Source organism: Mytilus californianus, unplaced genomic scaffold (assembly GCF_021869535.1).
Source record: "Mytilus californianus isolate M0D057914Y unplaced genomic scaffold, xbMytCali1.0.p SCAF_9, whole genome shotgun sequence".
In the NCBI taxonomy this organism is placed as follows: Eukaryota; Metazoa; Mollusca; class Bivalvia; order Mytilida; family Mytilidae; genus Mytilus; species Mytilus californianus.
The window spans coordinates 67,406,196-67,478,284 of record NW_026262745.1 but is presented as its reverse complement, the minus strand read 5'-3'; the positions used below and the strand labels follow the sequence as shown (position 1 = coordinate 67,478,284).

General features: G+C 31.7%; 1 protein-coding gene and 1 long non-coding RNA gene across 3 annotated transcripts; one reads left to right on the top strand and one right to left on the bottom strand.

Annotated features, from left to right (window-relative positions):
* The first annotated feature begins 32,048 nt into the window (after positions 1–32,048).
* On the top strand, positions 32,049–43,825 carry LOC127714691 (uncharacterized). 2 transcript variants are annotated; one of them, XM_052220757.1, is made up of 8 exons: positions 32,049–32,268; positions 37,795–37,972; positions 38,666–38,968; positions 40,138–40,251; positions 40,819–40,890; positions 41,598–41,662; positions 42,863–42,908; positions 43,151–43,825. In XM_052220757.1, exons 1-7 carry the CDS (start codon positions 32,221–32,223, stop codon positions 42,881–42,883), a joined length of 801 nt encoding a protein of 266 aa, XP_052076717.1. In that variant the 5' UTR covers positions 32,049–32,220; the 3' UTR covers positions 42,884–42,908; positions 43,151–43,825. The 2 variants fall into 2 exon arrangements, with proteins under 2 accessions (XP_052076717.1, XP_052076718.1); XM_052220758.1 differs by lacking the exon at positions 40,819–40,890.
* Positions 43,826–54,483: 10,658 nt separating this feature from the next.
* LOC127714700 (uncharacterized) lies at positions 54,484–62,069 on the bottom strand. The gene is made up of 3 exons (XR_007987872.1): positions 61,723–62,069; positions 58,154–58,249; positions 54,484–56,138 (listed from the first exon to the last, which is right to left on the bottom strand). It is a non-coding gene; the product is annotated as an uncharacterized LOC127714700 (long non-coding RNA).
* Positions 62,070–72,089: the final 10,020 nt, after the last annotated feature.

The following is a 72,089-nucleotide window of genomic DNA, read 5'->3' as shown; positions in this document are numbered from 1 at the left end:
GGCTGTAATTCAGTGGTTGTCGTTTGTTGTTGTATGTCGTATTTGAGTCATATTTTTTTTTCGTTTATTGTAAAGTTTATTGCAAAATTTGTACATGAACAATGTTTAGGTCTTGTAACAAGATTAAATTGTAATCCAATTAAAAGATTTCAATGAAATGTTTATTTAGACCAATGATCCAATGATCCAATTATCACCTAACACAAGGTGTGAATTATAGCCGGCACACGTTCGTGTAATTAATACATTACAAACGACGAACACACGTCTTTAGATTACTTGGTTGATGTGCAAATGATACTTTTATTTTCAATATATAAATATAACAGTTTAAAACCTGTTGTTATAGAAGTTAATTTAGTTTTGAATAATTTTCCACGGACAATCCTGTTTAAATTTCCCTTCAGCCGGTCCAGGTTTCAGCATCAACATGGTATTTCGTTATCTAAAATTTTTCTCTGTATATAAAATCAGTCTTTCTCTTCAACATAATCTAATTTAGAATAACATCAATTGAAACACAAGTTAGAATAAATCTACCATAGATGTTGCAGGTCCATTCAGGTCTTTTTATTTCCTTGCTCAGGTCCAATTTTTGGAACCAAAAATATTTTTCATCAAATTCTTTGTCATTTTGATAAAATATTTTACTTTTTCTATAACAAAATTCAAATGTAAAGGAGATCATTTGAAAACTAAAAAAGTTATGAACTTAAATAAATTTGATCCGAGATTTTCAGGTCAATTTAGGTAATTTGATTTCTCGTTCAGGTCCAAATTTTGGCAACCCAAACTTATTTTTCAATATTGAATTTTTAATATTAACAAAACATCAAACTTTTTATTTAACAAAATCTAAAGTTGAAGGAAATCCATTGTACATTTAAAAAGTTATTGGAGTTTGAATAAGTCCGACCATATATTTCCAGGTCCGTTCAGGTCTTTTCATTTCTCCGTTCAGGTCCGGGTTTCGGCATCAAATTTTTTTTTTTTTTTTATTTTGTTTATTTTTAATAAAATGTTTATCTGTACCTTTAATAAAATTTTAACTTGATGAAAATATATTTGTAAAATAAAAAAGTTATTGTAATTTCAATACATCGAGTCGTATATCTTCAGGTCTAATCAGGTCTTTTCAGATCCACATTCAGGTCTTTAGTGTAACCCTTTTAAAAACCGATCTCCGGTCCCGGATATCGTCACGAAGAATAGTTATCCATGTGCAAAAAGGTACATGCTGGTTTCCCCATTCAATAGACCAATATCCAATGTTTCTTAGCATAATCACCTTCCAGACTTAACTGACTCAATTCAGTTTTAAATTGATATTTACTGCTGAAAGTCCTGACTAAGTAAGACATATAAATGAACAAATAACAAATACTTTTGTTTACAAGCATCCTTTACATAGGAGCACCTCTTTAGTAGAGCATAAAGTTTAACCCTTAAAACTATTTGATATATTTTAATATAATATAAACTATATTGTTAGATATAATTTCAATGAAGTTATTTCATTTAGTTGAAGAATATTTATGTTTAATCCAATTAACAGCCTGTCTAATTGGCAATCATACCCTCACATTTATTACAGCTAAATAATATTAGACACACTATTTAGTATATATGCCTCTGGTAATAATTTAATGTCAATCAATAATTTGGGCCGCTCCAGTCATGCTTCAGTGATTCCCTATATAATCAACCAAAATTTTTCCCACAAAAGGGGGGGGGGGGGGGGGTGGCAGAGCCCCCTGGATTCGCCTATGATATATGTGTGGTTCTACTCACCGTTACCCTAACTACCCTACTTTTTAGTCTTAATAATAGCCTACCCTAAAGATTTTTTTGTCATTTTTCATTAAGCACTGTTAAGTCAGAATGTTACTCCCATAGACTCAATGTAAAAAAAAACACAACATAAAATTAAAATAAATCCCTACCTAGTTACTACTGAAATTATAAAATTAATATTTAGTTTAAAATTTTTTCCATTGATTGACAAACCCTGACAACTCATTAACTCAAAAGGAAAAATTGAGAAATCTTGATCATTATAAAAAGGTTTATAAAATATTTTGAAGTGTACCAACACATAAATTGCAATCCAGTTGATACACATGCAATCCCTGAGAGAAGATATTTTCTTTTTTCTTCCTTTTTTTTTAGATGAGGGAGTAGTTATCATTTACCGCTTTTGTAATACTCATTAAATCAAACATTTTTCATGTTTCTTGAGGCAAAGCAGTTTTAAAAATATACTGCACTTCCAATATATATACTTTGATAAACATTAAATTTTACATTTATTGACAACATTTGGCCCAATAAAATTTTTTTCAGCACACTTACATATTTTTATTCATATATCCTATTGTTAAACTTATGTGTGGTTCAAAGCTCAAAATTGTACTTGACTTATAAGTTTGAGGAAAAGTTTAATACACAGCAAAAAAGAGAGATAACTCAGGTTTTGAAGTAACTGATATTCATTATCATTTTTTTTCTTTGCAATTATGGAAAGTAAAGGATCTTAATTACAGTAACAGAAGTCTATTTCATAAGCTGGAGTTACCTCCCATATTTTATAAGAGGACAAAAATAAAGAAAACTTTCAATGTGTGAAAGAAATTAAGTTTACTGATAAATAATAATAGAAATATTACTGATAAATCAATATTAGCCCATCAATATAATCTAGGTATCTAGGAATTTGAAATCAAAGATACAAATTCTACCTTTATTGCTCTACTAGAGATAAATATAAACAGTGATAGAAAATACAACTCAAAACCAACACTGATCTTTTTGTAGTTGCATCTAATCCACTATCAAGGGAGATAATTCATGCTAAATAAAAAGATAAATATTAATCATTTGATGGTTATATGTCCCCCTTTTATGTAAATTATATTAAAGTGCTAGTAAAAATGTTCTCCTGAGTATGTTTTTAAAATGTTTATTGCGAAATTTTAGAATTTGTTAATTTTTGTATTTCAAACAAATAAAATATCTATATTCTTATTCTAATTCTTCTTCAATAATTCTTTTTACATTTTGGCGATTATGTCAAAATGGCAATAATTAGTGCACACACTTAATTATTTTAAACAGTGATTTCATCTTGTGCAAAACTAACCACGTAAACACATTATATAAAAAATTAGCCTCAGTCAGATCAAATGAATTTCACGTGAATTTCACGTTAGTCAGATCATGTGAAATTCACGTGAGTCAAATCATGTGAATTTCATGTGAGTGAGATCACGTGAATTTCACGTGAAAAAAAGTTTATGTGAAATTCACATGAATTTCACATGAGTTTAACGTTAACAAGTTCACGTTAAATTCACGTAAGTCAGATCATGTGAGTTTCACGTGAATTTCATGTGAATTTCACATGAACACTGTTCACGTGAAATTCACGTGATATTTACGTTAGCAAAAATTCACGTGAAATTCATGTGAAACTCACGTGAATTTTACGTGCCTTCACGTGAAATGAGACTCACGTGAAATTCACGTGAACAAAATTTGCCTGTGTAAGGATCATGCAGACAAGGTGTTGTTCGTTGTTAATGGTCTTTGATTGTTAATCTGGTTTCTTTTCCGTTGTTGGTTTTGTCTATTGGACTGCCCAAAAAAATTTTCGCAGTTTTTAAATTGTTGTTTTGCATTATGATTATTATGTTTGTATAACAAAAGACAAATGTAGGTTTTTTTCAGCATATGGACGTGCCTGTTCAACATCTACAGCGCTTTATCATATGATAATTGTCCAAGGAACCAAACATCATAAAGTGTCATTCTAATTTCACAGTCTTAATAAGTAATACAATCAAATAATATGAAATTATCATACAACGTTTTTTTCACAATACGATCTAATATGGTATTGAACTCACCCACTGGCTTTATTCTTTTCTGAAATCGAACTGTTGTAGGCACGTGGCGTAGTGGTTAAGTGCGTGTTTCTAAAATGAACAAAAATATATTGTCAATCATCAATTTGCAAGCACGAATAAAAATTTAGTTTTTCTTTTGTTGTTTTTTGTAAGATAGCAGTACGTGTTTTACACAGTCACTCGAAAAATTGAACATCAAGATGAAAATTATAAAAAAAAACACGCGGGAAAAGATATGCATGTTTTCTTAAATGTCAAAAAAATGACTACAAAGGTTTATTACCTTTCGAACCCTCAGTAGCTAAAAATCTTAATCCAAATTTAATGATAAGAGTATTATCAATGAAAGTACGAAAACTAAGATATTAGCATAAACAAAAAATACAAAATAATAGTGCAGGAGATTGAATTAACGATTATTTAACCACTTTATCCGTTTAAATTGGTTTGTGTGTGTACATTCAAAGGAAAAGGGAAATAATTAAACCTGCTTCAATAGTGGACTTTATTATCATATGTATTAAACCAATCAGGAATCTCACTTTATAATATTCGAACATAACATACTATATAACATATACCCAACTCCATGGTTAATTCAAAAAGGGTGATGTAAAAACATGACAAATTCAAACAGTCTACTATATCAACCAACGGTTAAAACGATAATCAACTGTAGTATCACTTAGTTAAGGTTTTTACTGTACAGGACCACCCAACTACATCCAACTACATTTATTAACATTGGTATATAGATAAGGTAAGAAAAAATGATACAAATAAGTAAAGATAAAAAAAGACGATGTAGTATGATTGCCAATGAGACAACTCGTCACAACAGACCAAATGACACCACAATTAACAACTATAGGTTCCTTTTTTCGGCTTCAGGTATTGATACTCCTTGATATTGTCAACAATCGAACTGATGTAATTGCAAGTAATAATTACTCACGATTATCATGATTATTACAGAACACAAATAGAATCATGTGATAGGTCAGTATAGGCATTAGAGGAGAGAACGATTTTACTTTAGGGATATTATCTTCACTCGTGACATTGATACATATTAACCGAATAGAATATAAGTTTTGTGTGGAGTCACTATAAATTACTTTCAGGATGAAATCGGTTGATACACTAGTTTGACAGTAATATGCAAGCATACTGACAAAAGTACGAACAAAGTACTACACAAATTATGGCTTTTATATAAACAGTCACTTTAAGCCTCAGATGCATGATTATTTTATTAGTTGGTATTGGCTTTGAACTACATGTAGCTGACAGTAACTGTAAGTACTTTCATATCTGTACTTACTCTCTTGTGTGTGGTGGGATATTCTCAAGTACCTTTTCGCGTCTAGTCTAAGGATTTGTGAAATATATTTCTGTTTTGTATCGATCTGATAAGTAAAGCTTTTTTCAACTGACTTTTATAGTTTGTTATTATGTTGTGTTATTACACCCCTGTCCTCGGTTACGGGAGGGTCGGCGCATACAAACTAGTTTAACCTCCGTCGCATAAAACAAATTTTACATGTTTTGCATTGCTCTGTCCGAAAGAAGTATTTCGAGCCAAGTGTAAATATATGCATAGTTATATTCAAGTACAATATTTCATTTCATTGTATTTGCATACCCGGATGAAGTCTCGCATTGATGATTTCTAGTGTTTACTACACAGTACCAAGTATCATTTAGTTTACAGCACTCATCACAGATGTTAGTAAATGAACCTGCCACCAACCCGAACAGTGGTAAGAAATTAGGACACCTTTCTTACAAACTTCACCTAAAGAAAAATAAAACACAAATAAAAAGTTGATGAAATTGACTCTCAAATGTTTAAATGACTTGTAGCGTGACGATTCACCAATATTCATGCAATAAACTTATAGTAAAATAATAGCAATACTGATACTAAGAGAAACATGATTGATTGTTTCGTGTTTGCTTTACGCAACATCAGTGCAAAAAGGATATGTTGCAGCGACAGTTACTTCGAATGTCTAAACAAGATGCAGATTTTAAAAATAAGACGAAAAATCTGTCAAGATACTAAAACTTAAATAAAAAGCTAAAATGTCATTCCTACACTACAATTACCGTGAACAAAGGTATAAAAACCAACGTAAGTTCACACTGTGATAATTCGTTAGAAAGGACAAAATTGACAAGTATAATTAAAACCTATGAAAAAGACAAAAGGCATAAACTGTCTATCTAACAGTAGGCGTGGTAGTTAAAAGAGAATTATAGCAGTTACTGCAAACCAATCATGTTTCCCAATACAGACTAACATATCAATCAGTTGGAAAGTTTGTTTTTTGTTGAGTTGTTGTTGCTCAGTCTTTAGTTTTCGACTCATTAGTATAAATATCCCGTTGCTGTTTTTCGCACCTCTTTTGTGAGTAGACGCGTGTTGAAACAACAACTAGATTATTGGAACAGGTTTACATAATAAGTTTTTTTGTGATATTTACTACTGCTATTGCACTCGGATTCAAACAAAAAGTTCTCTGAAACTGACATTATCAAGATGCTTGATTTCTTGATTGACAACATATTTTTACTTTTGGAAGACGTATTTTTCAACAAACTATCGGCATTCCCATGGAAACCAATTGTGCCCCTCTTCATGCCGATTTGTTTCTTTATTCTTATGAGGCTGACTTCATACAGGAATTTCTTATGAAGAAGAAAAAAGAAGTAAGTAATATCCTTGAACTTTACTTTCCGCTAAATAGATGATGTTCTCTCTAAATAATTCAAAATTTGGTGATTATGTTGAACGCATTTATCCCATGGAACTAGAGATTTAGGATACAACATATACAGTTAAGTCTGCCTCATACCTTGACTAACATATAGAAATTGACAATGAGGGTCGGTTGAAAACAAAACTTCACGACAAAAGAGATGATTCCAGCTTCCTAGTTGTGAAACAACAACTAGATTATTGGAACAGGTTTACATAATAAGTTTTTTTGTGATATTTACTACTGCTATTGCACTCGGATTCAAACAAAAAGTTCTCTGAAACTGACATTATCAAGATGCTTGATTTCTTGATTGACAACATATTTTTACTTTTGGAAGACGTATTTTTCAACAAACTATCGGCATTCCCATGGAAACCAATTGTGCCCCTCTTCATGCCGATTTGTTTCTTTATTCTTATGAGGCTGACTTCATACAGGAATTTCTTATGAAGAAGAAAAAAGAAGTAAGTAATATCCTTGAACTTTACTTTCCGCTAAATAGATGATGTTCTCTCTAAATAATTCAAAATTTGGTGATTATGTTGAACGCATTTATCCCATGGAACTAGAGATTTAGGATACAACATATACAGTTAAGTCTGCCTCATACCTTGACTAACATATAGAAATTGACAATGAGGGTCGGTTGAAAACAAAACTTCACGACAAAAGAGATGATTCCAGCTTCCTAGTTGTGAACTTTCCATTTTATGTAGCAACATTCCAGCAGCGCCTGCATACGGAGTATATATCTCAAAATTGATACGATATTCCAGGGCTTCTATTTCCTATACTAATATCCTTGATAGGGGGTTGCTGCTCACAAGGAAGCTTTTAAAGCAAGAGTTCCAAATGGTGAAGTTGAAATCATACTTACGATAATTTTACGGACAACATCACGAGTTGGTTGACCGTTATGGAACATTCGTTTCACAGCTGATATCGGATTTCTTCATTATGTCTTTACTACAATCCCGTTCCCTTTTCACGAATGTGACATACCGAATTAGACTATATACCGGGTTTGTAATAACATGAGCAACACGACTGGGTGCCACATGTTGAGCAGGATCTGCTTACCCTTCCAGATCATTTGAGATCATCCCCAGTTTTTAGTGGGGTTCGGTATTAGAGAATTGATAAGAAGTAGTGGATTCGTAAACGATAATCAATGAGCGACTTTAGTTGCAAGTTGATTATCGTTTCCGAATCTACTACTTCTTATCAATTCTTAAGCATAGATATAAGAAGATGTGGTATGAGAGCCAATGAAACACCTCTTCATCCAAGTCACAATTTATAAAAGTAAACCATTAGGTCAAAGTACGGTCTTCAACACGGAGCATTGGCTCACACCGAACAACAAGCTATGAAGGGCCCCAAAAGTTGCTAGTGTAAAACCATTCAAAGTTGAAAACCAACGGTCTAATCTATATAAAAAACAAGAAACGAAAAACACTTATGAACCACATCTTCTAGTCAAACGATTGTCTGTTTTTTATTTTAACAATGAATCAACGGAATTTCATAAAAATAATTTCGTATTTTGTTTTATAATTATATAATAGGTGGAAATTATTATATCCTAATGGTTCACACCTATATTTAAGTTAACATAAGTTTAATATAACTTAAATGGGTTGTTAGCTTACCTTAATAATACCAGATTTCATATTTGTATATGAATATTTCATTAAGTGTTTAATCATTACATTTTTTTTAAATTATATATATTGGTATTTATGATTTATTCAAAAAGACATATACTAAAATACCGAATCTATCTATATTTTTTTGAAAAGTAAAAAAATTTTGATAACCAAAATTTTGAAACCTTTGTAATTTACATATATAGTATTTAGCGGTCTGATATTGTTTACATCTGAATGAAAATTTGCTACAACTTAGACGAACTAAGTGCAATACATAATATTAGCGTAGTTGCCACAATATTACCATTTCATGATACTCCAGTTGATGTTGCTTTCCGAAATAAACAAAATAATTTGCTTGATGTCTTATTAGAACAATTATACATGAATTTTGTTTAAACTGTTTTCCTTTCATTAAGTATAGATTATTTTAACGTTTAGCAACCAGTCAATAAAGTAGTATTATCTCTTATGCGCATTCTGAATCCACAGCAGATTTGCTCTTACTACAGATGTACAACGTATAAATATGTCAATTTTTTTACTTTTGCGTGCAAGCTGTTCATAGCCGTGATCGTCTTGTCGTTGGTACCGAAAGGCATAACTGTGACATTAACAGAGCCCAGTTTAAGGTTGCAATTCTGTAAATACTGACAATGCAATTTCCCATAGGAACTCCCTTTGCGGCTAAAATTGTGACACTTTTACTATGAAGTTTCGTGAAAAATAATATCCCAAAACGGAAAGTTTATATGCACTACTATTTTATTCAAAGGTCAAAATATAGGGCTGTGCGGCATATTTTCAACATTTATATGCCCTGAACTTCTAAGAGTTTAAATTATACTAAAATTCTATACTACCCTTACCTCTATTTTTGGACCTCCTAATAATTAAAATTTAGCCGCTACCGTGTTTTTCAATACTGGTTACATTCCCAAGTGATGTCTCTATGAGATGAAACACAGAGATCATCAATGGGAACCAGTACGTTAACAAATTAACATACCTATGAATATTAAATATCTCCCCAAAAGAGGCGTGGTTTGAGAAACAGCTGTATTTACAAAGTGCAACCTTTAACCTTATATCCGGAATGAAATATTTCTATTGTAATTTTTTTCTCGACCAAAATTTTGTTTTAATCTTAGAGGTATTATATATTTCATTTTCAAGGCGATCATTTTGTTTCTGATTTTACAGTCAAAGAAGTAGTTTTACGGTCGTAGCTTATATATCACACTTTATTCAAATTAGAGTCCGTTCAATGTTGATGTATATTTGGACCATTTATAATCAAACAAAGAAAAAATGATTGATTGTATGATATCTGTATAAGACTACAACAATAAGTAAGCATTTGTTATGATGAAAAGGAAATGTCCTTGTACGTTAAAAGTGACAAGTGTAATGGGCATATGGATGTTTATTTTATAAAAGGAATTATACTAATATATACAATTCTTTGATTCTTTAGTGTTTAGAACTAGACTAATTGTGTAATAGCCACAATCGTATAAAGATTTATCGGTTCATTATAACGATGTTGAAAATCGACCAATATTCAAACCTGACATTAAGAATAAACTCTTTTTTATGATTTTAAAGAAAAATGTTTTATTTATTTTTTTTCTCGTAGTAATTTTATATTTCCATACTGCTATTTAACTATACTCAAGAATGTTCAAATGTATACCATAATCTTACTTAAAAAAATAGCGCCCAAATTAAAACAATTTAAATAAATTGGGAAAAAAACATGAACAATTCAGACATAATATGTATATTTTATTAGATACCAAAAAATGAGACAAACATACTTTTAATTGACATGTAATGACAGTTATGCGCTTTAAGAGTGTTATCTAAATACTGATTTATGTCAGCACTCGTGGTATAGTGGTATCATGCATAGACTGAAAACTCTACTGATTATGAAGAAAATACGCGCGAGTTTGAACCCTTCATATGCCACTCGTTTTTGAGAGGATAAACTATCGTAAGTTAAAAGTTAAAAATTCTGATATAAGTTATCTTAAGTTGTGGGTCGATATTTGTACATGCAACTTTTGAAAGAAAATATAGAAAATCAGCTATTTAAAGTTATTGGAACTGATTTTTTGCGATTAATCAAAGTTAATATTTCGATTTAAAGGTGTTTTTGAATGGTTACAGTTTTAAACACATATACGCATGATACGTAAAATATTAAGATAAGTGTCATTTTAACAAAATAAAAATAATGTACAAATGTACACGAAGTTTATTTTATAATTTACACAATTATTTAACGCGAAAAGTAAACGCGCGTTTACATTAAAGTGCACGTAAAAATACACTTGTGAAATCTGTAGTAAACGCCCGTTTACTTTTCAGTGCACGTACAAATAAACTCGCGCAATCTGAAGTAAACGCCTTTTTACTACTGACTAAACGGACACAGAGTTAACGCACGTTTACTCAGGTAGACATTAAAAGTTTCCATTTTTACCGCGTTCACGTAATTATAGTAAACGCGCGTTTACTAGTTAATGCAAAAATTGAAGTTAGCTAACGAAATATGTGCACACGGTGTTAACGTGCGTTTACTTTATGTAATGTTTGGTCTGCACCCAGCTGTGTGTATTCTGAGTCTTCATGTAAAGACGATGTAATAGCTAAAGAGTGGGGATTTACCGAAGGGCCATTCAAACTCATAAGTCAAAAATAGACGGACAACGTCATGGCTAAAGAAAATAATACACAACAAACACAAAATACAACATAAAAAACCTAAGACTGAACAACATGAACCCCATCTAAAACTCGAGGTGATCTTAGGTGGTCCGGAAGGATAAGCAGATCCTGCAACACATTTGACATCCGCTGTGTTGCTCATGTTAGTACAAACCCGGTGATAAGTAAAGGCCGAAATACAACGATAGTTACCTTTTAAACAATATACACCGACAAGTAATTGCGTGTATATATAATGAGTAAAGTTAAATATCGATGATAGATGTAATATTATATGAACCTGAACTCAGACAGTTGGTTTATTTTGTAACTATGATGTCCTTTCGCTAAATAAGTGTTTTACAGAAAACGCTTTATATGAAATATTGTTTAATATTTTGGAACAAAGAAGGCATCAAATAAGACTAAATCTAATACTAACAATTTTAAAATATGCTTCAGAACAAAACATCACTTTACGATTACTGATCCTTTTAAAATACTTAAATCTGTCAAGTATTGACAGTATCTGTTTTATAAATAGATGGTACATTGCAGTATTAATTCCTTTATTTTAATCATTGTTATCTCAATATGTATTTCTGTACATTTGAAATAAGGTCGTCATTTTTCCCTCCTGGTTCCAACATGTCTCCATTATAATTCATATCAATTTGATTAAGGAAATGACAGAGTATTGTTACAACACATTTATTGATGTTAACAATAAAGTAATCAAGTACCTTGGGTAACCAACGGTCATGGTCAAGTTGTGATTGTTAATTGTTTTTTTTTTTTCTCTGTAGTGTTAAACAGGTCGGGAACACTACCTTATATGGATATGCATAAATTAGCATACTTATGTCCTCGCACATGTAATTGTTTATTTACATATGACACAATTTTTTACCTGGGTTTTTGACAAATTCACTAAATGAATAGCAATGCATGATGGACTACTACATGGTTACAATCAACCGAGAACACGTGTTTTTTGCTGAAATACGACACATTTTTTCAAGCATTGCGGGATTAACAGTTTTGCTTATTTTTTCACTTTTTGTATCCATATTTATAGTCTGTGATATAAAGTATTCGTTCCATGCTCAGATTAACGAAAAGTAGTTTCAATACGAAGAGACGAGTGTTTGAAACACCCGAACTATTGCCATTTATATGATTGATTCAGGTATTCGTTATAAGACAGCAACGAAACAACAGTGAAAAATACATTTAGTCTTAAAACAAACTTACTAGAAGTGTAAAGCTAGCCGTCGAAAACAGCCGGTGTTAATATTCATAGGGCCAGCAACTTTCATATAGATAGTTCCAAAAAAGGATCCTTTAATTTTGTGTTCGTAAAAAAGGAGAAGACTTAGAGTGTGTCAAATATCTGTTGGGGTCACTAAAATTTCACAGCTTTTCATAAAATTGATCTTTTGATACTGTACCTTCTTTTACGATTAAAAATTTATTTAAATCGAGGAAGGGTATGTATTTATTAATTTGTCTCTAAGAAACAAAGCACATGTAATCATCAATCGGGGCCATTTATAGCCGGCTCTACCGTATGGGTTTTTCTCACTGTTGAAGGTATGAGTGGATTTAAGTAATTATAGACAACCGTAAGTCTTTATTTGAACTTTGGTGGATTGTTGTCTCATTGGCAATCATACCACCTCTCCTTATTTTTATACACAAAAACCAAAGATTGGTTTTCCATTATGAGATATTTATTGTAGAATACTGTGTACTATTTTGTATTTAGAATTTGACAGGTACAGAACATGTATAAAGTCTATATCATCTATCATATTTCATCCAAACTGCTAAAGACATTTCTTAATTCTTTTTTGACAATGTTAACAAAATCTATAAGTATTGATTTTTTGGCGTATTTCAGACTTTTGGACTTTTTTTTATTTCAAACTGTTCCCTTTGTTTTGTAGGTAATGAAGCAATATTTTCCTCAATCATTGCAAGCAGTTGTAGTTTCATTTTGTTTTCGTCTTTGCAAATTCGTATTCCTCTAATGTAGATATTGGAATTTTTGATATTTTTAACAGACTCGGTTATTTGCCAATCTAAATAAAATCATTTATGATGCTATCTGTGTTTATGTGCTACAAGGAGGTGAACTTTGACATGTTTTGTAAAAATTGCAGCGTTGGATCTAGTCTTTTTTGGTCCCTTATAGCTTACATAATATACACATCCAGTGCAAATAAGTCTGCTTATGTCGTTACATACATATTGACGGGAAGCCTGTAACGTCACAACGACAACATGCTTGAAATTAAGCATTGTTTTAGTGCAATGTTCTTTGTGTTTTTCGAAGCAGCAATGTTTTTGGACGGCATTATACAGGTTTAAAAGAGCTCAAGTGATTTTTATACTCGACAGTGGTCACTGGTTGGAAATTTCACTGTTTTACGCTGTGCAATTAATGCACAGGAACAATGCATAACAATGGACAAAACCTGTTCAACTACTTTTACGAGGCGAAAAAGAAAGTCGAACCATAAAGCCAGTAAACAATATTTTTTTTAATCTGAGCATGGAAATTGAAGATTATGTTATATATTTTATATTAAACGCATTCGTTGAACAAAAAAAAATGTATTATGAGAGTCCCAGACACTATATTAGTTGACAACTTGTCCACTAAATCCACGTGTTTTTTAAGTGGTAGTAAACTCGTAGTAGCCCACAATGCATTGTAGTTCATTGGGTCGATTGGTCAGTTTCTCAAGGCCATGTTTGCCTTATATTTGGGAAATAACTATGCAAATATATTCTGACGTCAGGAAATCTAGAGTTCCCGACCTGTTTAATAGTCGTCGTGTTTCTGTTCTTACCAATTAAACATTATTCAAAGATCTAATTTAATAATATATGTCAACACACCATATCAAAAGGGGAGAGAGGTGGTGGAACTAAAGACTGTTAAATGGTCGTATAGGCTTGTACTCAATTTCATACAATAATTCTGATATTTATTATCAAAACTTAAATGTGTTGTTTACAATTTAATTATATATATATATCATATATAACTAATTAATCAAATATGTTGCTAAAATTATGTTATGAAAAGTCTGCAAATGCATAATGTATAAAAAGAAGGTGTCGTGATGATTACAACCATCTGTGTTATTGATGGTTGGTCTAGACGCTCCAAGTATCTGATCCTGGTTGTGCAACGCTGGTGTATCGTGTAATACCCATGAAAATCATATATTTCTGGTCAATTGATGATTTGTCACGTTTATAATTTATTGTGGATGTTGACGTTGTGAATGAACCCCTTGTTGTTTTGTCTTTGAGAACATGATTGTCGATTTCAGATATCAATCCTTGTTGCTACTTTGGCCTAAAGCTTCTCTGGTTACCCCTTGTATCTCAATGTCACGATCTAGACACATAGTTTGCTCATTTATGTTCTCACATGGTCTTGGGACGCTTTTTGACCGATTAACAACAGCTGCAGCTGTTCCTTTTTCTTGTAGTGCACTGTTGAAATTTGAGGAATGTTTCAGTAGTAGATTGTTATTCAAAACATAGCATATACTACTGCTTAAGACTATCAGGATTATGAATAGAATACACCCAGTCCAGATGACGTAGTTTGTATAACCATTGTCATTTTTACGATCACCTATAACCAAAAAAAAACATTTACACAGAGTGTTTAACAAGTAATAAAAACGAAAACACGAATTCATATAAGAACGGATCATAAACCGTTGTAATATATAACACATACATTTGAAATAGTTAACAACTGCATACAATCAAGGATAACCTGCGTGCAACCTTATTTTTTGATAGAGTTTGTAAGTTCAGTTTTGTTTTTATCTTTGCGTTGTGTTGACGACCAATTGGTGGCCTTGGGCTGTTTCTGTACTTCGGTCGGGTTGTTGTCTCTTTGGCACATTTCCCAATTTCATTCTCAATTTATTGTTCTTTTGGCGTTTACATATCTCAGTTGATACATATACGTAATGCTCATGCATGTTTATACAGCATGTACTATATGGACATTATTAGATCGGTTAATCGTCTAACACATAAAAAAAAACTGATCCAACCAACAAAATCTTATTTAAGTGTTAGCCATTTTCGTTCTAGGCGTTCCTTAGTTTCGGTCTTTGATCATTGAAAATAAACAAGATTTAATGGTGTTTTTATGACAAATAGAGAACCATTTTACGTAATAGGATTACAGTTAATTTGAATGTTTATTGTTAAACGGTTATTAGTTTGATATTTGAAAGGTTAACATGCACCTTTCCAAGTATTGGTCGATATTCAAAATTAGATGAATATTTGATGATTACAAAAACATCATTCTTCAATGAAATGAAATGTTTTCGGCGTGTTTATGACAACTGAAACAACCTGTAATTCTTTGAAAACATTCATATTTTAAAATAAATAATATTACTACGGGAAAAGGATTCTATATAGGCAAAGCAGAAACATAAAGAGCGGATATTTTTTTTTTATTTAAGTGCTGAAAATATTGTCTTAAGTGCATGTACGAGTACATAATTTCATTACATATAAGATCATGCGTGTACTTGTTAAGACAGACGTTTTTACACAAAAAAGGTAAAACATTTGATTATATCGATCTTGATATCGTCTAAACGATATTCTTCTTACCATTTCCTGCCGTACTATACGTTTTATTTTCATAGTCATAAGTTGGTGTGTGATGGCTTTCATCTAAAAAAATATAGTGATAACAGTCAGTATGGTATTTAGATTTTTAATAAACAGTAATACTACAAAAGGACTTTTAACATATTTGGTTTTTGTTTAATTTGTCTTTTTAATATTTTTTTAAGTAACTGCATGTCTTCAGATAATGCATGAACTTAAGCGTAAAAAGGTTTTTTGTAGCACTAGTTATATTTTACTTTGCAATTATTTATACAAACGCTTATGAAATGTTTCTTCGTGAGATGATATACGCGCAATTTCAATTTAATAGATCAACATCTTAGTTATTACATGTAACATCAAGGGATTAATCCAAATTGGACTTTGAATGTCTGAAGTAGGATTTTTTCAATTGTATTTACTGTTTATATGTATATGTTTTATGTGAATCATGAGGGAGGTATTATACCAATGTAGCCAATATAAAACATAGCATAACACGAATGTGTCTATTGGACACGTATGTCACACTCGCACTATAATCCCAATGTTCAGTGAACCGTGCAATTGGGGTCTAAACTCTAATATGGCATTTAGATAAGAAAGATCATATCACACGGAATATGTGTACTAGGTTTCAGGTTGATTGGACTTCAACTTCATCAAAAACTACCTTAACCAAAAACTTTAACATGAAAAATTTTAACCTGAAACGGGACAGACGGACGGGCTAACGAACGGAAGAACGAACAAACCGACGCACAGACCGACAATCATAATGCTCATAATTGGGACATAAAAAACAAATAATGGAATTGCAAAACGGTCAGGCAACGAACTGAAAATTTACAACCAGCAACACACACACCATTCAAGTATTTGACATGCAGTATACAGATGTACCAATTATAAAGCCTGACGCATCAATGGTGTATACAGAGTCGGTGGATACAATTCTTGTTTAAATTTAGATATTTTGAAAATTGGAAGATTGATTGATTAATTAATTCATATATTTGAATATTGTTATGATAACGGCCAGTGGCGAGACGTTCATATTCCGAATAATTGAAACATGCGTTCGGCAAAATAGTATGCAAGTTCAGAAAAGTTGCTCCACTGTAAAGAAGTGCTGACAATGTTAGACTACTCCTACACCATAAGAACACCACCTGATATGACTGTGTATTTATATATCCCGGGGAAAAAAATATACCTGACTTACATAACTTACGTTCAATAGCTAACAGATACAGTGCAATACGGTTCTGCGAAATATTTGTTTACAGTTATTAAAAAAAGTTTAATAAAGAATGGATCGAACTATCGTTTACTTGAAAAATACAACATTGCAATTAAACGATGTAACTGTGTGTGTATGTGTGGCGTAGCTCTTAAAATTATAACATCTAGAAGATTCCAAAGTATTAAATCGTAAACCTTATATTACAAATTACATAACTAAGATAATATAATAATGAACAATATTACTTACTGTAAACAATATTCAAAGTATGTTCCGAAATATTCATGGGCAAGGTTGTTTGCTGGTTGTCATACATCAATGTAGAAACTTAAAAATAAGATCACAATACATACATGTATACATGTAGAATATTTGTTTTTTGTTTGATTGTTTGTTTTGTTTTTGTCTTTAAATCGTTACGATTTAACAACTAGAGATATAAGAAAGGATTTTCATATTAACTGTCCTGCAATTTACGTTATTGTGTTCTCATGTGAGTGTTTATACTCAATGATGATATTTATTCTGCAATTCACCATTTATTTTACTTAACGACAAGTGGCTAATATTACATGCATAATAAGTTTCATAACACATACATGTTAACAAACAATTCAGCAAATTAAATCTGCAGGTAGTTCTAGCAGGAAGACATAAGGACTTTCGGCAGTTTCATTGATTAATAGCATGAATATGATTAGAACGTTTGCCTTGCAAAAGGTCGTCTACTGATTCCCTAATCAATTGTCTTAATCATTTGTTAATTTACCGGGATCTTGTCATTCTCCATACTTTTTTATTGATTTAAATTAACTCTTTTAGCGTGGTTGACGAACAAATTTAAAACATGTTTTCAATGCTGACGTCTTCGATTAACTGCATGCTGATTTCACACATTCATCTTAGTGTCATTTAGTTTATATGAGTACTTTCGACCTGACCCTGGAATCGATATTGTTCAGTTAAGCGATTAATGAAATGTATGGACGTTTATGGTTTTATCCTTTTTAATTTCAATATATATGTGACATTGCTGTAAAAACAAAATGTGCAATTAAAACAATAATGAGTTTACACATAAAACTATACCTACGTTTTTCAGTCAAAATGTCAGAATGTAATGGTACGCATCCGTGTCTACTATCACACCTAAAACGTACGAAAACAATTACATTGAAGTTCATATATAGTACGTCCACATTTAAACACACTTGGTTTCAAACCCTGTTTTGTACTAGACCTTAAGGCGGAGCGCCAGATTTCAGATTTGAAACGAACTATTAATAGTTAACAGAAAGGTAAAACATTCTACACAGAGGAACAAGTGATCAGTACGCTGGAGTTCCTTTTTGACAACATATTTGTTGAGTTTGCAGGTAGACTTTTTCGACAAATTTTCAGCAATTGGAGTTCCTTCAGACACTTGTCAAAAAGAAGAAGACCAAAGAAGCCAGGTCATCTAATTTCGCATTCAGATATATTGATGATGTTTTTTCCATTATCAATCGAAAATTTTTGGATTGGGTTCCATTGATATATTCCTCAGAACTAGAAATTAAAGAAAGAACAGACACGGCTCCCTCCGCCTCATTTTTATACCTTTACCTCGAATTTGACATACACAGTCATCTCAGTACCAACATATATGACAAACGAGACGATTTTAATTTTGAAATTAATCTCCTCCACCTTTGTAGCAATATACCAACTTCACCTGCATAATGAATATACATTTTCCAACTTATTCGGTATTCAAGAGCTTGCAGCTACTTCTAAGACTTTGTAAAACGTCACCAGTGTCTGAGTAGAAAGTTGATGAACCAGGGGTATGTCAAAGAACGTCTCGTCCTTTTTCTAAAAACGTGTATCGGAAGGTACAAAAACCTTGTTGATAAATATTCCGTATCAACTTCACAAATATACACGATGGTCTTGAAGTATAAGTTTTGGGTACTGACATTGTTTATCATCTTAATAACGTGTTATAGTATCCTTTTATTTGTCTTTATGAATATTACGTTTACTGTTTAGTCTGTTTTTGTGATATCTATTTGATGTGACTCTGTGCTTATACATCCCGTCATAGTTTTATTGTTCTACGATAATTTTGTATTCTTGTCTTTGATTTCTTGCTAATGTGCTTTGTCTATATGCTTTTTATGTTTCTTTGATACATATGACGTGTGTCGTACTTTTACATCCCGTCATTGTGTTATTGTGCTATTGTAAAATTGTTGATTTCTTGTCCTCAATTTTTGCTAATGTGCTTTCACTTTATTTCTTTTTATATTTATTTGATACATGTGACGTGGCTCTGTACTTATACTTCCCGTCATTGTGTTATTGTGCTATGGTAAATTTTTGTATTCTTGTTTCTAATTTTTGCTAAATAAATGTGCTTTGTCTATATGCCTTTTGTGCTTTTTTGTTACAAATTTGTTTGTTTTTATAGTGATTAAGATTATAACACAATGTTGACTGCTGTGTCCCTATTTTTGACATTTTTCCGTATTATGTCTGTTTGTTTTGTTCACACATCGTTGTCAATTTAATGAGATTTGATGCGACTGTCATACAAGTGAGAGGTTTAGTTAGCTATAAAACCTGGTTTAATCCACCATTTTCTACATAAAAAGATGTCTGTTCCAAGTCATAAGGATGACATTTGTTATCAATTTATTTGATGTGTTTGAGCTTTTGATGTTGCCATTTGATAAGGGACTTTCCGTTTTGAATTTTACTCGGAGTTCAGTTTTTTTGTGATTTTAATTTTTACAAGGCAACAGTCCACATGCAGACATATAATCCTTTCTGAACTACTAGCTTTCCAATATTTGCTCAAACTTTATAATGCTTTCACGTTCTGAGCAGAAATGCAGCCAATTCTACTTGCAAATTAATTGTTTGACCATAACAGGGTATAGAATCAGCACGCCATCACAAAACCACTAAAGCGGTACACAATACGAGTGTGGACGTTAACTTAACGGTTATCAAATTTTTAAGCCAATAGACTAAATTGTTCTCCTCGTTACTTAGTATATAATATAGTGTGTACGTTTAGTACGGAATATTTTAGTTTTGTGTAAACACATTGTACACGTTAATTTCAACTGTCTGTCCATGGCTTTACTCTATTCTAAACCATTGCATTTGACAATATAAGAAATAATGACTGTGTATTTGTGGTTTTTCTTCGATTTTGGAGTTGTCGATTGTCGTTGGATTCTGCTTACATTAGTGTAAGGTATATATGCTTGGTATTAAAAAGAGACCATGCAAAATCTAAGTTATAAGCAATAACAATAACAAACAAAAAAACTTCTTTAAAATGATAAGGATTAAAATATAGGCGATTAATTTCAAACATGGAAAAAAACTAGATGTTATGTAAACGCCATTGAAATAAAAATTGACACATGAGGCTCTCATATTTTATTTATTTCGCTTTTTTTTATACCAGTCCTAAACAGAAGCAGTTCATGTTTCTTTTCTGAAAAAGAAGGCGTTAGAAAGACATTAAATATTATTTGAATTCAGTACATACCTTTCCTCTTCTGTACAGTGACATGTATGCGCACATTTGTTCCCGAATTTATTCGCCGTACAGGGTTTACAAGGTTCTCCATTTGATGTTGTAAACCCTTTTTGACATTCTATAAAGATTAAATAATGTACACTAGTTACATCCCTTCTGAAATAATTACTGTATAGTTATTTTTTATACAAATAACATTTTATTTCCCAATATATTGCTATGTTCGTAACTACACGTTATTTCCATGAAAATGTCTTAATGATATGTACGAAAACATACACAAAGTTTGATATAATTTGTTATTTCTTTTTTAGCATGTGTTATTATAACATTTGAATGATTCTTTTTTTACTGTTTTACGGTAGTAAAAGCGTTAATCGAGCGTACATTTTTTTTTCGAAGCGCGCTCTCTCTCTCTCTATATATATATATATATATATAAATTTGTTTTGCATGCACACGTATAAAAATTGCGGTTTTTATCCAACGCAATCATAGATTTGAACGTTGTTTTCAATTTGGACTTGTTTATATTTTTTCGTTTGGGCTTGTATTATATTTGCCTTCGGGTTTATATGATCCGTTCATCCTATTTTGACTCCTCAAAATCCAAGAGTCTATCCTAAATTGAGGTAAATTATGTGGCCTTCCAAATACCGTATCGATTCCTAACATCACCGAAGAGACATTAATTGTCGAAATCCGGATATGGTGTACAAATTTTTGCACCTCATGTTTGCGGTATACCATCTTTTTCGCAAGTTTATTGTTTACTGTTTGATAATAAATTAATAAGATTCATTTTGTTACATCTTGTGAACCGTTTATTTGGCAATCGTCAATGGCAGTCGGCAGGGTTAAAGAACATCAGTTGTTCGACCTGCTAGTCAAATGCGTTTTGTTAAAATATACTTTTCACTTTTTTGGTCTTTTGGAAAATGTTGGTTGTGCTGTATTTAGACCCCTCTAACAAGAAATTTGTTTTGCATGCACACGTATAAAAATTGTGATTTTTATCCAACGCAATCACAGGTTTGAACGTTGTTTTCAATTTAGACTTGTTTATATTTTTTCGTTTGGGCTTGTATTGTATTTGCCTTCGGGCTTATATGATCCGTTCATCCTATTTCGACTCTTTCAAAATCCAAGAGTCTATTCTAAATTGAGGTCATTTATATGGCCTTCCAAATACCGTTTCGATTCCATACATCACTGAAGAGACATTAATTGCCGAAATCCGGATATGGTATTTGGAAAATCCGGATAACGGTATTTGGAAGGCCGTTTATTTGGCAATCGCCAATGGCAGTCAGCAGGGTTTAAGAACATTTGTTGTTCGACCTGTTAGTCAAATGCATTTTATTAAAATATACTTTTTCACTTTTTTGGTTTTTTGGAAAATGTTGTTTGTGCTGTATTTAGACCCCTCTAACAAGAAATTTGTTTTGCATGCACACGTATAAAAATTGCGGTTTTTATCCAACGCAATCATAGGTTTGAACGTTGTTTTCAATTTAGACTTGTATATATATATATATATTTAGACTTGTTTAAATTTTTTCGTTTGGGCTTGTATTATATTTGCCTTCGGGTTCATATGATCCGTTCATCCTATTTTGACTCCTCAAAATCCAAGAGTCTATCTTAAATTGAGGTAAATTATGTGGCCTTCCAATAACCGTTTCGATTCCTAACATCACTGAAGAGACATTCATTGTCGAAATCCGGATATGGTGTACAAAAAATCTTTGCATCTTTGTTTGCGGTATACCATCTTTACCGCAAGTTTATTATTTTCTGTTTGGTATTAAATTTATAGTTAAGATCTATTTATTACACCTTGTGATCCGTTTATTTGGCAATCGCCAATGGCAGTCAGCAGGATTTAAGAACATTTGTTGTTCGACCTATTAGTCAAATGCGTTTTGTTAAAATATACTTTTTCACTTTTTTGGTCTTTTGGAAAATGTTGTTTGTGCTGTATTTAGACCCCTCTAACAAGAAATTTGTTTTGCATGCACACGTATAAAAATTGCGGTTTTTATCCAACGCAATCATAGGTTTGAACGTTGTTTTCAATTTAGACTTATATATATATATATATATATATATGAAATGTGCTTTGATCAATATACAAAAACAGTGATATTGTATTATTGCCAATGTGACAAGTATCAATCAAAGTTAAAATGACGTGGACGTATGCAATTATAGGCACGCTTTAACAACATCATTTAAATTATGAAATAGAATCATTCATTTCAATGCTTTCCTGGTAAACCAGGATCACCAATGATCTTTTGTTGTTGTACTCGTCGGAGCTATTTATTTTTATGCAATCATTATAATTAGTTTTTTGTTATCATTTAGTTCATATATTTAATGAGTCACATTACCAAAACAAATAATTAAAACTAAAAACAGTATTTTAATAGATTATTCAAAGAAGTGTTATGTACAGCATTTCATGTGGTCTTAATCTCTTATACAATTGTTACGTTGCTTACACAAGAGACTTTATTTAATGTTTATTTTCTGTAACAACTACGATCGTTTAAAGATACTCTAAATCACTAATCGCGTTTTTTATCATGTTCAAACACAATGTTAATCATGCCTTGAATGGGATCATCTTAATTTGCGATAACGAATGAAATATCTGGTTTACAATCAAGAGACAAACAAAGATGTATTCAAATTTCTCAATTTGTCATAGAATTGCATTTTACCGCTTCGTGTTTTTTTTGTTTTTTTTGTTTTTTTTTATTATTAATATATTTATTTTATTTAATTGTATCTTATTTTCTTACTATATAATTTAAGCACTTGTGAATAGTTGTTTCATTGACAATTATACCATATATCTCGAGTCATATTTATAATAAATATTCATGTTCACTGCACCCGACAGCAAATACAAACTAATAAGCATGCACAATTTTATTGTTCCGTTATAACTGCATACTAATATAAGAAATATTAAATTATTTACACATAGTTTATTACTTTGTACGCACCAAAGCATTTTTCATTCTTCTTTTCAAAATTTCGGCAACAGAAATTTTCCATATAATATGTTGTTTTTCCAAAAAACGATGCACTTGAAAAGATAAGCACAATTTGTTATAAATAATCATTTTGAGCGTCACTGTTGAGTCTTTTGTAGACGAAACGCGCGTCTGGCGTATATACAAAATTTAGTCCTGGTATCTATGATGAGTTTATTTGAAAGAAAATTTTACAAATCATTCATTTTTTTAAGCCGAATGTGGCCAAGTTTGCGTTTTTCGATTTTCGTTTTGTATACTTTGTAATTCTCAAATGCGATAACATGAAAACGAGATATTGGCCGCTTCATGCTTTCAAACACCATTTTTCATTTCGTTCTCTTCAAATGACTTAGTGATTACATGGGCATCATTGCAAAACTCGTAATACATAATGTGCTCATCTTGGTTATGTAATTCATTTACCAAAACGTTTTATTCACAAATGAATCTGTTTCATGAAGTTTTGTTAAAGGTAATGTCCATTTGAAATAAAATTTAAACTAAGTGTGACATCCAAATATTTACGGCATGTTGATCATAAAGCATACATGTCTGAAAATTGTTTGTTATACCGAATTTGGGTGGTGGACAAATGTTATTATTCCACTGACTATCATACACGTGAGAGGTTTATCTATTTATAAAACCAGGTTTAATCCACCATTTTCTATATAAGAAAATGCCTATACCAAGTCAGTTGTTATCCATTCGTGTGATGTGTTTGAGCTTTTGATTTGGCCATTTGCTTAGAAACTTTCGTTTAGAATTTTCTTCGGAGTTCGGTATTTTTGTTATTTTACTTATAAATAGTGAAACTATCAACATTTGATTGGTTGAGACTATCCCATGTGACATAAAACATAACTTCATATTCACCAATAGTAATCATCGTTTTCAAATTAAACAAAGTAAAAAAAAATTGTCATTAAATAGATAATAAGCCTATGTTCGGTACTGTGTATTAATGTTTATGCCATGTTTATTTATAAAACAAAGCCGATATGAAACATTGTATAAAAAAAATATTTTATGTTTATGAAGTACAAAATTTATAGGCATTTGAATAATACATGTATTCCCTTTATGTTAAGGAAATATGCAGATTTAGTTGTATCTTCAAACGTCATATTTCCCCTAGGTAATGCCGTTGGGAAATCTGCTTTTCTTGGTAGAAAAAATCTCCATACCTTCCGCAGGTAAGAAAAATAAATGTATTTAATCAAACGCAGTCTGGTATCAATGTATGGTTGTGTTCGTAATGTTTTGTAATACATGGGGAACATCAATTCGTTTATTTCAGTTGGTGAATTACTTAAAACTGTGTTTATCAAATTACTTTGCTATAGAAGGAATGTATAAGGTAATGGTGCTTGCTCAACGTCCTTTGGCAATTAATAACTGCGTGTTCAGGACGAGAAACTATATTAACAATTTATACAAAAGGTGGTTTCTGCAAGGTAGAACAACAAGGGTGAACGGCGGAAAATATAGACGGTCACTGGAAAACACTGCCATGTTAGATTGAGATAAAACGTGTGACTTGCAACAGGCCATCCAAGGATTTGTATAATAAGAGCTTAATTTAAAAATCTTTGGGTCATCTTAACACTCCTCAAATAGTTTGTTTTTTTTTATAAAAGAGTGTGACAACTTTTCCAAGCGAGGCATTGGATTTCACGTCCTCATTCCTACCGTACTGCAAAACTGACGACCCTCTATAAAAAAAGTTTGACTTCCTATTTGAGGAAAACTAAATTTAATGTATTGCTATATACCCAAGTTAACTCAAATACATACTATGGATGTTATAGCCGGTCACAACATGTATACAAAGTTATATTGAGACATACACTTAGTCATACCTTTTTATTGTTGAACAAATTGTGTGTCCTTGATCCGAGAAACCTTTTGAACAAATGACAGCAAGCACAAACATCAGCAATTTAAGCATTCTGTTAATACCAGTTTGACAGTGAATGTGTACTAACCAATTGATAGAGCGAGTAAATGGATAAATATACAAGGAAATATTTTTTTTTTTATATTCTAAAACAGATTTGTTCCCGGAAGGATCGATGTCTCTATATTTGGGAATTCAAAATAGTATGTACGACTGTTTGCTAATATTTCATGTACTATTCTTTGCTGTAGAATAATCGAAATTTAGGAAAAAGGCCATCATTTAATTTGATTTATTGAATGTATAGTTATATATCACAGTTTCAACAGTTTCAATTATGATTTTTAGTTTTATGAAAAACAAATGTATTTAGAAATAAAGAATCATGCAATTGTCGAATCGCTCTTAGTAGACAGTTAGTCTCTATCCGCATAAAATTCAAGGGTTAATTTTGAAATCTCCAACTCTGTTTCTAATTTTATAATTGTTTCATTGTCTAGTTGTTGAATTGTTTAATCGTATTAGCTAATGGGTTTAATTTTAGTTTAAGTATGAATGAATAATGAATGTGATTGTTTTGGAGTACATATCACCCTAGGAGTATCAAACGAAAATTATATTTCATGCCAGAAATATTTAGCAGGCCACAACTATAAGAGACTGAATCTTAAATCGTGCATGAATTAACATTTTAAAGTAAAATGTATAATAGTATAATAGTTTACTTATCTGATTATTGTTACATTTATTAAAGATGATGTATATCTTTCTGACAGGACGCGTAGATAGCGTGAATTTAAGGATGCAACTGAATGATTTTTAAAATACCGATGGATTCAGTCGAAGATTAAGCCAGGCAATGGGTTAAAACGCAAGAAAAAAGACGTAGATACTCTTTCCGAATGGATAAAGGCTGCGAGGTCGTTGATACAATACAGAATTAAGAAAATGAATGGGTCTATCAATACCCATGCTACATCAATATTTAAAGACCCAAATGTTGCAAAACACTTGTCCTACCTCTATGACATATGTTAACATCCCCGCAGATAAAGCCCCGTTTTGTGTGTAAATCACATTACATAAACTGAACATATACCCCACGACACTTACTAAAGAGGAAATCCTGGATACTCATAGGTCTGTTCTATGTTCCTTTGGATTACAACCAAAAACAATGGAGAACTGGATATTCCATCACAATACTTGATACCAAAACTTCATAAATGTTCTTACAAACAACGGTATATTGCTTGATCTTCCAAGTGATCCAAGAATCACCTTTCTAATTTATTAACATCAACTTTATCAGCTATCAAAACCGGGCTCTAAAGTCATTTTGAAAGTACCTATTCTAGAGGTGGCGTGAATCAGATGAGGACGTTAAAAAAATCCAAAGATCTGAGCCGGGTTTGGGATTTTTTCGCTGCGTTGAAGACCCATTTGTGGCCTTCGGGTGTTATATAATCATTGGTCAGATTGTTGTATTATTGACATATTTCCCAATTTTTATTCTCAATTTGATACAATTTTAGTCTCTTTCATCTTTAAATAGTATCAAAACATTTGACTTTTCTACACTTTTCCAAACGTAAAGACGAATTGAAAGTGTTGGTATTAATTGATTCGATTTATAAAAAAAGAATGGCCTACGTAGATTGAAGTATCTTGTCTCAGGGAGGAATAAATCCTTTATTTTTTAAATCACTCTGATTCAAACTAAAAATTCTCTGAAACTGACATTCTTGCCAACTTGTTATTTTATTCTTATGAGGCTGACTTCATATAGCAACTTCTAAGGAAGAAATTAAAGAAGTTAGCAGTATCCTTTAAGTTTACTTTATATAGATGACATTCTCTGACTAAATAATTAAAATGTGTGACTATGTTGAACGCATCTGTTCCATCGAACTAGAGATAAAGGATATAACAGAGACACTTAAGATTGTCTTATATCTTGACTTACATCTAGAAATTGACAATGAGGATCGGTTGAAAACAAACCTTCACGACAAAAGAGATGATTTCAGATTCCCAATGTGGACCTTTTCATTTCTATGTAGCAACAGTCCAGCAGCTACTGGATACCGAGTATATATCTTCCAATTGATACGAAATTCATGGGCTTGTATTTCCGTTCGTGATTTCCTTGATAGAGGGTTGCTGCTCACAAGGAAAATATCAAACCAAGAGTTCCAAATGAAGAAGTATATATGAGAAGAACATAACCCATATCATACATATATAAATGTATAACATTTTTGTATCATGTGTGTATCATACAAGGCACAAAAATGTCGTTCAAATGACGCGATAATTTTCTGCCATTCATTTCAGTCGACATTCTTTAAATTTGTCCTGATATGCTTGAAATATTTGTTATTTGATGTTGGCCCATTAACAATCATGCGTTAGTCTCCATCAATATACGTTTCATTATAACATACATATATGAAAACACATGTTCTCAAAATGTCACAATAACACTGTTATAATAATGTAAAAAACACTCGTCAAATAAGTAACTTTATAGTGCCTAATAAATTTTTGTAAGATAGACCAAATTGGTCTTAAAACCTCGTATTGAATTTCGATGAACAGATCGGACATATTTTTACTGAATACCTATTTTTTTCTGTTCTTCTTTTTTTTTTCTAATTATAACATTGTAATGAGACTAGAACATTGATTTTCTTTTTGTTGAGATACACAATAATTAATTTTATTTGACTAGCCGTGTTTCTTCGAAAAATAACTTGTTTAATGGAATTAAACGTCTGCTTAGTAATTCATTAGTTTTGTTATTTTGGAAGGTGGGGGTAGGCTTTTAAAAATTATTTATCTACTCTATACGTGGAAAACAAAAGTAGCGACAACTTTTACCTTTCATACCTTTAGTTTCATTAATAAAAACAAAAATTAGGGTCTCATCCAGTGTCCAGTTTGGATGTCATTTAAGTTACTGTACACGTGTGTGCACATGTAAAAAGATAGTAAATATCATTAATTCAGTTATAAGAAAATAATTTCTTTCAGATAAGTTAGTTTGTTTTAATACATTTTCAGGTTAATAAGTTGAAGGAAAAAAATAAATTTTAAGGCACCGACTATTCATCTTTTTTGTTACAGTCATGCTCGTTCTGATTTAATCATACATTATGTTTACAAGTATGAACAGTTTTAACACTTTAAAGTTAAATTTATAATAACTTAGTCCAATCGAATTGCGTAAAATTTTACAAATGTTTATAACAATTACCTGTCCACATCTTAATAAGTGGGTAGGGAGAAAATGACAGATATTTTGAAGATCAATTTTTGTAATAACGGATAAAAATTCTTCAACCAAAAGTTTTGTATAATTTCAAACACATGTCGTTCTGCATTTGAATATTTTTTCCGGATCTTTCGATTGCATATTTAAGGAAATAGAACGTTTGGGCTCAAAAATTCTACATAATTATTGACTTTTATACACAAACTGCGCCCTTATAAAACACTTATTTGTTTTAAAAATAGTACATGGATACAAAGACATTTAATTTTCGAAAATATTTCAAAATATTCAGTCTGATTGGTAAATTTGTATTGAAAGAAAGTGCGTTGACAGGAACAGTGAACAAAAAAACATCTAATTCCCTCATAAAATCACACACTAAAATGGTTATACAGACAGTGCCTATGCATTATATTCTACGTTAACGTGCATTTTCTATTTACACAACATATTTTTCCATTTACTTCATTGATCCTTATTTTCTAGCTGATGACTTATCGTGATCGGTTCTATATTTATCGTTATTAAAATACAAGGTGACGTTAGCCACTTGCTTATGACATACATCCTGTATTATATGATTAAATATATAGTATTTTAATTGCGCAATGGAGTCTTGTTTTATGGTTAACAAGTACATCTTGATTAAACACATGTGTGTACGACTGAATATCGTGTTCTGAAAAGGGGATTTAATTTTCAAATCATCCGTGTTGACGCAGTAGTGGTAGGAAAACTAAACTTTGACGGATATAGATAGCAATATTACTAGTAATACTTTTTTTGTAATTTCGAACGAATGTAAACTGCTCTTCAAAATAAAAAATCAGCATCATGAAAGGTCTTGAAGAAAGAAACAATAAATATCTAGCAAGTTATAATATAGCAAAAATGTGTTTTTAATAGATCATCGTGTAGACTTTCTGTAAGTTTACGAAAAGCAACGTCATGATCCGACTGTATTGAGGTTCATTTTTCCTTTTCAGCAAGTAATATACAATGCAATCTGAAGTATGCAGCGCCTTGTCCTTGATCTAATCTATAGAGAAATTTGTGTAATTGCACAGTAACTTAGGGGGTACATACTGGTACAGCACCGAGGGATCCGAAGGGATCCATGACACAAGGGTAACAGTTGGGTACTCTCAGCCTCTACTTCAGGTGCATCCCTCTCTTCCTGTGGAACGAACAAGGCATGGAATCATACATTTAGGACCTGGCGAGGTTAGCAGGGATTGACACCTAGTAGGAAGGTAAAAGCACACTTGGGGTAACCGTCCAGCCCAGCGAGATAAGCTAAATAACACTTTAGAGTACACTTACCACTTCGTAGTCTGATTGATAATTTGCATCATACATAAACATAACCGGTACGCTCAAATGGTTAATTGTTTAATGGTAATGCTATGGAGAGTGTTTTAATGCAAGTATATTCATCATCACACACTGTTGGGCATTAGTTTTTCCCTGATTCAAATGTATCAAAATGTATTCTTTTTGTTCATGTATATACTTTATAACACGACCTTTGATAGTTTATCTTTTATTTTTTAATAGCATCAGCACTGGCAATCAATCACTTTCTGGATAAATTCTGATAAATGTTGTTTGATATTAGACTATTCGAAAAACTCAACAAGAATAAAAACACCCTGATAGCTATTAAACCTTAAAATGTTTTCTTAGTCCACCTTCTATTCGTATGAATATTGATTAGAACAACTGCTGTATTATGAGAATTATAGAAAAAGGCTTGTAAAAGTTTATTTGTATGTTCTGTCAAATTTTGCTACATCAAAACTTCTCTTGTATTGGTTGTTGCACTATTTTTTGTCAAAAACGATTACTGGTGATGTATATAAGAAATTTAATATGCTTTGACAGACAGTAAGATTAAAATACATAGAGGCTCCAAAGAACATGTGTCGCTCACCTTGGTCTATGTGCATATCAAACAAAGGACACTCTCCAACATTGTAGACGAGAATAGACTTCATGACAAAAATATTTATTTTGTTAATCTTGTATTACTGATATGTTTAGTTTCTCTTTATCTTCTTCAGTTTTTGCTTAAAACACAAAAGTGGGTAAATAAAACCCTCATCTAAGAGCAATCACTCCTATGAAGAGTGACAATCTTACAACATTAGCGGCAACATTTTACTTTTTAATAGAAATTGCCTTGCTGATTATTTTTGTGATTTGAAGTGTTTATTTATCTGTTATAATTTAAATCAAATAAGGCATAACGGAAAATCAATGGTTATCTCTAAATTTCATTTATGGGCAACAACTCCTTTAGAATTTGTCTAACAACTTTGATTTATATGGACAATTGGCAGAGCTCATTATTCTGAACATTTTTGCTCATTTCAGATTTTCTCTTACGGTTTGAAAAATAAATGACAAAACTTGCATTTTACCCCTATGTTCTATTTTTAGCCATGTGTGCCATTTGGTTGGTAAGCAGGGTCATCGGACACATTCTTTAAACTAGATACCCTAATGATGACTTAGACCACGTTTGGTTAAATTTGTCTCAGTAGTTTCAGAGGAGAAGATTTTTTGTAAAAGAGTACAAAAATTACAAAATAATTGTAAAAAATTGACTATAAAAGGCAATAACTCATTCAGGGGTCATGACTATTTTGGTCATGGTGCCTTATTTGTAGATCTTACTTTGGTGAACATTTTTGCTGTTTACAAATTACAGTTTATCTTTATCTATTATAATATTCAAGATGATAACCAAAAACTGCAAAATTTCCTTAAAATAAGTAATCCAGGTGCAGTTACCTAACAGGTGGTTGTCTGATGCGTCTGAAAATCCTAAGGCAGATAGATCTTTACCTGATGAACATTTGTACCTCAAACAGATTTGCTCTAAATGCTTTAGTTTCAGAGATATAAGCCTGTATTTTACCCCCCATGTTCTTTTTTTAGCCCTGGCTGCCATCTTGGTAGATCAGCAGGGTTTTAAAACTAGATACTCTAAGAATGATTTAGGCCAAGTTTGGTTTTATTTGGCCCAGTAGTTTAAGAGGAGAAGATTTTTCTAAAAATTACCGGACGACGGACGACGACGACGACTGCCGACTGACTTCAAATGATGAGAAAAGCTCACTAGGCCCTTTAGGGCAAGGTATGCTTAAAATCACATGCAATTGAAATTCGTTCCCGTGTTTGGTAATGAAAAAGAAACCAAATCGAAAGCCACGCTGTATCGCGATTTAACAAAAAACTGTACCGTGAACAAATTCTACAACAGGATTAACATGATAGTATAATGTTTACTCTATCACCATGTGTTTTTTCAGTCGTGAGGTATGGCGGTCCAGTAAACTCTTAAAATAAGATTTATCACTCCCTATAATGTTTATTTTTGGCAAATGTTTTTCCAATGATCTATTTCATACAAAGTATTTCTAAATTTGTGATAGATTATTTAATTTATATTATACAATGTTTTGTATTATGTGTGTATTTATATGATGTGATGGAATGAATCAATCAATTTATCTAGAAACGATGAAAACATGGATCGTCGGAGTAAGTAAAATATATTGAAAGTTATCTTCTAAATTTATTTTTATATTTATAACTACTGAAATTTGTATTCATCATTTAAATTATTGTTCAAAATTAATCCTGTCATAACATCTATTCTTTTAATTTATATAAAAAAAAAAGACTACTGGTTCCTTTTATTTATATGTGTTCCACACATTTAAGATAAATATCTTAATAAAAGTTTAGCAAAAACAAAACATTTTGACTAATTATGCTGATGATAACCTTCCATAATACACATATAAATATAGACATGTATCTTTAACGATGTGTTAACTGTGTTTTTGTTATTACATAGATAAGCTTTTGATGAAATCCAACCAAATGGGGTAGTAACTTCTCAATTTCATTATAGTCGAAGGTTACGAAAACATTCAGGAAAATAAAAGTTCACATATGATTCCTCTAATATTAATGTCCCAAACCCAAATATATCAACTAAACACGTTTTTTTTTTTTTTTTAGATTTCGAATTTGATCTGCAATTCCTTGTTATATTTGATTTGGCTAAATCATAAACATAGAAACCAATTGTAATCTCCTTCAAATATATTTTCTAATTTTCTATATGCTAATGGAGTGGTTGATTAATGCGTTTGATGTTTTTGTTACTCATCTTAATAATATAACATGTATAATGTCAATTATTTGTCAATAAAGTTTTATAAGAATTTATTGTCAATTATTCATATACTTTGTGGTGGTGCTGTTTTCCTAACAATCTTGTATTTTTTCAATTGCTTTATTAGTATAACTTATTTCATTCTTATATTATTGCAACAAGTTATTTCCTACTTACTTAGGACATTTCCTTAATAATCCCGATGTGAACAGATTAATTAGATGAATTTATTTAATATAAAACAATGCTTTCAATATTTTTAACTTGATTTCAAAATTTAACAAGATTAACAATGCATTATGAAGTGACTCCATTACATTGATGTATAAGAAACCCATCGTTATCGTCTTATCGAGTGATGACGCAAAATAGGTTTGAAACTTTATACGCAATTATAACACTTTGGTTACACGTCATTGACAAACAATAACAATTCAAAAATCAATATATATATTGAAAACAATCATTTAATCTGTTTGGTCATACTCGTGACTAATATATCTTACATAAAAAATACCCAAACACTAAACGAAACTTCGTAGACATGATGATTTAGTAATTTATGTTAGATGTAAAACTGTTAAGAAAATATAGCTTTTGAAGTTAATCCTATTTATCATGATGTCTACGAAGTTTTGTTTTAATTAGTGTTTGGGTATTTTTGATGTTTATTTTTGGCAAATGTTTTTCCAATGATCTATTTCATACAAAGTATTTCTAAATTTGTGATAGATTATTTAATTGATATTATACAATGTTTTGTATTATGTGTGTATTTATATGATGTGATGGAATAAATCAATCGATTTATCTAGAAACGATGAAAACATGGATCGTCGGAGTAAGTAAAATATATTGAAAGTTATCTTCTAAATTTATTTTTATATTTATAACTACTGAAATTTGTATTCGTCATCTAAATTATTGTTCAAAATTAATCCTGTCATAACATCTATTCTTTTAATTTATAAAAAAAAAGACTACTGCTTCCTTTTATTTATATGTGTTCCACACATTTAAGATAAATATCTTGATAAAAGTTTAGCAAAAACAAAACATTTTGACTAATTATGCTGATGATAACCTTCAATAATACACATATAAATATATACAAGTATCTTTAACGATGTGTTAACTTTGTTTTTGTTATTACATAGATAAGCTTTTGATGAAATCCAACCAAATGGGGTAGTAACTTCTCAATTTCATTATAGTCGAAGGTTACGAAATCATTCAGGAAAATAAAAGTTCACACATGATTCCTCTAATATTCAAGTCCCAAACCCAAATATATCAACTAAACACGTCTTTTTTTTTTTTTTAGATTTTGAATGTGATCTCCTATTCCTTGTTATAATTGATTTGGCTAAATTATAAACATAGAAACCAATTGTAGTCTCCTTCAAATATATTTTCTAATTTTCTATATGTTAATGGAGTGATTGATAAATGCGTTTGATGTTTTTGTTACCCATCTTAATAATATAACATGTATAATGTCAATTATTTGTCAATAAAGTTTTATAAGAATTTATTGTCAATTATTCATATACTTTGTGGTGGTGCTGTTTTCCTTACAATCTTATATTTTTTTCAATTGCTTTATTAGTATAACTTTTTTCATTCTTATATTATTGCAACAAGTTATTTCCTACTTACTTAGGACATTTCCTTAATAATCCCGATGTGAACAGATTAATTAGATGAATTTATTTAATATAAAACTATGCTTTCAATATTTTTAACTTGATTTTAAAATTTAACAAGATTAACAATGCATTATGAAGTGACTCCATTACATTGATGTATAAGAAACCCATCGTTATCGTCTTATCGAGTGATGACGCAGAATAGGTTTGAAACTTCATACGCAATTATAACACTTTGGTTACACGTCATTGACAAACAATAACAATTCAAAAATCAATGTATATATTGAAAACAATCATTTAAACTGTTTGGTCATACTCGTGACTAATATATCTTACATAAAAAATACCCTAACACTAAACGAAACTTCGTAGACATGATGATTTAGTAATTTATGTTAGATATAAAACTGTTAAGAAAATATAGCGTTTGAAGTTAATCTTTTTTATCATCATGTCTACGAAGTTTTGTTTAGTGTTTGGGTATTTTTGATTTAAGGTATATTAGTCACGAGTATGACTAAACAGTTTAAATGTTTGTTTTCAATATAAACATTGATTTTTGAATTGTTATTGTTTGTCAATGACGTGTAACCAAAGTGTTATAATTGCGTATGAAGTTACAAACCTACTTTGCGTCATCACTCGATAAGACGATAAAAATAGAAATTATGTTCATAATTTAGAAATATATAAAGAAAAACATTGGTGTAATTTAAAATAGCACTGACTTAATATTTGGTTTAGACTATGTACTAGATGTAGTCTTTTCATATCTGAAATGCCTACACCTGTTTGCATAGAAGTAATAAATAAATATACATGCATATTCATATTTACATATTCTAGGTTTGTAATACATTTTGTATATTATTCTAAATTTTAGTTTTTCATAAGTTTATTCTAAATTTCCACTTTCGTTTTATTGATTAAAAAATTTGTCCTTTTACTGACTATTCGAATTAAAATAAGTAAAACTAAGCCTTTGTAAAAAGATGGATTTGTAGTATACACAAAAAGACCACAAATACATGTAAGCGACAACTATAACTCAAATACATTAAACTAAGGCAACATATACACAACAAGAAACAGGTGTCTTTACAGTATTGAATACTTTTTTTCAAAAATGTTAGAAGATAAAACAGACAAAAAATTAATAAGTAGTCTTACGAGGGGTTAAACAAATACTATGTTTTCACAATGAAGTGCTCCTTCTCCCATCAAAAATTAAATATAAAAAAAAACAAACAAACAAAACACACGAAAAAAAAATGTATTTACAGGTAAATTGTGAAGACAAAAATATAGCAACATATAAATTTCTGTTTAGTCCTCAGTATCTTTTTGATGAAGAAGATAAACAATGAACACCTACCCATTTGTACCTAAAATACATTATCAAATTCTACAACTCACCATGGAAAACTACAACTCTACTCTATTGTCATTGTAAGATCTTCAACAGAATGTAACATCTGTATAGTTTATAAAATACATTCATAGATTGTTTGTTTTTTACGTCTCTGCCGTACAAAAAGCTTCATCGGGACAACATAAAATGGATACATGTACGTATAAAAGGTACAATGGCTTAATTTTTTTGCGTCACTTGATGAGTGCTTTGTGTGCATTATTCTCATCATCTGCACTCAAATCAAAACAGTCGGAAAGCTAAATGAAGAAAACACGTTACATTAAAATAAAAAAAAGGAGTTGGGGTCCTACAAAAGCAGGACATACTTTTGACCGCAACGATAATCATGTTGTGACATTCGCTTACATTTATGAATTCCATAAAAAAAAACGATTCCTGATCGAACAAGAAGGGTGACGATGTCTACACTCGCCGTCAATTACCGACCAATACCGTTGTTTTAAATCGAAACAATGCTACCTCCAGGACTAGGCATTCTTCTGACTCAAATCGGGAAGCATTTGTCTACTCTATCAAAAAGAATGGTTGTCTTTGTGTTAAGGGAACGCGGAAAATTGTTCCGTAGTAATGAATATCTATACACGATTGCATCTATGGAGTATGTGTATTCATCAGACATAAAAGCCTTAACTTCGATCCACGTTATATATTTCAACGCAAAAGAACAGCTCATTCATTGCTGTTTGTCATTTCAGAGTCAAAGTATAAGTGAGGACTGTATAGATACCTCAGCATAATAATTTTGTGATCACTTCATTGTCTTTGAATCCTTAATTTATATTTATTCAAAGAGTCAATACTACTGATTTCATTGAGTAAACTTCTTTGTTAGTTGAAAACCGAAGGTTTAGGAGCAAAGTGCATACAATTAGTAGCATCAGAATAGGCTTAGTATTGGAAAACATGATTTTTTAATAGTTGTATTTGGCTTTAAAATAGTTTTCAGAAACTGCAAGTACTCTGAAATCGAAACCCTGGGTACTTTTATCTCTGTTTTTACCTATTATGTCTGTTTGTTTTGATCACACATTGTTGTCAATATAATGGAATTCTATGCTACTGTAAAAAAAGTGAGAGGTTTAGTTAGCTATAAAACCAGGTTTAATCCACCATTTTCTACATTAGGAAATGACTGTACCAAGTTGGGAATATGACAGTTGTTTTCCATTCGTTTGATGTTTTTGAGCTTTTTATTTTGCCATTTTATAAAGGACTTCCCGTTTTAAATTTCCGTTGGAGTTCGGAATTTTTGTTATTTTATTTTTTCGAAATGACGAGTCAAGACCATTCAAACAGATATGTACAGGTTGTTCTAATGTGGTACTGTTGCACCTCTGTTCCATGTCAGATGAGTGTTAAGCACGCACAAACATGTTAAAATCCGCCAAACTTTGCAATGTGTGGGCCGACGTCAGGAGCATATTTATCAGTTCTTGTCGTTGGTTAGTATCTGATTCATTTGTTTCGTTTCTTGTTTAACATAAACCAGAGTGATGGTTTTCTTGTTTGATCTTTTTCGCGCTTTGTTGTACTAGGCCCAGTTATTGCTAACTACACAGTATTGGTTTTTCTCATTATTAAAGTCCGTACGGTGACCCATAATTGCTTGCATACATGTTGAATTATGGCTGATGTGAAATTGTTTCATTGTCAATCATACCTCGAAAGATGTTTCATTGTCGATCATACCTAAAATACGTATTGCTATTTTAAACTTAACAGGTTACTTTGAAGCGCATGCAACACTATTTACCACCAAAATAGAATAATTATTTGCAATAAATGTCTCATTTCAGGTGTTTGGTTTACTATTCTCGCTGTGTTCTAGTTTTCACAATGTGTGTCCCCACGTTTCTCAGGCGATAATTCGAGCGAAGATCTGTAAAAACTCGACAAAGTATGTGTGCTTCCGTGATATAAATAAACAAATGTATACGGAATTCTGCAACAAAACTGACGAAATTCAACAAGAAGGTAATGTAAAAGTACATGCTCTGAAGCAATTAGTATTAACTGTCAATGAATTTAATGCAATTAATTCAACTTAACACTATTAATTTGTTAGTCTGTTTATGAAGCGAGATGATATATTTCCTTTCACGTGTTGTCAGGACTAAACAGTAAAGTGAAGCACACCCGAAGGTTAAAGATGTTCCTGAATTTTCTCTTCATGGGTATATTATTAACCATTTTTACTATTGTTTTTTCACCATGTTCAGTTTAAATCGACGCAGATATGAAAATATTTGTGATCACGTGTACTTAATCAACATGTGTATCCATTCGATTTGCAAATATACATTCGATAAAAGGCTTCGTTATTTAAAACGTTGAATATTGTCAATGTCAATGCATAGCTTGTCCAATAACCAATTAAGCAAAGTTTAGTAAATGCAAAAGGGAATGGCCCCCAAAAAGTTATATAATATTTGAGGTTGTTTTTTTTTATAAAATAGTCTTGTAGTGACTTAACACGTGTATATTAGAAATTAGGGTCAATTTATACTTGGAACTCGAATTGTGAATCGACTGGTCGCTCGGCAAATAATAAATATATACTCAACCCATGTATGACCGTATATTCTTCATAACATATAATAATGTTTATCATGTTTATGCTCTGCACGTATATGAAAAGTGAGTTATTAATTTTAAATCATTTTTAAGGTTTCAAGACTGTTGTTAGAGGAAGTTTTGATGGTGTGCCATGTGATGAGAACCATTATCAACCGTTCAAATACAGTTCTTCCTATGGAAATACGTGTGTTTTTCTTAAATCTATATGCAATGAAGAAGGTCAAATTGAAAGCACTAATAGACAGACAACATCGGATAGAACTTGTTGTTGTGATTACAGATTTGGCTTTAGTTTTGTATCAAAGCCAAATAAATTGTGTTTCTGTGTGCCTTCTGAAGAAGATTGTTCTTGTTATTATAAGGAGTGTGGTAAAGATCAAGTACTGACACCAGGTAAATATTCATCAATTCTGTTGTCTTCCTATGCAAACAAATGAATAAATCTGTCATCCTACAAATATGTTTGGTTGTATAAGCAATGAGTGTAATTTATAACTCGTTTCTAGATTTGTAGCGATTTATAGCGAGCACTGGCACCTTACATGGTGGATGTGCTTGCTGAGAACAATTCCGGTTGTCATATGCTACATTACGTGCGATGATGCATGCAGGTCAAGATGGTCTTGACATCTGTAAATATATATGATTGAATTTTAAAATGAACAAAATCAAGAGCAGTTTAAGATAATATACAATTTTTGTAACACTGTTTAATGTCACAAATTGAGAAATAATAAAATATGAGACATATATTTTGAAATTTCAAGCCTGAGCTCTTAATAGAATTTATATACTTAAAATAGTAAAATCAAAATATATTTAACTTTTCAGCTTTAGTCATTGTTATATGGACACACCGATTAATTAAGGGTATCGAATCTAGCGAAATAGATTGAACTAGAATTAATAAAGCATTTCTAAAGATGTTAAGGGTCAGACATTAAGGCCAAAACGTTAAATAGCATTAGTTACTTTTTTTGTGTGTATTAACATTTTTCATAAAGACAATTCAGCAAGTTAGAACCGAAAATATAGATAAGAAGATTATCATTACTATGTTACTATTTACCAAATGCTTATTTTGCTAAATACCAAGTCTCAAATACCATAGGTCACTTTGTCAATTTCATGGAGCTGTTTATGTAAAAAAAATGTATTGGACCATATGATTCTTTGAATACTGGAATTGATTGATTAAGAAGTTGTTTATCGCTCTTAAGTAAGTAAACGAAGAAAAAATAAATTCACGCCTCATTTTCCCAACAAATTATGTCAAATATAGCTTGTCCAATCTATTGATACAATGTTTCATTGATACTACATTAAATTGATGGAGTTGTTTTCAAACGTAACTATTTACATGTCAGTATATATATCATGGGGACCAATTGTAGTTGTGGTTCCCGGATGAAATCGGCACATTATGCAAATTACTGACAAACCATATAACATGCAGGTGATAGTCGACCGTACCTTTTGAATTATTCGTGCAAAAGTCAACGAAATTTTATCTTTAGTAATATTATCAACGATGTTGTTGTTTTATTTTTTCATTTTTTTAGACTATGTTTGCATGAATACGGCTAATATAACAGGTCACTTTAAGTGTCCATTGATAAATGAATTAAAGGCAACTAAAACTGAAGAGACAAAAGTAATCAACAAACCTTACAAAGGTAACATTTCATTATTTCTGATATACCAAACAATAAGTTTTTGACCAAAAAGCGAATAAAGCTGACCCTATATTAACCTTACAAAATATTTTTACTTTTCCTTGTTGTGGATGTAAACTCAAAATCATCTTCGAATACTAAAAATGTATAAACCAAAAAGACCCGAAAAAATTCAGTGGAATGTACTTCACCAATGTTTCCTTTTTTATAGTCTGACGAAATTGTCTCTACGTAACATATTTAATGTAAACACTTGGTTTGTACATACGTTAGTTACAAACTGTACACATTTTCGTTTAAAAATAGATTTTAACACTCACAATTTCATCTGAATAAATTTACATGCGAGAAATAGTCATAGAGGTGAAACTGAAATATAATTTTGATCACCATCATACATCCAAATCCTATAAAGAACATGAAAATAATTAAAAAGAGAAAAAATGCATGACCTTGATTCGAACAAATCTGCTATTTTTGTTTGAAGACGTTATGTTTATTTCCCTATCTAAAGATATATTCCTGTGATTTTTACTCTTGCATTATGCCTATAACTGTATTTTTAAGATCCATGTCCACGACAGAAAGAACAAAATGCAATGATAAGACTATTGATGTTTGTAGTTGGAATCCAATTCGGTATGTGTTGAAATAAGGGAATTTAATATGGCCATTATAGGTGTGGGGTTTAGTTCAAAGAATTGGCAATCGAGATAAACTCGAAACCTGCTACAGGTCAACTAATGGTCATCAAAGTTCGACAAATGTTAGTACAATATGGCATCCTAAACAGCCATGAGTTTCCAAAGAAGTTGATAAATTTAATAGACAAATGGAAGTTTTTAACGACCTTGACTGGATATACATCCCTCGCACGGTCGGAATTTAATAGAGACTATCAAAGATCTGTTATCAAGTTAAACGTCAAATTTTCCAAATCACAAAAAACATTAAGATAGAACAAAAGCCAACCTATAACGACATTCTTGACTTGGGATAACCACTTGAACATGTGACGGGGTCATGCTAGTGTTTATATCGGAACCCTTTGTTATATTAATTGAAATGGCAGCATATAAAACGATTTGAATAACAGTAAAGCCACAAGGCTTTTCTATTGTTTTGAAGCGAGTAAACATATGTTTATATCTAGACCTACGATGTATATGATTGTCTTCAACTTGCAATTTAGTATTGACACTTCAACAAAAAAAAATAAATCAAACAATACATTCGCTCAACATGGAAGAAGAGGATACGAGGATACTTCATTTTTACATAATGAAAATAAAGCAGAAATGAACTTGTATGCCTCTTTTTTGTACAAACAATTATTGCTTTTTCAGGTCTACTCTGTTTGGTCATTTCTGTAGGTCTCATACGAAGTTTTAGTTCTGAGCGACAAGAACATGTAAGTGATACAGATATGACATACCGTACTTTAAAAAAAAATTATTAATTGTTAAGGGAATAATATTAGACATTTGACTATTTGTTCGTAGTTTGGTTGCTCACTCGTTGACCCACGTTTGCATTTATATGATTATGTATACTAAAATATATTTGTGTTTGACATAACAACTGCATTGGAATTACTTACATGTATGTTACAACAAAAATTAGCTTAATGTGTTCAACCGTACTTTTTTATTTCGTTAAAACTCAAATAGACCAGGTTATTCTATTCTTCTTTCTAAGATTTTGACACATATAGATTGTGTACATAAACATTGCAAAAGGATCTGTTTTATGGTCAGCTTTCCAGTAACCAATACATGTAAAAATAATACAAATTAGTAATTTCTCGCTAATTTCGTGCTAAGCTGAAGTTTGTATATTTTGTTAACTAAGGTTTGTTTCCCTTTGATTGAACTTTACTGTATACGATTTTGGTTTTTAAGTTTTCTCAAATTACATTGTTCATAAATTACCACAAACGGATCTGATGTTAGATTATATCTTTGTTCTAAACAATTACTAACACTGTTGTCAACATTTGTCTTTTCTATAAGTTTGCATTTATATACTAAGAACGAACTTTTTGAGATATTTCAAATAACAAACGTCGAAATAAATGCAAGTTATTGTTAAATTTGTAAACAATTTTGGAGATTATCTTTAGGTCTGAATCCACATCTGATTGAAACCACTGGTTGAACATACCTCATCACAATATGTCTGAAGACCATCTTTTACTGTAGACAAAATCGTGGTAACATTTTTAAAAGATGTTAGTTTGAACATCTGGACGACCCTAGCGTTATTTCGTTCTTTATAAAGATGAAAGATCTTCATCTTCCTTTCTTATGCTAATAACAAAACCTAACCGAGGACAATGAACAGGGGAGTCAAGCCATCACAGCTGTTTCCAACCTATACATTTATACATCAAAACACAACGATTGCTGCTATAAATAAATATAGAATATTTCGAAATATTTTCGTTTGTGACCCTTTGGTGACCACATGCTTCTAAATATCTATCGTATATATAAAACCTAGTTGGAAGGCATTTATGTAACTGACGAATGTTAACCTTATTTGAATCAGTTAATGAGTAGACTCATCTAAGCTGTTCTGCAATCAATTCTAATTGTAAATTCTTCTTCAGATGAAAAAGAAAAACACATGACAGGAAAAAAGGTCAGGATAAAAATGTATGTCACTTTATTTATATCTCGTTGATTGTTATATATATATATATATATATATATATATATTTGTTAGGATTTCTATTACGTTTATTCATAAATATCCTGCGTTAAAGAGAGCCGAATGATTCCAAACCGACTTTCAACATGTAAATTATTTATATTATAATACATTGAAACTGTTAATGTTGTCTGAGTAGTCTTTTCAATTTAATATCAGCAAAAACAAATTATCTTCTTTGTTTCAGTTGAATAATATGTGTGCAAGTTTCTAACCATGTGTTGTAAAAAAAACCGATTGCTAAAGTACTTTTGTAAGTTGCAAGTATGATATTGGAGCAGCTCGTTTGGTTGTAGATGGACCTTAAATATGCCGCAAAGTCCAAACTAATTGAGGAAGGAAGAATAAAAAGATGTGTTGGCTTAAACATTTGCATCAGCTCTTATGGCCACTATATACGGAGTGTCCGCCGAAATGTTCGGATAAAACAAATAGACGGAAAATCCGCTTTGACTATACTGACTTCAAATACAGGAGTGTGCTCCATACGCAGACACTGATCCAACAGTGTTATAAGGAGGAAAGATTAAAAATGACACTCCGTAACTTTTATGGACACGATCACGAATTGGTTGATCTATACGATGTGTCTGTGTCTAAACTAAGTAATGACATTTTTACCACGTTTTAGATTGTGGTTTAACATCTATGTTGTCTGTCTGCTAAGTACCAAACGTGACCTATTCCCAAATATGACTGTCATACCGAGTGTGAATTTGCATTGCTACACGACGTGTCTCGGTATTTTGTATCCAACATTCATGTATTTATTTTTGATGTTTCTGTTATGGTTTCTGTTGACTAATGCGTTATGTCTTATCATTTGTTGTCCAACTAATAATAAAATTGCCTTTTAATACCATCATTGTCATATTCCTGAATATGACTGTTATACCGAGTGTGAATTTGCATTGCAATACGACGTGTCTCGGTATTTTCTACATCCAACATTCATGTATTTTTTTTTATGTTTCTGTTAAGGTTTCCGTTGGATAATGTGTTGTGTCTAATCGTTTGTAGTCCAAATAATTATAGAATTGCCTTTCAATACCATCATTGTCATGAAAATTGTTTGGACGAGTATTGTGAAAATAATTGTATAAAATTCGAGATTGAATGTTAGTTACGTAAGCGCGTCACTGTTTTTGATATCCTGTGGTGTATGTCGTTGATGGAATATGTTCTTTGTTGTTCTGTGGTTTGCATGTTGTGTCGACTATTATATTATTTATTGGTGCATTTCTCTGTAATGAATGTTCTTACGTGTTTTTGTGCTGTATTTCTGTCACGTAGTTTGTTATTTTAGCGATATTTTTAACATTTTCATAAAGCGGGAGATTTGGCTAGACATTAAACCAGGTTCAACCCACCATTTTTCTTAAAATGTCCTGTACCATGTCATGAATATGGCAGTTGTTATCAAATAGTTCGTTTCTATGTATGTTGGCGTTTGTTTTTAAATGCACTTCAGTGTTCCCGTTGTTCCTTTGTTTTCCTCTTATAGTTGATGTGTTTCCCTCGGTTTTAGCTTGTAACCCGAATTTGTTTTCTCTCAATCGATTTATGACTTTTGAGACCGGTTTACTACTGTTGCCTTTTTTTTTTATACAAAACAACATCAGACTAAGAATATAAATATAGTTGAAACTGAAATAACTATTATATGAATGATTTAAACAAAATTCTGGTCTTCACTTTTTTAAGGGAACCACTGACTGGATGAAGACTGTTCATGCATATTCCCACGAGGACTGTTCGAAGGAATGGTCTCAGAAAGTTGCTCATTTGCATGGATTGTGATGTTTAAGAATACAAATTTGAAATTACTTATTCAATAAACAAAACATGAAAATATCAGCAACTTTAAATTGAACTGACTTGTAAATGATCTATTTTTATCATGGAATTATTTGTATAGGTCAGATGATATATTACTACAAGGACCTAGACGAAGCATCAACAGAGATTACCATTTTAACTTTAACAAAAAACAAACATTTTGGACGATAAATATATAAAATTTAATTCCTTATGATATTTAGTGCCTTTTAATACCATCAATTGGTATGGTCTTTTGGTATACCGATTTACGAAAGCATATAGAATTATTGTAAGACTACAAAAAGAAAAAAAAAACATCGTACGTGCCAGTTCTTATAACCAGTCTTTCATACCAAAACAGTATTGATATCTTAGCTTAAAAGTAACTTAAAAATAATTAATTTCCGTCGGTCATTACAAATGTACAACTAATGATGGAGGTCTAGAAAATTTTAATTCACTTTATTGTGACTACCTTTCAACAAACATGTAGTTCAGAATTGATATCTCATGTTTCATTGGTTGACCTCTTTACAAAAGACACTATCATATTGATTATTTACTTGGCTATATTTATATTATGAATTTGTCGTTCTAATCAATATTTGCATGCATGTACATACAATTGAGAATGGAAACGGGGAATGTGTCAACCAGAAAACAACTCCACCAAAAAGCAGAACACATGTATTCATATTGAAAGTTCATTTGAGGAAAAAACTGCTTTCCATAAACTGTTATGAGCTGTGTTAACTTCTACAGTTGTTCTGATGTATTTTAATTGCATGTTTTTATGTATGAGCACCATTTTTAATATACTTTTTATTTATTTAGAGGTGTTTTTATTTTTCATATATATCAACTAGAACACATCCGCGGGTCTGGGACTAAATTAAGGTACCTACGCCTTATTTTTATTCTACATTTTTAGTATTCGTATTGTCATATGATAAAATCTTGCTGATTATAAGGTGCACAGTTTTCTCTGCTTTCACTATCTTTCTGTTTGAACCCGTCCTGGTTTTCTTATTACAACCGGAAACTACATGTGACAATTGTTGAATTTAGTAATGTCAATCCCTGTATAATGACGAAGTTCATGTGTGCTTATGACCAGTGTATATAGAAAAATCCCAAATACACCGTTTGGTGGTACGCTAGACAGAGGCGAAACGTACAGACTAGGTAACAGATAACAGGTGACATATACTATTGGTATCGGTATCGTATTTGACCCTGAACTTGCTAATTTTTGGTAATATTAATTATGTGGAAACAAAAGGGCCTGGAATGGTGTAATTATTAATCAATACCATTGTCCTATATTAGTTATATTAAAGTTGAGTTCTTTGATTCGTCGTTCTTACGTCATGCCGGCTAACAAATGGGACCTCGTTATTTTAGTAGTAGAATAGATGTTGGTCATAACTGGATTTTGTTTGTGACTACACATACATCAAAGAGTCGTGTCGTTTTGTTGAATTGATTATAGTTTGCTACACATTCAAGATTGCTCAAATAGAAATAAACTGTACGTAAAGTGTCCCTTTGAAAACGGCTATGTTCGTTTTGGGAGAAATTTGATCTATATGTGAAAGGTATTCTTATTGGCACCTGTTGCGCCTCTTTCATATCTATATTATCGTAAATCACAGTTTATGGACAAATTCAGTAAACATCCATCTTGATTTAATTCGGTCGACAAATCAAACAATAGTTACAGTTATACGTTGATGATATATTAGCTTTATAAAATCTGACACGCTCTTATATTGCAGAAGATATCCAAAAGGAACTTACTTTAATGTAATCTAATATATGCTTCAATAAATTTCCATTCCTAGATTTAGATATTTCAGTTACACAAGGGAAACTCTATGAAATCATTAAAGAGAGGAGGTGCCATTGTTTGTATCTTATATTTAATTGTTGTTTTTTGGACTGTGATGTGTTTTCTGTCTGAACTAGTATACATATTTGTTTAGGGGCCAGCCGAAGGACGCCTTCGGGTGCGGGAGATTCTCGCTGCATTGAAGACCCATTGGTGGCCTTCGGCTGTTGTCTGCTCTATGGTCGGGTTGTTGTCTCTTTGACACATTCCCCATTTCCATTCTCAATTTTATCTATGATATTTTTTCTTATGGTTTGTATATTAAACAACAAGGTTTGTCGACCTGCAGAAACCTAAAAACAAACGTGATATCAGATCATTATTGTTACAGTAATGATATTTATAGAGCCGTGCTTTCAGATACGATCCATTTAACCTTATTGATCCTTTGGATAATCTCAAAGGTTATTAATTATTCACTGTAGTAAGATCTCTGAGTATTGTCTTTATCGGCACTAAAATTGGTTTGGCTATTAATAAATAACAACATAACTTATTATGTTCTGCTGAGCAGTCACGAACAAGTACGGTCCGACAGTCTGTATTGTTTTATATTTAGCATTGCACAGACTATTTATTGCGATTTTACAGTAAAAGAAATGAATCTAAAACATCTTAAATATTGAGTTTTTCTGTATCAACCTTCATCAGGAATGAGCATATATTTTTTTAGAATTTATACTGTCTTTCGGGAAATACTGTATTCTGGTCTTACGTTAACGTTACGTGTCAATATAAAGTTAATTCAAATGTTGTATAACAATGACGGATTCATCTTTGTAATGATTGTATTGGAAGGAATACACAGATAAAGAAATATCATCATGATTTTTCAATGTACATTAGATAAACTATTTATGCAAGATATGTGTTGTAAACACTGATTGTTATACAGTTATTATCGTTGATCTTCCTTTTTGGTCCGCGCCTTGAATGTTCTTTTGTGGGTTATTTCTTTTGACGTTTTTCTCTTCTATAATATGTTAATGTAGACGTGACCAATACCAAAACAAGTGTCAGTGATCCAGTGCAAACAGTATACAGAAAAACACTATTTACTGTATCTGAAATATACAGAAAGGTAATTAGTTTTACAAAAAAAGTGAATCGGATATATTGTCGGCATTGCTTATTTCCAAATAAATAAATTTTCAGGAAAATGACAAGTAGAAAAAATAGCACTCAAGGGCTGACGTTGTATAAAGTTATGAAGGGTTATTAAATCAAATTTTCGAGGGACGTGTTGGACCCCTTATTACCAGTAATGGTAACAATATTTCTTTCTTTGGAATTAATTCTCGTAGGACGCATAATCGTAGGTCCCCCCAGCGTCAACATATAAGACCACATCACCTCGTAAAAGCAGAAAGAGGTTATCAAAATTGGCTTTCGTATAGAATTGTGATCATTGTGATTAATTGTTACATGAAGTGTAATGCTTTTAAAAAAACACACCCAGAGGAATACACTAAATAATTATTCCTAACAGAATACGTTTCCTAGAAGACATTCGATGGAATCATTGATATGATACCGCATGAAAGAAATTACAGTATCAATATAACTATGAAATCGGCAATTAAGCAATGATATCAAGTCCTCAAGAGGTCAACAGAGGACAAGTATTTGTAAAAATAATCTGAGGCACTCGAAACGTCAAAAGGGTTCACGTGTCACTTTGAATTAATCATCAAGTACTAACAGGGTCAATTGCATAACAGCGTTTGCACAAAAAAACTCAAGTATTCAAGTGGTCAACAGCAGTAAAGTGGTTACATAATAATGGAATAACTTTATATTTACAAGATATCAAACGTAGCTACAACATGATAGGCGCTTAATTACCTGAGTCTATACAAGTAGCGAATACACTGAGCATGAGTTATTAGTTTGTTTGCAGTTTTTGCAGATATAATTTTTTTTTGAGAGGACAAAACATATAAATATATTTTCAGACTGCCACTGATGACTTTCATGACACAAAAGAGGCACACAAATAATCACATGTAACTAGGATGCTCACTAATACTATTTATATTTAAAGATATCAATGAAAAAAAGATATGATGAATAAAAGGTCGACAAACTTTGGCCAGTAGTTGTTTAAGTTCGAGGCAAGTACTTACATTATTGATCAAAGAAAATCATTTATAACAATGCAGTTTAAAACAAAATGTTACCATCTTATTTAATATTGTGTCTTATTTGCTTTATCAATAATTTCATTATTCCATGCACTTAATAATAACTTCTACATTTGTTTATTCCACTGAACCTTGTAGTATTAGCACTCAACAGTGTTACTAACTCACTCAAAGTTACATGTTTAACATCTCTTAGTGTATTTAAGATTTAGTATGGTGGCTGAAATTTCGTAAAAATATATACCAAAAAGTTACTTTTGTTCTTGTTACGAATTGTCAAATTTATCCACTGAAGGATCAGAGTATAAGTTTAGTTTTTAATACGTTCAGTTTGTATAGCTCGCTCTCTTGTTGACGTTTTTCTGCATCACTGGAAGATTTTAACATTTACATTTCGAGCGACAGTCAAAATTATCTGTTCGTTCTTAAAGTGCATGTTGTTGGTCATTCCATTTCCTGTTCGACTTTATATTAACTGATTTGTATACGGTAATTTGATTTTGTTTTCTATTAATGGATCAAATTTAAGTAGATATCAGTCAATCAACATGCATATACATTTTTATAATCCTAGTCTTATTTATTGTATGTTTGTTCTTTTTCGTTGCTATTGTCTTCTCTGTTCGATCTTTCATAGTGCTTAATGTAATGCGTCCCACTACCTTATGGCAGCTAAAGTTTATTATATATAAACAGCTGAAAACAGTATATGTACAAGTAGTAGTATGTGTCTCTTTTTTTCAAAATTTGTTCCGTATTTATCTTAAGATAAAATGTATTATTTGTTGAGAAACACGGGTATTGATTTTAGAATATATTTAACGAGAGAGAGAAACTGTGACGCCGCACTCATTTTAATACATAAATCTGAAAGAATGCAGACGGTGACATTGATATTGAAAATAAAGTTCCTGATTCGGTAACATGTTTAGATAAATCTATTCAAACTCGAAAAGAACATCTTAATATTTTCTCAGATATGTAAATGATATTTAATTTTGTGTTTTGGAAGAGTTTGTTATTGGTTGCCAATTATAGAGGAGACTGTACTAAAATGATTTGGTCTATTAAATATTTCATTTAAAATTATGTCAACAAAAATTGTTTTATATATGCTTATGAATTGTAAAAGGACTTTAATCGAAATCATTTTAACAACTGGCCATTCATCGGAGTGGCATAGTCTTTCATGTACCTTTCAGGGTGAAGTTTGGCGCCTATTACAACGTTTAAACCCGCTGCATTTTATGCACCTGTCCTAAGTCAGGAGCCTGTTGTTCAGTGGTTGTCGTTTGTTGGTGTGGTTCATAAGTGTTTTTCGTTTCTCGTTATTTATATATATTAGATCGTTGGTTTTCCTGTTTGAATTGTTTTACACTAGTCATTTTGGGACACTGTATAGCTTGCTGTTCGGTGTGAGCCAAGGCTCCGTGTTGAAGGCCGTACGTTGACCTATAATTGTTAACTTTTTATACAATGTGACTTGGATGGAGTGTTGTCTCATTGGCACTCATACCACATCTTCTTATTAATAAACACATTTTGAACTTTATTTTTCAAAATCAGACTTTTTGTTTCATGTACAAACCATGCATACAGGAATAAAGTCTTTTATACAAATAATGCATCATCTTTTTTTATTTTTTTTTTTTTTTTTTGCTTTTTCAATTGAAATTTCCTCCTGAGCCAAGACTGCAACAGCAACGTATAACCAACAAAACGAAACAATAAAAGAAATCTTGAGATCAACATAGTTATTGACCACACTTGGCTTTCAAATATTCGGCTTTGAGCGTTCCTGATGAAGGTAAATCCAGAAAAGCGCTTCGGACGCATGAAATTTATAAAGTATTGTTTTCATTTTTTTATCAAGTTCGTATACGCCGCTTACCTTAAACAGTTATGAGCCAATGTAAAAGGTCTTTGTAAAACACAACATTTTCAAACAAATAAATGAAAAATAATTGCATCTAACAACTGGCCCTTAAAATGCACATCACATAAGACAGACATGTTCCAGGGTGGGATTTACGTCAGTTTTTTAACATCTAATTCAGTAGAAAAAAAATCGGTATATCAAAGGTGTTGTTGACAAAGTTGTCATGGTAATGATTTTAACATTACTTAACTAGTAGGAACACTTTATGAGTCACTTTTGTAATTGAAAGATTGAGTTTGCATAAGGCAATGAATCTGGAGAGGGAGAATACGTAAACTAGAACAATATGACTCCCTTATCCAAAGGATATGCTTTAATCAGGTAACCAAATAATATGTTTACATAAAAATGAAACCAAGCTCATACGTTGGTCGCATGTCGTCATAGAATCTAATATCGGCACCCTTGGAGAGGAATTCATACAGCGAGTTTCGAGTTTGCAGAAACCTCGACTTTTACCAATAATGTCCGAAATGAATTTTTACAAAGACAAAAACGATAGGACAAACCGTGTTTTAAATAACATTACGTTTAAATTAACAATAAGAACTTAAGGACCTGATTAAAATTCAACACACACAAATTTCACTTCGTACGCTCGCTCTTTCCATTAAAGTAATACATGAATGAACAAACATAATATACATCGCATACAAACTACACTACCTAATTACTAGTTTAACTGAGTGGATTTCGGATGAAATTAGGAGTGATGCTCTCTGGGCCAATGAAAATTAAGTACCTTTCAACATCATTACACAATGTCACCAAATTTAATACAATTATCAATTATAAACCTTTCGTATATTTTACATTTGCAAGCCCCAGAACACTTTCTTCCAAAACTATTAGAAGGACAGGGTTTACATGGTTCTCCGTGTGTTGCGCAGCGAGGTTAAGGCACATTGAAGAAAAATCAATTAATTTGGGCCATAATTTGTATCTGCAAAAAACACGCTTGTTATCACCTATAACTTGGTTAAAAGTATATGCCAATGTCTTAATTTCCAAAAAAAAACACACATGTAAACAGTTTTATTACATTGTAAGGTCTTGCAGTAAAGTGAAAGTAGTCACGTGACCACTAATCCAAAATCAACCTTAGCGATCACAAAAGTGAAAAGTGCAGGTTGAAGATAACCACGTACAAACGCCAACCAAGGAATTCTAGACACTACTAGGTACACTTTATATAAAAGCTGCTGTTACAAGTTCAATATTTACCTTTAAATTGAAAATCGATCAACTTTTACGAGTAAAATGGCATAAAAAGGCAAAAAAAATACACTTCCGATGGCGCTAGAAAAATGATCCACAACTATTTTGATTTGTAACAGCACTTTTTATAAACTGCAACATCTGCTGAATCTATACATGTCTGAAATTAAGAGGTACTCATTGATCTTCAACCTGCCCTTTTCGTATAAAAAATAGTTGTTGATTGTTTTTAGTTTCCGAGATAAAATATAAACGCACAAAAGACGGAGAAAAGCAAAGACGGAATAAGACGGGCCAACAACCCGGAAACGGGGAAGTTGGGAGTATAAAATTTTATTATTACCATCGATGAAACATTCGTTTTTTTCTTTATAATTTGCAATTAATTTCTATAAAAATAAAATATTTGAAGATATGCCCAAGTTTTCATGTTTTCTTGGAAGATTCAAATATATATACGAGGTCGTACAAGCTAGATAACAGAGATAAAAATTACCCGAGAACTGGTTGGCGAACAAAATAATAAGATAAATATCCTAGCACTACCCCTCCTACACTGTATGTGTTCCACAAATTTTGTATACCAATGTATTAATTGCCAAGTATTTTCATGTTCGAACCTCTGGTGTATCATCGCAAATGGCAGAGGCGGATTCAGGTGGGCTCGGGCCCCCTTGTGGATCAACCATTATATGGTTAATGCATACACTTTTTACATGTCCCACTCCAAACGTCGCTTAGTGTTGGGGGACCCGGAGTCCCCACTTTTTTTCAAAATCCGGAATCCACATCTGATCAAGGGTCCTAGTGTAGTTCTCATTTTGCAAATGCAAGTTCTTTATACAAATTAAAAGCATACTTAAGGTCTCTCCTAGTACATCAAATTTGTATATATTGTAAATCATTATATAATTAACATATTATTAAAAAAAAGTTGCATTTTCACAAAGAACTCACCAAAATTCACGAATTCACTTGTATTATTTGTTTGCTCTTCGTCATTGATAAGGTGTAAATAAATTATAAATATAAACTTAAATTCCTACCTGCATATAAATATTCAGATTTTACTTGTTGAATGTCTCAAGTGAGAACTGGTATCAATTTGTAAATCATGATTGGGAGGTCTTTTTGAATTTCTTGTGATTTTTTTACTCTGAATATTCATTTATACCATGCAGTTACTAAGCCAGTATTATGTACAGCTTGCACTTTTTGATTTTGTCCCTAATGATTTTCTGCATTTTGTTGGACAGAAGATTCCTTTTCTTCCCATCTGAAGCAATATTTTTCTTATTTCAACATTTTTACTTGGTAAAATCATTCTGCCCTCCTTACTTATTTTTGTTTGGAATATTCAGAAGCACACAACAGCATTAACATGGGGGATACAATTCCCTTTTCCTAGAATGAGTAACTTTTAATATCAACACTTACTACCTTTTTGGGGTAAGGATTAGCAGCCGAGACATCTAGTAACCCATCCTTAAAAATATACCTTTATCTCTCATGCTTTATGCTTGCACTATATCATGGAGCGATTAACAGATTTGACAAATATCGAATGCATTTACGACTAATTTTAATCTCATCTGTGAAAAAAACCCAGATTGGATTAGTTTCAGATACATGTACCTATGCTTCAATCAGCAACCTTGTCATATATATCATCTTAAATTCTCAACATTATAGTATTGATCTATTTTATTCAGCCGCTCATTACATGTTAAGTTTCTCCCTACCCGAGTGCCAACAATAAAAATGGACAGTCACCGAAGAAATAGCCAGAAGTGCTTAAACTGACATCCAACACAAGTAATCAATTGTTTTTACATGATAAAGTGCCATATAATTTTAAGGTTCATCGTTAAACATGTTAAAATCAGAAAACATATTTCCCAAGACCTGCTGAAATTGGAAGCAACTGATTGGTAGCTATGGTAATTAAATTTTTTTTCTGTCAAAATAAAACAAGCATTCCAAGAGTATTGCATGGCAATACATAGCAATACACAAGTCCCCTACCGGTTAAAAATTAATTGTACTGGAACAAAATGCTAACCTGATCTATAACTTGTCATGGTGTAAACTATATAACAAATATTAAATCAATATCTTCAAGCATGACGAAAAAAAGTGCGGAAAACTGAATATTTGAGTAAATTTTCTAAGTTCAAGGACCATAACTCTGCACAAAATTATCAGACTGGAACAAAATTTGAACTTGATCTGTAACTTGTCATGATAAAACAATATACCAAATATCAAATCAATATCAGAAAGCACGAAGAAAAAAAGTGTGGAAAACTGATTTGCCGGACTGACGGATGGACAACAGAGTGCGGTAGGGGACTAATAAATTCTATGTACCGGTATACATATATATAATAAAATATAAATATACAGAAATGACTGACCGAATCACAATTTTTACATATACATGTAAACAATCCAAAAGTTTCAAGTGAATGAATCATGACATAGGTGACAGGGAAAAATAGTCAGCATGGAAATGAAAATATGTAAATGCTAATAAAACTACATACTAGTACTGCCTACAAATATCTTTGACAAGGGTACAATCAGTGGGTAATCTTAACCTGACCCAATCACAAAAAGTAAAATGACTTAATTCATGTAATTGTTAATCAAAACTTCATTGGCAATTATACCACATCTTCTTATTTTATATTAAATTCTAGCTGTATTACCAAACATGTACGCAATTTCAAAGTTAGAAAAAAACAATCTCTGTCAGTGTTGGGGATGCTGTCTAATGGCCATACATGTATACCCAACATATTTTGCTAAACAGACTAGATATAAGAATCTCTAATACTATGAAAATATTCCTTCACAAGTTTCCAAGTTAGGTATCCTTCAAAAAGATATAACCTGATAACTATTGTAAAATCAGAAACTTTGCATAAATTTATTATCAAGATAATCATGATAATTATAATTATTGAACAATGCCAGAACAAAAAATGCGAGATTAATAATTGCAGTTTCAGAAAATGCTGGATACAAATAATACCATCATTTAAATAAATTTACATGATTTTTTTGCAAAATGTATAACCAATTTCAATTTAGACAAGAAATGAAAACATTGCAAAATTTTCTGATTTCCAAGTATATAGACAAAACTAGATACATGTATGTACATGTACATAATGGCAGCTACATGATATATATACAAGCAAAGAAAATCTCCAGATTTCTTTTTCAAACATTCTGTGGCTGTTCCAGTGGTCTTGCTCAGTATTGAAGGCCCACCTCAATGTGACTATAAGATGAACAACAACAATTGCAATAAAAACACTTTTTCTATGCGTTTGAACTTTTTGTATACCTGTATGGTGTGTTATGAAATGAAATTGAAATGTAAGTCGTTATAAAATATGACTATTTGTTATCTGGTGGAGAGTTGTTTCATTGGCAATCGTACCACATCTTCTTAGTTTTATAATTACATGTATATCCATTAGTGGTGCATCAGTAAATTGTATGCCTATATCTCATGTATATCTGTAAGTATGAGTCATGTTTAAATTGAATTGCTTCATCTTTCCCGTAATTGCCATAAAAATAACAAAACACTTATATATATTAGTCTTATAAATGAATATTTCCTTCTTCACAATTCAACTGAAATTCATATGTCTATCTGTAGAACTCTCATTTGGTTAGGTATTGCTAAAAATATATTACTGATTTATCAAATATTTCATGAAAGAGACGACAAATTTCATCCGTGAAATAAATAATTTTTTTAAATGAAATCCATTTTGAAACTCCAATTGTTAGAAAATTCACAAATCTTCAGACTGCCTGTATTTAGAATTCATTTTAACTGTGGTAAAAGCTTTTTAAGATGGTATACATCAACTTCAATGACACATGAAAAAGAAGCTAAATTGTCCAGTTAATGTTCCTCTATCTCTCAGCATCAAAACACTAAATTCCAACTCTGACATTGGTATTGAAACAGCCAATGCTTCTGCTAAGTACTTTACATAGAATTGCTGTCTTTTTTCTACTTTTCATAGACATATTTGGTGGCTTTCTAAACATAATTTTCATCTGATCTGATCTTCCATAATGGTCATGATGAGTTATATGTAACTTTCTACTGCTGTCTCACTGCAGGTCATCATCCCTGAAATATGAAAATGCATATATATAATAATTATATTAAATGAAATTTTTAACATGCGAAAAGTGATCAAAAGTTCAACTTCAACAAGTTACTGTGAAAATGCTAACAAAATAATTCCCCTGTCCTACATGTCCTAAATTTAATAATGTCTTCATTCAAGTTCATTCAATATTTGAACAAGAATTTAATTTCCTCATTAGTCATACACATTTTAATAAGGTGCACTACTTTTATTTAATTTTAAAATTTAACACATAATACATCTTATAGGCAGCCTATAAGATGTATTATGTAATAATTTAAACAAGAATGTGTCCATAGTACAAGTATGCCCCACTCGCACTATTATTTTCTATGATCGGGAAATTGGGGTCAAAACTTTAATTTGGCATTCAAATAAGAAAGATCATATCATAGGGAACATGTGTACTGTCAGTTTCAAGTTGATTGGACTTCAACTTCAGCATAAACTACCTTGACCAAAAACTTTAACCAAAAACTTAAATATGAAGCATGACAGACTGACGGATGAAAGAACGGATGCACAGACCAAAAAACATAATGCCCATATTATGTTTTGTATCTCCTTTCCCAAATGTAAATTATGACATGAATAAGGCAGGGTGCTATACTGCAATATCAATATTAGTAATGCACTAAAACCACAGCTAAGAACTTTTAGCAATCAAGCTTAGTACATTTTTTAATAACATATGTGTAAACTAGACATCATTGAGATGGGAGCTATCTCTGTGGGCCCCGCTGTGAATAACGTGTAGTAAAAAATTTGTATCTTTACCATAGGACATGTGGTTGTCATCTGAAACCAAAGTTTTTTACCTTGACCTTTGACCTAGGATGTTGTACAAACATTATGACACACCCTCTGGTGTTGGTTAATATACATGTCAAGTATAAAGAATGAAATCATAACGGTTCTCTAGAAGTTCTCTAGATATAGAACGGACACAATTTGTTACGGATGGACGGACGGACAGACTGATTACTATAGGGCGACCAGCCATTCGGCGGGGCCCTAATAAAGTTTATTGCTGGTAAATATAAATGTTCGTTATTAAATTCAGAAATTATTGTGTGCATTTATTATTGCAATTTTTGAAGAATGGACAAAATGCGAGATTAATTATTGTGATTTCAGAAAAATACAGTTACAGTTATATGTATTGGATATCAGAATGTGACTTCTTATTATTGCAATACTCACAAAGTTGCCTTAAAAAAACATTGCAATAATTTCTGAATTTACACCATACAATATTCTTACATTGTACGACAACAGAAATTTATTTGCACAAATTATAAAAAAGGAAGAAAAGCAAGGCTTGCATAGCTTTTCTCCTATTCGTCATTTTGTTCATAACATTTGCGGACTGTAAAGAGGACACAAAATTGAGCTGTAAAATAGATTTTTTTAGTAATTTGATGACATGTTTCCAACTCCAAGCAACAGAAGCAGGATACCAGTAGAATATATATATATATATTACTATATATAATATAGCTTTATCGCTTCAGCCAGATTATCTGAACACCTGCATTTGTATAGTGTTAACGTGTACTGATTCTTTTTGTCTTAGAAACTTGCCCTTTCTATAAGTTGTAATTAGCGTTTAACTAGCTTTCAGTAACCATGGTAACTGCAAGTACTTTGCGCCTTTTTTTGTGCAACATGTATGTGTTGATGATGATGACTGACAACTTATTTGTCAAGATTATTTCAATAACTTTTACAGTTTGTTCTTATGTTGTACTGAGACACCACTGTTGTTGAAGACAGCAAAGCAACCTATATATAGATGCTTTCATCTACATCATTTGGTCTCTGTTGGATAGTTTTCTCATTGCAGTCATATCACATCTTCTTATCTTTATATTAATAGATTTGGTCTTCTAACTAGTAGCAGGAAAAGATTTTGGTGCAGATTGATTTGATATACAAAAACAAGGGATAACCAGTTTTAATAGCGAGCAAAAAGAAAAATACAACAATTTACCTGTCTAATATAAATAAAGCTTTTCAAATTCAAACCATTACTTTATAGTTCATCAAAGCTGGAATAGCACTCTGTTTCTTATATTTGACAGGTCAGCTAAAAATAAGAGAAAGTAATTTTTTTAATACAAATAAAGATACTTTTTTTAAAATAAGGAGCAGATTAATTACAATGAATCATACACGATACATAAATAAATATAACATATCAAATAAACATGATAAAGAAATTACGTCTGCCACCCAACCCCGAATTGATATCTGGATTTCCTTCATCATGTTCATAGAAATAATGCCCATTTTTTCTTTGATTTCTAGAAGAATTGCTTCATCATATTTAAAATAAAGAGCTGCGCCATGAGCACATGATATGCCTGTTGTCCTTTAGCTCGTCTTTATGCCTTAAATTAATCTTTATGATTAACTAGAAATACTGCTAAAAATAGCCCCCCCCCCCCCAAAAAAAAAAACGCACACAAAAAACATGTACACACCAGCACACACAGGCACAAATCATGAATAATTTTTAAAAATAAAATCCCATAACTCGAAAAAGTAAAATCTTAAATATATAAAAATTGTATGGGAGCTTATGTTACATTTCACCAAAGTTTCATGAAAACTTGTTAAAGCATTTTTGAGTCATTGTCCGAAAACTGGAGAATAAAAACCAACCATTTTTTATGAATAAAGTCCCAATACTCAAAAGCGAGTAATCAAGAATTAAAAAAAATGGAAAGGAAACTTTTGTCAATAAATATAAACAATTCACCAAAGTTTCATGAAAATTGGTGAAAGCGTTTTGGAGTTATTGACTGAATGATTCACCAGCGATGTTTCTTAGCTTATTTCGACAAAATTGAACCAAACTGGGTGCTAAATGTGAATTATTGAAAAAAAAATAATCATATTTTAAATTTTTTTTATATCTCGTAGCTTAGATGCCCCATTAAAGACAGGCGTATAATGACTGCAGGCTTTATTTTGAAAATTTCTAAATCATTGTGTGAATTTAATATTATTGTGATTTTTGAAAGGAGGGACAATAAACCCTGAACAGTTGGGGCAAAAATGGACACAATATTCAAACTTGATACAGGTCTGAATTTGAAATGTAATTAAATATTTGACATATTATAGGTTTCTGAATAAATGTAGTCAAAGAACTTGAAATTGGTTATATGAATTGAATTTATATTCAATTAAAGATTTCTGGCTGTTGTGCAATACACTATGCTGTTGCGCAATACTTAGTAAATCTGTTGTTAGACTATAAACAAATAAAATTTATAAAATTCCAAAGGGAGCTTACATCAATAGATATAAAAATTTCACCAAAGTTTTATAAGAATTGCTGAAAGCATTTTTGAGTTATTGTCTGAAAACTGGAAAATCCCCCCTTTTTTAATGAATAAAACCCCATAACTCGGAAATGTAAAATCTAAAATTTATAAAATTCTAAAAGGAGCTTACATCAATAGATATCAACAATTCATCAAAGTTTCATGAAAACTGCTGAAAGCATTTTTGAGTTATTGTCTGAAAACTGGAAAATCCCCCCCCCTTTTTTTTTTTATGAATAAAACCCCGTAACTTGGAAACGTAAAATCTAATATAAAAATCAAAAGGGAGCTCATGTCAATAGATATAAACAATTAACCAAAATTTCTTGCAAGTTGGTGAAAGCATTCTTGAGTTATTGTCCGAAAAACAGGAAAATCCCCTTTTTTTAATGAATATTTAACCCCATAACTGGGAAACATAAAATCTAAAATTTATAAAAAGGAAAGGGAGCTCACATCAATAGATATAAACAATTCACCAAAGTTTTATGCAAATTGGTTAAAGCGTTATTGAGTTAATGTCCGACATGTTGACGACTGACGGACAGAGGTATACCATAATATGTCCCGTAAACGAGCGTATAAAAATGTGAGGTTAATTATAATTGCGATACTCATCGGATTAATCGCCATTCTTCTGAATTTATAGTACAATAATTTACTGCCTTGTCAATGTCTGTTGTAACTGTATATACATGTACATGTAACGTGAGCCGAGGGTACCCAAATTGCACCTATTTTGACAGTTTTTTCACATACATTTATTTAAGATCCAGACAAAAGTTTCCATTCTGTGTTTATTTTGTAGATGTATCCTTATTTGCTATTTAGTTCCACCAATTTAATTTTGAATCCATATTGAATCATAGAAAAATGGGTTAAAACATGTAAAACCGACCTCCAAACAATCCATGATTCTGTAATGAGGAGTACCCAAAATGCATTCATGCTTTAATTCCTATCCTTGAAATTCGAATAACAGATGTTTTGTTTTATTTCTTAAAATATTTAGAACAATTTGACATTTAAGTCCATGCTTTCTATTCAATTTTTAAGAAATTAATACTCGTATGGCGTAATATATTCTATTTGCTCATTTTTAAAAGATGACTTTTTGTGGAAGTCGCATGCTGATGTTTACGTAGATTTTACTTTTCCAGTGAATAATTCATCTGTTGATATATACTGTAAACGTTTTGTGAATATTTAAATATATTTACCTACATGTATTAGAAAAATGTGCATAATGTCAAATAATTTAAAAAAAATACAAATTGTTTACTCTTAGAAAACTTGTAAGATTTGCTAATTTGCTAAATAGGTGCAATTTGGGTACTGTGACGCAAGACATCATCAGCATGCAAACAGTGCTCTTTTTCATTTTAATACTGATGATAACCATATCTAAAAAGTCAATATGTCAACGTGGGCAGTCATGATATTAATAAGTCTATTATTATTTTGTCATGAGAGGCTTCCCTAATTTTTTGCTGGGATTCCTTCCTTAGAATGACGGTCATAGGAAGTGTCACAGTAAATCATTAACAAAGCCTTTCAAGAAAAATAATATTATTTGCCAAATTGGACTATCATGTTCAAAATTGTTCTCATGTACATGTATTTTATAACCAACAAGTATATAAACGCTGTAAACTTCCAAAATTATACTATGGACTTGACATTTGAATTGGTTAGGTTGGTTTGGGGGTGGGGGGGGGGGGGGGGGGGGGGGGGGGGGCGTTACACCATATGTGACCGATCTCCAAATTACGTGTTCAGGGTTCCTTTGAGCAAGTTTTTGTGCCCTAAGCTTCAAATTAAGGGCTCCATGATTTGGAGGAAGGGACCATGGCTCCAGCAACGTGGGCTCCGGACGGAAGTCAACGGTGGAGCAAACTTTACAGATGTACCCAACCAGCTAGGATACCTGCAAAACGTAAATTAGAAATGAATTTCAGGGTAAATGTTGAGAATGGGCTCTTGGTATAATGCAGGGAACTTGTTTCATTCGATATTCTGTTCATTTACTGACGGGACTCGATACATTATTCAAATTTCAGATATTTTTTGCAGTCTAGTTTCGTTTTGACCACGTGTATAACATGCTTGCCAACACTGAACTCGTTTGAACTAATACTGTGCCGTTTTTCGCCTTCTGAAGCGAATGCTTAACAAAACAAGCAACGTATGTTTCATAAATTTTACATATTTGGTGGCTTACACTTACTTTTCTGGCTAGATTTTCACGTAGAAGTGAAAATAATTTCCGCTGCAAGGTGCTTTCCATTCTGCAAACTACAAACATCTGTTCGACGACGATCGTCTACTGATTGGTTGATCATCAAAAGGAGGCGGTGTCCACAAGCCGACAATTTCGGCACAAAAAACAGCTATTGCAACAGTTTACCATAATAATTAAAGCACAAACATAGAATATTCGTGTTTCAGTAAACAAATTACACCATATGGATACCTGTTTTTAAATAACAGGCATGTATGTAATTTGATTTCATACAGTTTTATCGATAGACGCAGCTTAGGTACTCTCCGCCATTAATGAATATATGAATACATAATGAGGTACATGCGGGGTTATCTGCCCCTGACTAAATCTAATCGAAATTGCCTTAACATCACTGCGTGATAAAAAAACTGTTTTACATTCTACAAATTGGATAAGATATGATATCGATTAATTCAATTTCTGATAAATTGAGAACAACCTAATTTTAATACATTTGAAAAGTATGATTATACAATTTTTTACCAATATCATATGCTTTCGGAATGTAATTTGAGAATTGTTTTTTATATAACCATTATTTAATTTGTGATACGGATGTTTTTAGTGAAAAACTTTACCAAATCAGACAATACTTTTGTTACCGTGTATCAAACTTTTCAATAATTGATTAGCATTTATATAGCCATATCTACAATACTTTTGTTAAACAACCGTGTATCAAACTTTTCAATAATTGATTAGCACTTATATAGCTATAGAAGCAAATAGAATTGTTGAAAAATCGTTTATCATTAAATATATTTAATCCAATAAAAATTACTATATTGTCTGATATTAGCACTCCAAACGGAAGAAGTACGCTCTCTTTATTGATAAAAAGATGTTATACCAAAAGATGAAATACATCTTAGATAATATACAAATTAACATGGAATATTGTGCATATAACTGGATCCCGCAAATGAGTGCTTTTGGTATGACACTTGTCAGACGATTTTACATGTGCGTTTACATGCAGCAGTTGATGGATGTACAAATCTATAAATTTACAAAACACTTAAAGTGCCTCTATTCATTTTCTGGTTTTTAGTGTTGGGCGTACTTGTTGGGGTTTTTCACAATGTTGTAATGTGGATTGTTATAAGATTATCGATCGTTTTTCAAACGTGATGTTTATCAGCAACAATATCTTCGAAGGACGTTAACCCTATGATAAGATGTAGCCGAGAAACATCCTCGAGTTTGAAAGACCATTAATACTCCGTCTGTCGCAGTTTTTCTAGGCAGCATCAATGACGCAAGCCCATTACGTCATACATTATCGTTCTACTCGACTGAGAAAAATCTATATCACTCAAGTAATGTGGTATGAAAAATAATCTAAAAAAAAATAAAGCAACATTTGAGAAAAAGTTATACGCATACAATTACCCGAGATATTAGAGCAAGCCTGTATTATGTTTGTATCATTCTGGTAGTCAACATGGTCGATGGGAACTTCTCTTGGATGTTTATCTCACTTCCTCTTATATTTATAGTATTACAGTAATATAATACATTATGTCTCACCTATGCATTCATTATCTTTATGTTCAGAATTGTCACAGCAAAAAAACGGAAATATGTCCGTCGGTGATGCTGAAAAAGAAATTTCTGTTTTATGTTGTTTCTATTTCAGATAAATAGAACATCATATTTTGTCTCATGTGATATGAAATTATTCCCATCACATTGTTCACGGAGGGACTATTATTGCAAAGAATTGATGCCAACGATTTGTCCATTATCACTATCTTCATACCATCAGTTGTTGTAGTATATACATGATATATGCAACAGCGATGACGACATGCATGTTATAATATAAGAAAACCAATGAAGCAATTTTCCATAACCGAATGCCTTCTGGTTAAAATTTCATTGGGCTGGTTTTCGCTTCTAATTTTACTCTGTGCAGAATTTATGAGGTATAAAGCCATACTGGTCCATTATTCTACTCCCACATTTACTTTTTGATTTGAATAATTTACCTTTTTTTAATTGTTGTGTAACACAATTTTCCATTGACAATATTACACACATTTAAACAAAATACAAGAATCCAAAACAGCAAAATGTTGTACGAAGAGGCATCCATGATCAAGTATTTTAAAAGGAAATATTTCACTATGCAATTGTAATTCTACGAATTTTCCAATAATTTCCTGATGTGAAGTGAGTGCAATTTTCTATTCTAAAAAGAACTGCAAAAGAACGATGCAGTTTCGTTTTTAAATTATAGCATTTAATCGTTCAATAATTTTTATGTTAAAATCTCATTTAAAAAAAAGAATAACTTATTTATCACATTACTTCGAAAATATTGTGGAGACCAGTTATATATTACAATTTCAGAAAGAAACAAGGCAATTTTAAATGTGTTGTGACGAACATTAAATATGAATTCTTCGTTTAATTTTACCTATTTGTTTGATATAACCCTATAATTATCATGAATTTATACCTTACGGTCCAGTGGCGAAATTGTTCATGAGGTAATTTCCTCATTAAATATCTTATATATCAAGTGTTCTTTTTCTCCGTTACCTATCAAAGATACGTTACACAAACGAGGAGAACCGTATAGCCTAAACTTTCTCAATGCTAAAGTGCTCTATATACCGTGGTTGACGTTACAAGTTTTTTTCATAAAAAGATACTGTATCAGTCCTAAGGCACAAGGAAATGCCAAGTAAAGCTAATTTGGCTGGATTAGCTTAACAACTTATGTTTCAACCTTGTATCCACCTTTGTTAATGCAATATTTGTAAGAAATAAGTTATGGTTACACAAACTGTACAGACGTAATCAAAAGCATTAATCTATGGCATAAACTATGAGGTAAATAACTACTAGTAACTTATCACCTAGCGGCAGTTTTAATATTCGCAAAACTTATGTATCCCTGCAATCACGACTATTCCAATCAATTTGGCCATTAGGCACTTGCATAATTAATTACAGTTAGGCGCTTAATCATCGATATTCTTACTCAGATAATAGTTGCATAAAACAGCAAACTGTAAAAGCAGCACTTAATTTTCTGTGATTTCCAGGCAAGGCATACTTTTATATCGAGTTATGCCACAGAGATATAATCTATCGGCTCAATATACTATAATAATGGCAGCGGAATCAGTCAAACTGAAAGCAGTTCTCTGAAAAACATATATTCAAAAAAGAATAGAGAAACCGTTATGCACTGTCGGTGTAAGCAAGCTTAATAGTCGGAACATTACTTCCATGTATATCCACTATACTCAATATGTTGAAGACTATTTTGTGTACACCTTGTAGGGAATCAAAATATAAGTAGCTTGCTATCTGAGAGTCTTAATACACCTTATGTATCTGATATTGAAAATTCTTATAACTTTATAGTTGATGTGTTTCCCTCGGTTTTAGTTTGTAACCTGGATTTGTTGTCGTTTAATCGATTTATGACTATTGAACAGCGGTTTACTACTGTTACCTTTATTTTTGTTTTGTACAAAACTGCGTTGTTTAGGCTGGAAAAATTAAAATTCAATTATAAAAATCAACGAATGTTGCGTGTCATTTCATGATACAGAATCTCCTCCTCACATTCAAACCAAAAGCGAAGAAATAGACATTCAAAGTCAAAGTAGTGACTTGGATGAGAAAGAAAGGCGAAAGGTACCAAATGGACATTCAAACTCATCAGTCGAAAAAAAAAACTGACAACGCCATGGCTAAAAAAGAAATAGACAAACAGACACACAACAGTACACAAAACACAACATAGAAAACTAAAGACTGGGCTACACAAACCCCACCTAAAGATAAGGGGTGATCTTAGTTGTTCCGAAAGGGTAAAAAAAAATGTTCTACCACATGTGGCACCCTTCGTGTTGCACATGTTAGTACAAAACCGGTGATAAGTCTAATTCAGTAGGTCGCATTCGGTAAAAAGGGGACAGGATTTTGTTTACGACAATTGAAACATATCCATTGTCATCTGTGAAACAGATATTCCGGAACGGTCAACCAACTCGTGATTATATCTGTAAAATTTACGAAGGGATGATTTCAACTTCAACACTTCGAACTCTTTGTTTAGTAGATTCCTTGTGAGCATCAACCCCCTATCAAGGAAATCATGATGGAAATACAAGACCTTGAATATCGTATACACTGGGAGATATATGTTCCGTTTGAAGGTGCTGCTTGAATATTTTTTTACAGAAATGGAAAGTTCACAAATGGGAAGCTGAAATCATCTCTTTTGTCGTAAAGTTTTGTTTTCAACTGACCCTCATTGTCAATTTCGAGATGTAAGTCAAGATATGATGTAGACTTAACTGTTTTTGTTGTATCCTTTATCTCATTTCCGATGGGATAGATACGGTCAACATAGTCACCAAATTTTGAATTATTTAGTGAGAGAACATCATCCATATAGCGGAAAGTGAAGTCAAAGGGTACTGGTAGATTTTCTTCTTTCTTCCTAAATAGTTCCTGTTTGAAGTCACCCACATATGAATAAAGGAACACGTCGGCAAGAAGAGTAGCACAGTTGGTTTCCATGGGAATGCCGATTGTTTGTTGAAAAACACGGCCTTCAAACGTAAACTATATGTTGTCAATCAAGAAATCAAGCATCTTAATAACGTTAGTTTCAGATAATTTTAAGTTTGAATCAAAGTGATTTTTTACAAAGTACAATTTCTCCCTCCCTAAGACAAGATCTTTGTATCTACGTTGGCCATTCGTTTTATGAAACAAAGCCGGACCAACTCTTTCAATTTACCTTTTAGTTTGGAATGGGGAATACTTGTGTAAGTTCTAGAAAAGTCAAAAATCTCTCCTCCCTGCAAGTTCCTGGAACCGGTTTGAGTGTCATATTTTGCTAGATGCCGATCACGCTACATCAATTCGTCTACGAATGCAGCTACTGGATAGTCATGGTAATATTAACAAATGATAAATTATATTTGGCAAAGACAGCTGAAACATATTGTCATAAATTTTCCGTCAATTTCATTTTAAAATATAGACGATATTCAAACTTTCAGACAACAGCGGGACTCAGTTAACGTGACATATGTCAGAAGACCCGGACGAAAATTACATATGAATAAGGCTAATAATTCGGATGAACTCCAAACCAATTTCATTAAATAAACTTGCCGAAGTCGAGAAAACAAATCAATAGCCCAAATAAGAGACGTTATTTCCAAAATATATTTCCGTACTGTCAATATGTAATAACTAACACTTCCAGAATGTAAAATTCGTTGTACATACTCAATATAGTAAGAGAGACAAACTCATGTTTATATTTTGAAAAAGATATAATATGACGTATCAATTCATGACACACGATCCCTACACTCACTTGAAAAACCAAAAGCATAGGAGGAATGGTTTTATTGCTGTTTTTCATCTCAAAGTCCCAGTAAGGCCTTTGACATGGAATAAAAATTAATGTATACTCAAGTTGTCCGCCGGTAATCTTGTAATAAGGTGTCGATGTGAATGTTTTAAGATATGTGTAGAAGATGTATTTTGTAAGTTAATGACAAATCGGTTTTCGATAATTGCTGTTTACGCGGACAGAGGAAATTGACTTATGATTGGTTAACCATGATGACGGCACCGAATTTTATTTGAAAAATATTGTGTCGATTAATTAGTAAAGAGCTTATAAATGCATCAGATGATATGTCGTATAAGCACATACTTTCATCTTTTTGTCCAATCAAATTGCCTAAACTTGCCTTCCTTTTTTCATAGTACATACTTCTTCCATTTACAAAGTAACTATGCATGAACAACCACAAGAATACGATTTCGTTGTATCGTTATCAAGATATTAAAACTAAAATTGCCACTGGCTATTTTGGAATAAAATACTGTGTCCAAAATTTTGAAATTAGGGTCCGTGCAATATTTATAAGGCAGGTTGTACCGGTGCAAACCATAGTAGGACAAACACATTTTTCATTCATTTCAGACATAGGGTCTCCACTTTATTTACCTGTGGTGACCATAGGACATGAATATTTATTCAAAATATTGCTATCAAACAAAAAATGTTATTAACTAAATATCCAAGAGGGATGAAAGATACCAGAGGGACAGTCAAACTCATAGATCGAAAACAGACTGACAACGCCATAGCCAAAAATAAAAAGACAAACAGACAAATAATAGTACAGATGACACAACATAGAAAACTAAAGACTAGGCAACACGAACCCCACCAAAAACCGGGGGTGATCTCAGGTGTTCCGGAAGGGTAAGCAGATCCTGCTCCACATGTGGCACAAGTCGTGTTGCTTATGTTATTACAAATCCGGTAAATAGTCTAATTCGGTAGGTCACATTCGTGGTACGGGAAGGGTATTGTAGTTACGACATAAGGAAAATATCCGATATCATCTGTGAAACGGTTATTCCATAACGGTCAACCAACTTGTGATGGCGTCCGTAAAATTTACAAAGGGATGATTTCAACTTCACCATTTGGAACTTTTGGTTTAATAGCTGCAATCTTCTATCAAGGAAATCATGATAGGAAATACAAGCCCGGGAATATCGTATCAATTGGGAGATATATACTCCGTATGCAGACGCTGCTGGAATGTTGCTACATAGAAATGGAAAGTTCACAATTGGGAAGCCGAAATCATCTCTTTTGTCGTAAAGTTTTGTTTTCAACCGACCCTCATTGTCAATTTCTAGACGTAAGTCAATATATGAGGCAGACTTAACTGTATATGTAGTATCCTTTATCTCTAGTTCGATGGGATAGATTCGTTCAACATAGTCACCAAATTTTGTATTATTTAGTGAGAGAACATCGTCTATATAGCGGAACGTAAAGTTAAAGGATATTTTTAACTTCTTATCTTTCTTCCTAAGAAGTTCCTGTATGAAGTCAGCCTCATAATAATAAAGAAACAAGTCGGCAAGAAGAGGATCACAATTGGTTCCCATTGGAATTCCGACAGTCTGTTGAAAAACACGTCCTCACCACGTAACAAATATGTTATCAATTAAGAAATCAAGCATCTTGATAATGTCAGTTTCAGAGAATGTTTTGTTTGAATCAGAGTGATTCTTTACAAAGTAGGATTTATCCCTCCCCAAGACAAGATCTTTGTATCTACGTTCGCCATTCTTTTTTATGAAACAAAGTAATACCAACTCTTTCAATTTGTCTTTTAGTTTGGAATGGGGAATACTTGTGTAAGGTGTAGAAAAATCAAATGTTTTAATACTGTTGCAAGATGAGAGAGTCTTAGATTGTATGTACTCTAATCACTGTAATATTATGATTTGTTGTGTATGTAATTTGATGCAAAAAAAAAATAATTATCAATTTTCATTCTTTCTTTTGGACCAGTTCGTTTGGCTTATACAAATCAAAATTCCGTCTAAATTAATGCAAACTAAATTGTGAGATAAGAAAATGTTTTCTGAAAATCTTTTTGTTGTATGAAACTAAAAGACCTTTAACCTCGCGATTTGCATCAGTGTGTGATATTTCAAAACTTAAACACATATTGAACAACTTGTATTGCAACTTTTGTTTTAATAACAGAAAATCCACACAAAACATCAGCATCATGCATAGAATCATTTAGAGCGTCTATACTGTATGCATTATTTCAGCATATTGTGGTTTCCGTGTTGATGGTTGTTTTTCAGTTGGCCGAGTCGAAAACATACCGGTATTTGCATATGTGCTTGTCACTTTGTTGTGCGCACACATTGAAGTACTTATCTGCAGCTCAACATAGTTAAGGTGCTGAGAAATACAAGAACTGGAGTCGTTCTTTTCCGTACCATCGGTCTTTTCGTTATCACTAACTGGTAATGGATCTGCTGCAGCAATATTTTGATCAGTAATACTAATATCTGCACTAATTCCCATTGTGTTATAGAGATGGTTGTCACTGGATGGTATAATTGGTTGGTACGGGTTCAGATAATCAGTATTAAGATCGTTTTTGATTCTCTGTTCTGTATTTATAGAAGTTCTTGACGTGTCACTGTTTTCTTTGTTTTGATTAATGTAGGTATCATGAGAAATCAATATTATATCATCAATTTCTGCAAAGTTATTTAATGTTTCCATTTGAATTTCTAAAGATATATTTCTTTCCGCAATTGCCACATCTCTTTTTTTTGTTTCTCTGTATAATTTGTTTGAATACCATCAATATTACGCTGACACCTACGCCCATGAATAAACCTACTGAACCAGACATAACAATTTTGACATCTGAGCGACATTTACCTGCAACATAAATTTAAATGACTATAAAGATTTATAAATTTACTGATATAGCGTAAATAACCGCGACATAGATTACTTCTGGAAATCGAATTCATTACGTTAAATTTAAGAAAAGCAAGATCCAAACGATCTCTGTTTGTACCCCTATAGAACATACAATGCTCTGTTGACTAAAAACAGATATGGAGTACATATCGTGATCAATCGTGCTTATGAGCATTTTAGGTGACGATTATCCCTTGAGCACTAGTAGGGCGCATTACAGTCGCTTATACTATTTTTGAATGGCATAACGGTTAGATTCAGAAGTATGTTTGTTTTCAGTATTACATTTAGCACTTAAGTTTACAAAGCTGTCACTACAATTTTATTATTTCAGAATAAAAATATTAAAATTTTGATACTTGCAATAAATCTAATTATAATTTGTAGAATATGATAGCGGATTATCTTTTTTTTTTTGTAGTCGGAATACAGATACCAAATCCTTATCACGAACCCTTAAAAAAATAGGCCAAAGAACAAAATTTGGATTTGGATTTGAAATAAAGAATGTTTGCATTTTTTTTAAGAATTCAAAATGTAAAAAGTAAAACTTATATCTGATATCGTTTGATGTTCACTGTCTCATGATAAGTCAACAATCTTGTTCTGTCATGTTAGAAGTTAATATTGTCTGATCATTTAAATAGGATGTGGTTTTCATTCTTTTCTTTTTTTTTTTTTTCTTTTTTTTTTGTTACAATAGATATATGCAAACGACAATGAGACAACAACCACAGAACCAAATAAAGAAAACAGACATTTAAATATATATTGAGATCTTCAGTAACAAAACTGTGGCAATATATTATATTTGTAGCTTAAAGTTGCACCTAGTGAATAACATTTTACTTCCCAAAAATAACTAAAACAGCCTTAAAAACCGACACAACAACACTAACGTTTTTATCATTAAAATACGAACATTGGTCTTAAAACTTTGAAATGTATATCGTGTACCGGAAGACAATAGAAAAAATGACATTTGACACAAATCTAAAACCTCCGCTATACAATGTCTACGCTTTAATATTTAACTGACTTTAAATAAAGCTAATACTAATAATGAAGACTACCCTTTCCTGGATCTTGATATCTTTATCTTTAACGGGAAGCTTAATACCAAAATTTATGATAAAAGAGATGATATTTCATTTCCTATTGTTAGTTACCCATTTTTAGATGGTAACGTTCCTCTGTCACCATCTCATGGTATTTATATATCTCAACTTGTTCAATTCGCTCATGTATGTAACAACGTATTTGATTTTAACGAAAGAAATCTATGTATTACTGAAAAATTATTACACCTGGGTTTTCGATATCACAAACTAGTCAAAACATTTACTAAATCTTATCATCGGTACAAGGACATCATTCGTAAATAAACATCTTATACGTTCAGGTATTTCGCTTCCAATCTTTTATGGTTATATTCTTTAAAAGCACAAAAATGTCCGCATTCACCTCAAAAGCTAACTAAACATTTAAACAGACTTATTAAGAAGGGATATAGTTACGATACTGTTGTCAGGTCATTAAAGATGGCATATTTTGGTTTTAATATTGATTCACTCTTAGGGTCTTTGCAACTGAGTTTAACTGTACGTATTGCTGTGTGTTTGTTTTTTCTACATTGGTTAGAAGTATAGGGGAGGGTTGAGATCTCACAAATCATGTTTAACCCCACCGCATTTGTTCGCCTGTCCCAAGTCAGGAGTCTCTGGCATTTGTTAGTATTGTATGATTTTTAATTTTAGTTCATTTATACGTTTTCGAATTTAGTATGATGTCCATTTTCACTGAACTAGTGCACATTGTTGTTTAGGGGCCATCTGAAGCCCGCCTCCGGGTGCGGGATTTCCTTGCTGTGCTGAAGACCTATTGGCGGCCTTCGGTTGTTTTCTGCTCTTTGGTCGGGTTGTTGTCTCTTTGACACATTCCCCATTTCCATTCTCAATTTAAATGTCAATGTACGAATACTTGAAATACTTGAAAT

Coding starts and splice junctions, on each gene's coding strand:
- LOC127714691 (XM_052220757.1), top strand. CDS start 32,221: ATGAATCAATCAATTTATCTAGAAACGATGAAAACATGGATCGTCGGA. Junction 37,973..38,665: donor TGACGAAATTCAACAAGAAG/GTAATGTAAAAG, acceptor ATCATTTTTAAG/GTTTCAAGACTGTTGTTAGA. Junction 40,891..41,597: donor TGTAGTTGGAATCCAATTCG/GTATGTGTTGAA, acceptor TTGCTTTTTCAG/GTCTACTCTGTTTGGTCATT.